Source organism: Chenopodium album, chromosome 10 (assembly GCF_948465745.1).
Source record: "Chenopodium album chromosome 10, dcCheAlbu1.1, whole genome shotgun sequence".
NCBI classification, from domain to species: domain Eukaryota; kingdom Viridiplantae; phylum Streptophyta; class Magnoliopsida; order Caryophyllales; family Amaranthaceae; genus Chenopodium; species Chenopodium album.
In genome coordinates this window covers 17,786,199-17,858,287 of record NC_137843.1, presented here as the reverse complement: position 1 = coordinate 17,858,287, position 72,089 = coordinate 17,786,199, and the positions used below count along the sequence as shown (strand labels likewise).

General features: G+C 35.4%; 2 protein-coding genes and 1 pseudogene across 5 annotated transcripts; all 3 read right to left on the bottom strand.

The window, feature by feature from the left end:
• Nucleotides 1–17,081: 17,081 nt before the first annotated feature.
• LOC145562313 (uncharacterized) lies at nucleotides 17,082–43,918 on the bottom strand. Of its 3 annotated transcripts, XM_081622546.1 has the most exons (15): nucleotides 43,512–43,918; nucleotides 43,252–43,399; nucleotides 33,934–34,085; nucleotides 33,494–33,676; nucleotides 30,607–30,655; nucleotides 29,669–29,695; nucleotides 29,059–29,136; nucleotides 23,763–23,848; nucleotides 22,217–22,290; nucleotides 21,621–21,666; nucleotides 18,806–18,915; nucleotides 18,549–18,723; nucleotides 17,970–18,027; nucleotides 17,719–17,823; nucleotides 17,345–17,482 (listed from the first exon to the last, which is right to left on the bottom strand). In XM_081622546.1, exons 1-14 carry the CDS (start codon nucleotides 43,764–43,766, stop codon nucleotides 17,777–17,779), a joined length of 1,488 nt encoding a protein of 495 aa, XP_081478672.1. In that variant the 5' UTR covers nucleotides 43,767–43,918; the 3' UTR covers nucleotides 17,345–17,482; nucleotides 17,719–17,776. The 3 variants fall into 3 exon arrangements, with proteins under 3 accessions (XP_081478671.1, XP_081478672.1, XP_081478673.1); XM_081622547.1 differs by lacking the exon at nucleotides 17,970–18,027 and having other exon boundaries at nucleotides 43,512–43,917; XM_081622545.1 differs by lacking the exons at nucleotides 17,719–17,823; nucleotides 17,970–18,027 and having other exon boundaries at nucleotides 17,082–17,482; nucleotides 43,512–43,917.
• A 3,327-nt stretch (nucleotides 43,919–47,245) lies between these two features.
• Nucleotides 47,246–48,944, bottom strand: LOC145564967 (glycosyltransferase BC10-like). The gene is made up of 2 exons (XM_081625109.1): nucleotides 48,396–48,944; nucleotides 47,246–47,890 (listed from the first exon to the last, which is right to left on the bottom strand). The coding sequence occupies exons 1-2, from the start codon at nucleotides 48,942–48,944 to the stop codon at nucleotides 47,246–47,248; spliced, it is 1,194 nt and encodes a 397-aa protein (XP_081481235.1).
• Nucleotides 48,945–49,760: 816 nt separating this feature from the next.
• LOC145564965 (uncharacterized) lies at nucleotides 49,761–58,883 on the bottom strand (annotated as a pseudogene). The gene is made up of 13 exons (XR_014094938.1): nucleotides 58,591–58,883; nucleotides 58,305–58,452; nucleotides 57,754–57,917; nucleotides 57,307–57,489; nucleotides 55,602–55,677; nucleotides 54,878–54,955; nucleotides 53,026–53,111; nucleotides 52,410–52,483; nucleotides 51,853–51,898; nucleotides 51,303–51,506; nucleotides 50,952–51,137; nucleotides 50,130–50,228; nucleotides 49,761–49,906 (listed from the first exon to the last, which is right to left on the bottom strand). The product of XR_014094938.1 is annotated as an uncharacterized LOC145564965 (transcript).
• Between the last annotated feature and the right edge of the window lie 13,206 nt (nucleotides 58,884–72,089).

Sequence of the window (72,089 nt, the reverse complement as noted above, 5' to 3'; positions counted from 1 at the left end):
CTAGACTTGGGGGCTTGAACCCACGTCACTTAGCTTACCTAGCCTAAAGAGTCACCATCTCGACTCTTTTCACATCTCTTTCCATCACCATAGCCTTTGCGGCCATCCTTAGTATCACATTCACACACTTCTTTCACACATACATGGCATATCATCCTTCCCTTAGGAACCCTTTATCATGAAATCTTGTTCCTCTACCACGCATGCTTCATCATCTTTCAAGACAACATCCAAAGAGACATTGTATACTTGCTTAGCTTCTATACCTAAGAAATATTCATTGTTTCATGCATTGCATATCTTTCTTAGCTCCTTGACTTAAGCAACATTCATTATGCAATACTCAGCAATTACTTCATCTGTATAGGTGCTCAGCTTCCAGGCCTAAGTGACGTTCAAGATCGTTTCTTTACATCATATATGATGCTTAGCTCCATGACCTAAGTTCATCTATCGTGTCATATGATGTAATTGTTCTTAGCCTCCTTGCCTAAGAATATGCATCATGCATACATTATTTTCAAGACAAGCAATTCAATCCATACGATTCATTTCGTCTTGCTCAACGAGGAAGTTCCTTTTTCATCTTTTTCTTTTGGGGAAGTTCAAAAAATTTTGAAAATTTTTTTATCGAGGGAAGTTCGACAACAAAACTTCATTTTTCATGTCTTTCTTTTTCAGGAGAAAGTCGGTACCCTCCACTTATGACAAAAATGACGGAAAATTTTTGCTTTTACATTTTCGTTTGCTTGTGTCAGTGCACACACTCACTCAATACACATATACACACAATTACAAGTCATACACATGTCATGTCATGGCAAGTCAAGTCAAGCTTGGTCAAGTCAGTTGGTCAAGTCAATCACAATATATACGAGTCCCTTGGCAAATTTATTTTTGCATGTCTCATTTACAACCCACGTTCGGGGAAAAGCGAACTATCTACAACCCACGTTCGGGGACAAGCGAACCATCTATAGCCCACGTTCGGGAACAAACGAACCATCTAAAGCCCACGTTCGGGGACAAGCGAACCATATATAGCCCACGTTCGGGGACAATCGAACCATCATCATTTTAGTGATCATCTCCCAAAGCGAAGACGATTCACGACGCAAGGTTCTCGATACACAGAGACTTGCAATCTTATCATCAGACAAGTTTTTCCTCAAGCATGGAAAATTGTCGGTCGTTGCCACCTCTCAAGGCGAAGAAGTTAGCGATTATATAACAACAATCTTCATTCGGTGGATTTCTTCAAGCTTATAAAGCTACCGAACTCATTTTCCACTGATACACTGGTGTCAGATACTATCGAACATATTTGTCACCAATGCACTGGTGTAAGATAAGCACTCTATCCTTTTACTCTTTTATCAATGGAACTAACATTATTCTGTAGAAATTGGCGTATAAAGAGTGCTTTAGGAACGCAGAACATTTTAAATCATTCTCCGTCCCAATTGACTACTTTGACTATTGTTTTCGAAATTGACGGTTCTACAAACTCAGTCAAAGTGGGGGCTTCTGTAGACACCTAAAAATGTCTCCCCGAAAACAAACCCAATGATGAACAACCTTTCACCGCCATTATTGGTCGGGTTGAGTATCTAATCTTTGGGGTGCTTAATCCATATTTCTAGTTAACATATTTCATAAACCAACCTAATTCTTAGCTTATTTCCCCACACCATAACTTGTTTTCCTCTTTTCATGTCCACATCACAAAACCCAGCTAATCTTATTTTGTGGCTATATAATTTTGATCCAATTATTATTTGGTTAGATAGGCCTTTCAAAAATATTTCCAAAGATATATCATAAGCCCAATTCCTATTTAAAACGAAGAAGATATGAAACAAACACTAAACTCGGCCCAAAACCGACACCCTTTCACTAAAACGACCATATCTTAAAATCTAAAAATGATTTTGACCTGATTCTAATTGGGTTGGAAAGAAGACTTGATAAGATTTTCAACGATATATATTATGTCTTATTCTGAGTTACATATTAAAAGTTATCACAGTTTTTAAAACGCGTAAATAACTAAAATTACCGCACAACAGCTAAAACACCGCGTCGCGGAAAAAAATCTAACATAGCACGGTGCCTGGTGCCGTGACACGGTAATTTTCACCATGTCACAGTGCTTTCCCGTGTCTTTTCCGTGTTTTTTTCTCACGTGCTTATGAACCTGGACGCATTTCTAGAAAACTGTACACCGCGACATAATGTGTTATACCGTGCCACGGTGGACAGTGTCGTGTCGCGGTGTCCTTTGCCGTGTCACGGTACGCATACCGTGACATGGGATTTTTCTCTCCGTGTACAACTCTTCACGCGCTTTATCAATTTGGACGTATTTAGGGCAAAACTTTGTGCCGCGCCACGGTAGATAATACAGTGACACGGTGTCCGTTGCCGTGTCGCGACAAACATGCCATGTCACGGCGCCCAAATTAGGGTTTATCTGCAGCTCTAGGGTTCCGTGCATCCCCACATTCATTTCCTCTATAAATACCCCCTCCTTTCTGCACTTCTGGGCACCAAAAAAATCATTCTCTTTCCCTCTACACCAAAAATCATTCTCTTCTCTCTTTCTCTCTTGCTTTAGCCTAAACACTAGCCTCCTTATTCTTTCATAATACTTCCCCTAAGCACTACAATGAGTCCATACTTGATCCGACGTTCTGTCCTTAAACCAATCGTGAAAGGTACAATTAACTGAGGGTTTGGACCAAATCAACTCTAGTTTTAATTTAATTTAATTTCCATTTGATTTATATTTAGATTGAAGTTACTAAAAATTTATTCATGATGTAGCAATTTAAAGGAGCGCGTGAAATATGAGTAATTAATTAATTTAATTACTTATTTTATTTTAATATTGCTAGTATCATGATTTGGTTTATTATTATTTGATTTGACTAATGATATTATGGTTAAATTTCTTCCAATATTAATGTTTATTTTATTGCTATTATGATCACCATATTGCATGTTTAAAGGGAATAATATGTAATTGGAAATCACGACTAATAAGATAATTTGGACGACCAGTTTAGGTTCCTTTTAATCTTGTTGTTAATAGAAGTGATCACAATATTTTAGAATTATATGTTGCATTAATATTCAACCAATTTAGCCTAATAATAGTTTGGAACGAATTGAGTGTTTGTTTGTATGCCTTTGAGATCGTAGGAATCACTTTTCACTATAAGAATCGAGTAGAGGCCAATACTGGCGAATGTGACTCCATGACTCACTTCGTACCATCATATCCGATCCTCCTTTTGTGGTTCCGAACCATATAGAGTTAGTAATCTCATGGATTATGAATAGGGTGTAACCTTCACGGTTCAATTGTTGTTGCCTATCGTAATCCTTTAATCGTGCTTGTCTTTTATGATCCGTGAACGGTTTACAAGTTCCTTAAAAAAAACTTGATGGCGGCTCCCTACTTTCCTTGTCCCTAATCGTATATGTCAATTCACACTTCCTATGAGTGCCAAGCATATTCACCACATGCTTACGTAGGCGCACTTCAAACGACGCCTACAACTGCCAATTTTATTATTATTTTTTTTTTTTTTTTGCATCTTGTGAGAAATTTTGGTAAGGTAATCTCAGAGGGGCTAGTTAGGACTTGGGAGGGAGAAAGAGATGATGTGGCATTAATTAGGAGAGAAATCAATGTCCAACGGTCAACAAATGAAGACTTCACCGTTTTAGCAGGTTTTAAGTCACTCGGGACCGTTAAAAAAGACCGGGGTATAAAGTTGGGATTATTTATAAATAATCGATAGTTGAGATTATTCCTGTCAATTTTTCCTATATATAATTATTTTAAATAAGTTCTCAATCAAAAAGATATAAAAAGAAAAATAAAGTTAGAATATTAATATTTAATTTTGGAAAATAGTTTTTTGGAGGGAAAAAACGACACCAGGAAGTGACATGTGTCATTCCCGGTGTCTGTTTTAGTACTATGTTATTGATTATTCCTCATGTAAGGTTGAGAAGAGTGCATGTATCAGTATTTTAATAAAATTAAATAGTTATATATTTTAAAAAAATTATTAATTTAGAATGTAGAAAAATATTCTTATAATTATTTTAATTTCCTATATCTGTTAAACTTAATAAAGTATGCATAATTGGTTAAAATATAATATAAGTGGATTTGGTTTTAAAGCATTTCTTAAAACGAATTTTATGATGTAAAAATTTCAATTTTATAAGAAACATATTGAAAATTATAAATCAATACTACTATACTAAAGTAATTACCGATATTATCCTCTGATACACACGAGTCACTTTCTCAGCAAAAATTTCCCGCCCAAAAATTGTTATTTTTTTTTTTTTTGACATTTTTTAGTTATCTTATAAAAAAAGTTTATTACAGTATGATTGGATATTGCTTTAAATTTGTAATTATCTTTTAAATTATTAAAAAAATAATAATAATACACTTTTGATAATTAAAAATAAAATAAAATGTTTGTTAGTATGAACTTTTGATAAGTATACGTGTCGCATTAACAACAAAAAAAATTCCGCCAAATTTTTATATTTTTTCTTTCTTTTCCTCTTACAAAATAACATGATGATAAAAAGTTACAACAATTTTTTTTTTAAAAAAAAAAAAGTGTTAAGGTAGACATTAAATGAATTCAAATTTCAAAAAAAAAAAAAAAAAAAATATAACTCATTCCATTTAAACTAGCTTTATTTTAATTGACTTTAATTTTATGATTTACAAGTCTTATTATTATGTAACCGTGCATGGCATGGGGAAAAAACTAGTTATTCTATGTATGTGAAATGTAATAAGTTTATTGAAAATAAAACTCTAAAATAACTTTTGTATCCTATAATTTCTATCCCATATACCTAAGATAACCTCTAAAGTTGCATGTTAAAGTTTTTGCCTATATAGCGCGACACTTGGCGAAAAGCTAGAACACCAAATGTCACTGTCTTGTGTCATGGCTGCAGGACCCAGCATTATTTATTAGTGACTAATTTGTGACAGGGTGATGCCCAAGTTGTTGAAAAAATTTAGAATAAACTTTTTGAGTTAAATATAAACTTTCTGAGCTAAGAGGGGTCTCTTGACCCCACTTGAACCTAAAAAGGGAAATTTTTTTCTCATAAAATTAAGTTTTTTTTCCCCATTAAAAGTACCCACTTGTTAACCCCAATAAAATTTATCAAATTTATTTCAATCCCGTTAAATATTTTTACCTAAGTTCACCACTACATATAATTCCTTTTGATAATATAGGATATTTATATATACGATATCATTGATTTATACAATATTGTATTTTTTTTTTGTAGTAATTTTATTAGTAAATAGATATCTATGTTGTATTCACTTTAATTTGCTACTCAAGAATTAAACAAATAAAGTATTGTACATGTAATTATTTATTGTTGGCTTAATTTTTAAGTTTTATGATTGTTAAGTTGTTAATACTTTAATTTTAAAATTACCTTATTTGAATATTGAATCTGGTTAGCCTGATTTAGTCATACCCAAAAGAGATCAGATTTGGAATTGACCCAAAAATCAACCGCACCATTTGGTTCGTATTGTAGTTTTTAACTAGTTTATAAATTTTATATTACAATATCAACAATCGAGGTACATATTAAAAGAAAAGCTATAATTGACTTACTTTTGTTAGCTTTTGAGGTATTTAGTTAATGGCTTGGAATGAGAGTAACTCTCAGCCTTTATATATTTAGAACAACAAAATGTATAAGTGCAGAAACATTTTCATTGTAACAATGAAGAGATATATAAGATAAGATCATACTATAAGGAGATATTTTTATAGAAATATACATATATAAGAAAAGTTTTTACCAACAAAATGAACACCATCCTCAAAGTAACCAAACCTTTGACGATCATATTTTTGTTGCTAACTATTGTTTTAGTACAACATGGAAGTTGCAGTAGGGAGCAAAAGCTAAGGTTTGTTGAACATGAAACTCAAAATGAGAAAGTAGTGCCAAAGGTCGAGACTAACCCTTTCGATGTTCATAGTTCTAAAACTCCATCTCCTCCATCTGATTCAGATAAGGAATGCAATCTTCCTATTTGTACACACCCCGGAAAAAAGCCGTAAATACTTGCAAGAATATCGCATAATTTGAATAAAACAATTTTGCTAGAATTGCCGTGGGAATCTAATTAAAATTAGAGTTATACTCTACTATATATTATTGGAAAATATGTACTCCGTATATTAGTTTAGCAAGATTTAATTATATGTAACATTTTTGTTAAGTATAAGTTATCATTTCCTTAAAAACTCATAGTAGTATACTAGAATATGATGTATTAAAAATATTATTCAATATATATGATGTAAACATATTACAATCAGAAGTAATACGAGATTTCATTATCTACTATTTTCGATCATTGGGTAAACCAATGTCACACACACAACAAAAAAAAAAAATAAAAAAAATCAAGTCGCATACATTAATCTATTAAAAAAAAGTTCTTATAATTAGTGTATGTCAATGATAACACATTGATATTAATTTTTTTTTTTTTTTTTTTTTTTTTTTCGAGGACCGCTCCAAAGAACATTAGTTTTCATTCATAGGGAGATCAAGTTTCAGAGAACGAAAAATGCAAGACGGGAACTCCGTACCACACACTATTACCTTCACTCCATGGCAAGCATTGAGCTAACGCATGAGCTACTTTATTACCCTCCTGTTAGAGATAATATCAGAAAATATATGTGTGATATATTTTCCGTATTGATCTTATTAGGAGAATAATATATTTAGGTTTATTATATGTTAAGATATTATTTAAGTATATCTTTTAGGAAGATTGTTTCCTATCTTATGTTCTTAGGTTTTGTATAAATACTCAACCTATTGATGAATAATAAACAAGCAATACAAAAGCCATTATATTCTATTTCTCTCTAATTTGTCATGGTATCAAGAGCAAGTTAAATCTTGGGGCCATTCAAAAAAATTTCCCCCCTGCCGGTGGGTTAGAAAATTAAACTCACCGGCGGGATTCATAAATTTTACCCAAAAAATCTGTTGTGCAATTTTTTTTTCTTTTTTGTGAGTTCATTCGAGCATGATTTTGCTCCTTTGGATATTTTTCTCCTTTGGATATGAGTTTGGTTTTACTCTAAAAAACCAATAAGAGATTTGAGTGTGGTTTACTCTGAAAGACCAATAAGAAATTTGAGTGTGGTTTACTCTGAAAAACCAATAAGAGATTTGAGTGTGGTTTACTCTAAAAGACCAATAAGAAATTTGAGTGTGGTTTACTCTGAAAAACCAATATTTGATTGGAGCTTGGTTTTGCTCTGGAAAAACCAAAAATTGTTATATTTGCAGGTTCGAAAAGAATGACGTTCCTGTTTGATTGATGACAGATGAGTTCGAAAAGATGAACGTTCTCATCATTGAAGAAGAAAAAAAATTGAAGGCGACATCACAAGAGTGTGCATCTCGGCTTCAACAATTTGAAGAATTTCCAATCGCAACGTTCGTGTTACTGCCGTTACGATTGCGGGAGGGTGTTAGAGATAATATCAGAAAATATATGTGTGATATATTTTCCGTATTGATCTTATTAGGAGAATAATATATTTAGGTTTATTATATGTTAAGATATTATTTAAGTATATCTTTTAGGAAGATTGTTTCCTATCTTATGTTCTTAGGTTTTGTATAAATACTCAACCTATTGATGAATAATAAACAAGCAATACAAAAGCCATTATATTCTATTTCTCTCTAATTTGTCACCTCCCTACGAACAAAACTCCAAGACATCGACTCTAAAAGACTACTGACATGATAAACATCATCAAGAATTAAATGAAAACCACTCCTTCCTGTTTCATGTGATGAAATTGCATTAATAAGGCTCTCTACCACGACCCGCCGGAATCCATGACTCACTGCAGTTTGTAAGCCAAAGAACAAAGCCTTTGCTTTAGCTATATTCGGCTGCCACCGATCAGACATACGCACAGCCGCAATCTTTGCCTCGCCACTGCTATCCCAGACCAGCGCATCAGCACAAGACCCCCAACCCCTCGCACACCCCTCCATATACATTGAGTTTAACCCACCCCTCCATAGGTGGCTGCTAACCTTCGTCCCTCCACCCACCTTCACCACACTCTCTTCCTCCTTTTGTAGCTTTCCCATTAATTTAATTAGAGACATGTTCAATCGAGCTCCGAGGATTACAAGCTTCTCTCTCAAAGATCCACTAATTCCTAGCATTCCATATTGCCTAACAAATTGTCATAAATAAACCATGCTCCTTTCGAGATAGGTGTTTGAAGCAGACCGAGGTAAAATCCACAAAAATGTTAAAACTCCCCTATACATCTCCTCCTAGCCCACTCGCATCCCAAATAAGTCGAGCAAGCACACATTCTTTAAGGCAATGAATCTCTGATTCGGCTTCCACCCCACAGAAAGAGCACAAAGAATCCCTTCCAGGTACCCGTTTGCTCAAGCCCAGCAATCTCGGCAAGCTAAGGCACCCCTACACGCCCTCCAAAAGAAAACTTTCACGCGAGGGAGAGTTGTTGCATTCCAAATCTTACCCCAAAAATTGTTAAAGCAAGAAGAAGATGCCACCATATTCGCATCACAATCCCCATAAATAGCTCTATAAGCCAATTGACGAACTCTCTCTCTCTCTCTCTCTCTTCTCCATTAAAACATATTTAGGCCCTGTTCTTTTGAGCTTCTGGGCAGAGTAGAGCAGATTAAGTATTATTTTTAAGTAGAGCAGAGCAGAGCAGATTTCAGCATAACAGAGCAGGACTCAGCAGAGTAGAACAGCTCTAAAGAACAGGGCCTTAGAGTTTTAACTTTTAATTTCAGAGATGATTGAGAAAGTAATTGTGGTCGTAAAAGACTTGCAACCCCAATAATAACGATTCACAAACCTTAATTTAGATCATAAATAGATTCGTCCGGAGTATATTTAACAATATGCACATTTAATATAAAAGATGTGCATCCTTAATACAAAATTTTTGCACATTTAACTCAATAAATATGCACATATCATCAAAAATATATGCACAATCTTTACAAGAATAATGCGTGTTTAGTTTACAAATCATGCATTTGAGCTATGTTGGTTCGTTGACATGAACACGCTAATTTGAGTCAGTCAATCAAGAAACTCCCAAAATTGTAACACCCCTAAATCTCCCTCTACGGAAATACTAGTAAAATACGTATAATTATACCATAGAGACAGACTTAGGAGTGTTACCGCCGCGTGATTACGCAAGGCTACTCAAAATATTTAACTCAATTACAAAACTTGCAGCGGAAAACTCAATTTTCTTTTATTAATGCTTATAAAAATAGTAACATTGTTACGAATACTCAAAATAAAGACAAAACCAACATTCCTAAACTAGGTGAAGTAAATCCTGGGACTCCCATATGCTCATTCATGACTCTACTTGAAAATAGTCAACACTGCTTACCATTACGGTAAACAGGGCAAATCAAAACAAATAGGAAATACGAATTAGAAAAATATACTAAGTACGATAAGTGCAAGATAAGTAAACTCAATTTATTTGCAAACATGCTTTTAAAACCAATTCCAATAACTAATCCAATAAATTCCAAACTCATGATTCAAAACCAATTCTCAAATATTCTCAAAACGATTCCAATAACTCAATAATAATGATTAATAAAATCAATTATTTTCAAAACACAATCTACTCTCTAAGTGTACACACCCCCAAGCTAGTCTCTACTATTTCAAGGCTATTTTTTGAGAAAGACTAGGTCATACAAAGTCCATAATCTTCAATGAATCCGCATAGTGGGATTAATATAATAATCATACATGGTAGTATAGCTTTTTTAATAAATATTTCAATAAATCCTCATAAAATTCCTCTTTGAATAAAATCAACCTTTATAATAGGTTAATTCAAAACTCTTTTTTATTTAATTCAACATGCTTTCATAATCAACCTTTTAATAAATATTTGAGAATTAAATCTCTTATAAATAACTTTTCAAAACCAATAACTCTTCCTTTGAAAAACCTTTTATTTAACTCATCAAACTTTTCAGATAAATTTCTTTATTCAAACATGATAAGTAATTCAAACCATTCAAAACATGATACGAAAATCAATCCTTCAAAAGTATATTTATTAAAATAAATATTAAAATCAATACCTCCAAACATAATTTATTTCATAAATCATAATTCAAACCAATATTATTCAATCACCAAATAAAATCATATAAAACATGTTATTCTAACCAATCACTTTCAAAGGTATCTAGCCACCTAAACGTACCTTGATTTTGAATATCAATCAAAACTTTGCACTTTCAAAGTTCAATTACAAATACACCTTGCAATTAACATAACCAATTAACCATTAGGTTATCTCAACATCTTTAGGCATAAACCCAAATCTAATGTGCATGGACTATAAAACTCTTTTAATAATACTTAGAAATTTTGTCAACAACTACCAATTAAAGCACATGTTTTGAAAACAAATACCTATTAAAATTTGTTTTAAAAGAACTACCACAAAGTTGTATAAAATTTAAGTAGCACTACCACTCTAACAATTTTGGCTAGAATCTCCGTCATTTGGGTCTCACTTTTTTATCACTTTTTACCTTTAAGAAGGGTAATTTAGTCAATTTAGATGGTGATTTTATGAGGTAAAGGTAAAAAGTGAAAACTACATGCCAAATATTCTAGTTGGAATTATTAAAGTGGTAGTGCTACTTAAACTTTTTACAACTTTGTGGTAGTTCTTTTTTAAAAAAAATTAATAGATAGTTGTTTTCAAATTACACGCTTTAATTGGTAGTTCTTGACAAAATTTCCATAATACTTTAATATAAAATTATAGCTTTGAAATAGGTATTTAGGGGTCGTTTGGTTCGCACAGGGTAAATGGAATGGAATGAACAAAGGAATTCAAAGAAAATGGAATGAAAAACCATTCCATGTAATATGTTGTTTGTCTTAAAATAACAAAGGGAATCACCGCTACCTCAGCACCACCACCAACACCACCACACAACCTCTTTTCATTCACTTTCCCACTTCTCCAGCCATCCCACCGTCCGGTTACCACCTTGTCGGAATCCTCCGGACCCCGTCGCACCTCCCCCATCCCTCCTCTCCCCGGAATACCTTCTCCTAATCCCTTTCAATTCGAACCCCAGAAAACCCATATAAGAACCCTAAAACCCCAGAAAACCCCTATTAAGAAATCCAACAATTTCACGTTTTTCTTTCAATTCGAACTTCACTGAATCGAACAAAAAAAATATTCGCTCATCTTTCTTCAATCGAACTTTGCTCATTTTTCTTCAATTTAAACTTCGCTCGTTGGTAGGGGGACGGTATTCCGGGGAGTGGAGATATTTTCGAGGAAGGGGAAGGATGGGGGAGGTGCGACGACCTCCCACAAGGGGTAGGAGAGGTGCGAACAAGGGCAACGTGTTCCGACGAGGGGTCGGGGAAGGTTTTCGAGGGAGCTACGAGATTTCCGAGGGTCGGCGAGTGGCGGGGGAGAGGCGACGAGGTTGATGGGGGTCACCGATGGCCGGTGGAGGGATGTCGAGGTTGTTGGGTGGTGGTTGTGCGTTGTGGGTAGGGTAGAAGGCTTGTGGCTGATGTGGGCATGGTGGTGGCTAAGGAAAGGGAATGGAAAAATCTAGGGGGGGGGGGGGTGGGGAATCAAATTAGAGTGATTTTGGGTAAACTAAAAAATAAAAATGGGTAAAGAGAATGATTAAAAGTGATAAACAAACAGCAACAAAGGGAATGAGGCTTGTTCATTCCCTTTCCCTTTGTTTATTAACCCCAACCAAACGGCCCCTTATATTTAAGAAAACTAAGTAACTAACCATTAAGAAAATAAAGGAATAGGATTAAAGAGAATTGAATATGCATTGGAAAGGATAGGCAGAACTTGCAGAGGACATAACTTCTTCAATATAACTCCGAATTGGTGATTCTTGAGCTTGACCTCAAGGATGTTTTGAGAGGAACAATCATCTGTGAAATATCAAAACCCCAAAAACTGACCAGAAGTGCCCGAAAATTGACTTCAAAGGTATACGGGCTAATTATGTACGAAAAGAGTAGAAAGAAAAGTATGAAAAGGTTTAGGGAAAAGAAGAATAAAAGAGATGAAGAGAAATGGGTTTTGGTGTGAAGAATAGGAGAGGTATAAGGAGGTATCTATAATTATATAAGCTTATGAATGAAAGAATTATGGTAGGAGAATGTAGGAAGAATTATAGTAAAAATAATTAAGGAAATTACTTGGAGAAGAGAGTTAAAGAATTATGGAAAGTTTAATATTAAGGTGACTAAGAATAATTAATTTAAGGAAAGTGTATTGTCATGAAAAATAATATGGCAAAAGTGCTTTGCTTTGGGAATAATCAAGAATGATTTAAGGTAGGGAAATAAGATGATCAAATCTTGGTGAGATGGAAAATAGGAATTAAGGAAATAAGGAACTCGAGGAAGATAATTAAAATACAAAACTAACAAAATAATCAACCCAAAATTAGCATATGGCGACCGAAAATATTGAGCATATTTTTGGTCTTCCACTTATGGTTTTAGGGAAATATTCGCTAGATTAAAGGATAAAAAATTATTGTATAAATAATATATATTTTGTATAAAATAATTAATTAGAAAAATACCAATTATTTACTAATTAATTTAAATAAGAAATCAGATTTTCTACACTCAGGGCCTGTTCTCATTTACTGAACTGAGTTGAACTAAATTGAACTGAATATTTTACGAGAGAAGAAAATTAGGAATTGGACTGAATTGAAGTGAACTGAACCAAAAATAAGCTGAAGAGAACAGGCCCTTAGAAAATCCAAAAATCATATCTAATTAATTAGGTAATTCGGCCCTTTTAAATTAAATAAGAAAATATAATTTTACTTAATTAAAATATCTAATATATATATATATATATATAATCCGATTTTTGAAATAAAATAAATGGATAATAAATCTTATCCAAAATAACAATTAAGTTTTTAAAATGTTGTTGGCCCCAAAATTCGAATATTATTTTGGCTCCAAAATTCAAATAGTAAAATAAAGTACTTAAAATACCCTTTTTAAAATGTACTAATTAATTAATTAATTAATTAATTAGAAAATGTATTTCAAAAATACGGGGTATTACACAAATCCATTTTGATCTACAAATGAAATAAAATTGATGATTAATTTGACTTAGAATTTGTGGCAAAGTTTAACAACTTGTAATATTCTTTGTTCAACAATACTTGTATTAATCAAACAATAATTAACTCAGAAGTTCAAAGGTTTGAGGGAAGGGATAGGATTTTGGATGGGAGTAAGAACAATTAGAAAAAGAGAAAAGGTGGGGTAAAAGATGACCAGGAACTCAAGGAGGAGGAGAGAGATTGGATCTTCTTTTGAACAAAAATGGGGAAGAGTGATGAATAAGGAGGAAAGATAGGGATAAGTAGTGCATGTGAAAGAGATTTAGGGAAAAGAAGTATTTAATATTATTTACAATTTTGCCATTAATGAGAGATGTGATTAGAGCCATTAGATCATCTTTTATATATATATATATATATATATATATATATATATATATATATATATATATATATATATATATATATATATATATATATATATATATATATATATATATATATATATATATATATATATATATATATATATATATATATATATATATATATATATATATACTAGTTTTGTGCCCCGTGCGATGTCCAGGTTGTTTATTGAATTTTAAGATAAATGTTTAATCTATAAATCAAATTTTAAAATATATCATTGATACAAAATTAGTTACAAATTGATGTGCTTTCGTGATGATTTGCTATCTAGTAGGCATGTAATAACTAAATAATAATGTTGGTGAAAATGTTCGATTTAATTTAATACAATAAAAAAATAAAAATTAGCAAAAAATAATTAAATAAAATAAATGTTCAAGAGTAGGTTTTGCGTAGAACGGACTCATGTGAGTTCGGTTTATAATGCACACACTCATCCCCACCCACTGCCACTACCACTGCCTAGCCACTTGTCGGTGGCCGGCGACCACCCTCCTTCACCCATCCCCTTGCGCCGGCAACCCTCCCTCACCCATTTCCTGACGCCGGCGACCCCACAAAACACACAGGAACAACCACCAAACGAACGAACGAACGAAAGTTTCTCTTCTTTTTGTTCTTCATTCTAGAATGTACCATACTATTGAAGCAACTTCATAGCTTTCTCTCTCCTTTGTTGAACAGTGGGAGGAATTTGAGTCAAATTTGGTTGTTTATTGTGCTGCGGAACCCTTAAATTAATTAATGTTAGAACAAAACTATGAAATTGATATTTATTATAATCTGATTTTTATCGACCAATACCTGACTATAATAATCTAATTTCTGACACTTTTAATCTAATTTCTGATAATTATAATCTAATTTTGACAATTATTACAATCTAATATATGATAATTATAATATAATATCTGACTATTATAATCTAATTTCTGACAATTTAAACCTAATATCTAACACTTATAATCTACTATCTGATAATTATAATCTAAATCTGACCATTATTATCTCATTCCTGACACTTTAATCTAATATTTGATATTTATAACGTAATATCTGACCATTATTATCTAATTTCTGACAATTAAAAACTTTTTTTTTTCTGTTTGTATGACCGGACTCACTTGAGTCCTTTCTGCACAATACTTTTTGAATGTTCGAAGCCCGTTGGGTTGACCCGAACCCAAAACTTTGGGAAAGGGTTGAACATTTCTTGACTCATAACCTAAGTGACTCAATCCAAGAGAACTCATGACCCAACCCTAATTGACAGGTCTATATAGTAATAAAATTATATTGGATTATGAAGTATATTATTTTAACCGATTAGTATACATTATGAATAGATATTTTATGCAGTAAAGTACTTCTTTCGCTCAAAAAAATATTATGATATAAAAAATAAATTTTTATGATAATTTTTAAGAATTATAATCTAATAATTTTTTTGAATAAAATTATAATTCAATTTTTACATCTGAAATATAGGTATTTTTTTAAAAATAAAACTCTAAACTAACAATTTTATCCTAAAATTATATCCAAATAAAATTCTAAACTAATTTTTTTTATCTAAAGTTTAACATAGTTGGAACACCAAGTGTCGCTGCCTCATGACTTGGTTAAAAGTTTAGCTTTATATATTGCTAACTAGTTTTGTGTCCCGTGTGATGCCTAGTTGTTTATTGAATTTTAAAATTAAAATTATTATCTAAAATATATATATATTATTAGAATTTTCTACTCATGGATTAATAATCAGTTGACAACATACTTATCCGTTTATGGCCTGGGTGTTTTATGGATTAATAATCACTTGACAATCTAAAAAAATTAGAAATAACAATGTACAACTAAAAAGAACGGATGTCTAAAGCTGTGATAGATCTTTTTTCAATTTCTTTGAACATCTAGGGAAAATTCTAAATCAAAGTTTTATTGAAAATAAAACTCTAAAATAACTTCTTTTTTTTTCCTACAAATCTATTCAAATTTTATTGAAAATAAAACTCTAAGATATTTTTTTTATTCTATTCTACAAAAAAGATATTCAAATAAATCCTAAGTGGCATATTAATTATTAATTGTCACCTACGTGGCGCGACACTTGGCGAAAAGTTGGAACGCCAAGTGTCGCTGCCTCGTGACCTGGCTAAAAGTTTTGCTTTATATATTAGTTATATGAAGTGATATATAAACCTTCCGAGATATTCTACGCTGGTAGAACACTGACGATTCAATAGGCTTGTCAATGGACTCAGATGATCTGTGGAGGTAAATTGAGTAGAGGCCTTGATGTCCCTTGAAGAACAACTCCCATGATGGTGCTAGTGGCAATGTCTTCGTGGTCAAGAACATAAACGCCACCTTAGGTATCTATATTTTAAGGATAATTCAATATGAGGCACCAAAGGAGCACGCCACATGAGCTCATGATCAGACATTGTGTGCTATAATACCCTTGGAGCTATCCAATTGCCTCCAATTGCCAAAGTCTCTGATCCATAACCTGATAATTTGATGCTAGAAGCTAGCGAGATTTGTATTGCTGTGAAGTCTTCCAGAAACAAGGAATTTCCTGATGCGAACATTGACAAAGATCCCAAGGACTATAACAAAGAATGCAATCGTAAAGTATAGATTATGGTGGCGGTAACTTGGATGGCTGCAAACTGAGAACTGATGTCCTCCATTTTCTTTAGCCAAGAGCCTCTCACATAAACATCCGCCTTTTGTTGCCCCTCCGTTCTCTACGAGCTAAGTTAATATTTCGGGTGGCTTCAGGAGAGAAGAGGGAGGAGAGATTATTTAGCAGATTATGTACGTTTACGACTTTTCGGAACAAGGCAGAGTACTGGCTTGAAAAGTGCCAAAGATGAGAGTAGAAAAGTGATTAATGTCACACTTTGAGACGCATCAATTGTAAACAATGAAAAACAAAAAAATTGGTAAAGCAGAGATAGCCTTAAAAATAGTGTGAATGAACACAAGGAGAGGCAATCTGTAATCAGAGAACCTTTGTCGTGTGTAGCTTCTGTATCTGGCAATTTAACAGCAATATTCCGCAAATTTATTCTTAGAAAAAAAATAGAGGGTGAAGTTTTACTTATTCACATCTACACGCAATATAGAAGAGAAATTAAGAATGAAATTGCCAGAATTACTAGCTATTAAAATTAAAAATGACATTAATATACACTTAACAATTGACTTGAATTCTGGACTTGACTTAGTTGCAAATATGAGTACAAATCTGCCATTGCTAGAACCAGCAAAGTACTATAATCTCCAGAACCACAGGCCCACAACTTACCTTCTATCTCCAAGATTGGTAACAGTAAAAATTGAAGTGTGTAAAATTAAAAAGAAGGAAATATATAATAAGGTGCAACGATATATCATTAAGATTAAACAAACCAACTTGTTCATTAGCCAAATTTATACAATGCAAATGGCTAGAATAAGATACTTAGTAGATAGCACAAGTTCTAGAATCAGATAGATACACGATAACTATGAGGTGTGGCTTGTTTAACCTTATCAGCCTGACAGTTTATTTATCAAGTATCCATAGGATGGCACAATAAAACTAATGTTTTAAAGTAGGCATGGTTCTTACACAATACAATGCAGCAAAGCAAGCAACAACTGCCGAAACAATGAGTTTAGGTCGTCTAATCTTCATAACCTTTGATGATATCCAATTGCATGTGTATGCCCAGATCCAGTTGATTGCAAAATGGAATCCAAAAGTTCGATGAAATTTTGTCAAGGACATGCCCTAGGAGAAAGAAGATAACCAATATCAATTCTACAACTCTGGACAATCAAAGAAAAGAAAATTATATCTATAAGAAAATGAATTTATAGTCTAAAAGGAAACAGAATACAGTTATGCAATTTAGTTGTACACTATATCAGAATCATTAGATATTAGAGTCATATGATGAAACAACGTGATTATTTTCCTCTAATTCAGACATACTATTCAGCAAGTGTAAGAGCATTGCTTCTAACCTAGAGAGGTCAATGGACCTAGAAAATGGCATCCCTTTATTATAATTTGCTCAACTCGTCACAGAATGCTGCAATACTTTGGTTGAAAGTTTCTACAGAAAAGACCTGCATACCCTCAAACATATTTTGTTCGAATGAGTAAAATCTTCATCAGCCAGATAGACATATATTTGCCTTAAACATCTGGCCAAGTTTCCTATTGATCTGAAGATATATAACAATTATAATTGTAAAGATTATCATGTAGCAACCTTTTCCAATAATTGGATGGTGGAGCCCTGGAGGCGTATGCAAGTGCACACTGTGCATCTGATGAACATCAAACATAAAACCAAAGAACATGAAAACTACTGGGTAAAACAAAATAACATTTTATCCAATAAACATAATCTCCAATGATCATCTTAGTTGCTCTTACGTTCATTGGAGCTTATATTCAATGGAATTAGTCTTCATGTTCTTTGGTTTTTGGCTTGATGTGCAACGGATGCACAATGAGAACTGTGCATACACCTCCACCATCATATTTGTAAACCTTTTCTGTTCCTCATATAAAAATACTAATAGTGAAAAAATAAATTACAACATTTGCATTTTTATTTTAGATTTTTATTTTATTTTCCAATTTTTTTTTTTTTTTAAAAAAAAAAAAAAATAATAATAATAATAATAATAATAATAATAATAGTAATAGTAATAGTAATACTATAGTAATACTATAATAATAGTCTACAATTTATGGCATAAATTAATTTCCGTAATTTTGGGATAAGTACACAAGTGAACATTGGAATGGCATGGACAACAGTAAATAGAACTGTGGACATTACCTCAGGTAATTTGTAATGTTGAGCTAGATGCTCAACGTGGAGCCTCACATTTGATGCAGCAACAAACCATAGGACACGATCAACGTCTTTATATATAGTGGAAACTATGTCAAATAAAGTAGTACTGCCATTTTCTATGGCACTCAAGATTGAAGATTCTCTATCTCTGCGATTCCTGAAATCAGACTATACATTGTGAGAAAAATATGGTAAATGCTTTATATGTGAAAGAAGAGAATATTAAATGCAGTTCATACTTGAGATATCGACAAAGCATGTGTTTTGGCCACAGATTGACTCTCCCATGCATGGGAATCAAAGTGTTTGGAGAAAGCTCCAAGAATTTGTATGTCGTATTAAAGTATTCCTGCAAGAAAAATAAGCATTGGTGAGCTGATGAGATCAAAATAGTGTACCCTTTCAAGATGAACAATCCATTCCTGCAATGCAATGCAGGAAAGCATGGAAAAGCAAAAAAAAAAAAAAAAAAAAAAAAAAAAAAAAAACTATATATATAGAGGGACTTCCATAGTTAGTTCCTGCTAGTTGAGATCGACATGATATTTTTATCCGAAATAATCTTTAGTTTTTTCATCCTTGGCAAAATTTAAGGGCTTTCAGTAAGAGACAATAAACATTTGGTTCCCTATCTTTCTCAGGATAGATGGTTGTGACTTGTGAGAATGTGAGACTATTGAAGGTGCACCGTGCATGAAAACCAAGTAAATTCTTATAGAACTCAGGGTGAAAACAGAATATTTCTTATTTGGGTTCTGAGTATCAATGCAATATTACTTTGTGTCTAGTTTCCAAAATGCACAGGGTAATAGTTTTGCCGATCAATTTTAAGAAGTTTTACATGATGCAACAAGAGAGTCGTAAGTCTAACGCTTTTGATTGAGGATATAATATCAAAAATAAAAGGACACTAATGGAGTGGTGCAGAGAGCATGCCAAAAAGCAGGACATGAAATAAATTTTACGCTAATTATAAAAGATATTTTGTTTGGCACTTTGGCTAGAATTTTTTCAAGTCTAAAGCTTCCCTATGCAGGACATGAATTTCAGATAACCAATTTGGTTTTATGCCTGGAAGATCTACTAGGGAGGCAATCCATTTAATAAGACAAATGATGGAGTTTTATAGGGTAAAGAAGAAGGATCTTCTTATAGTCTTTATTGATTTAGAGAAGGCATATGACAAGGTGCCAAGAGAGATACTTTGGTGGGCAATGTTGAAGAAAGGTATCCCACGAAGGTATGTGGACCTAGTTAAGGATATGTATCGGGAGGTGTCAACAAATGTGAGGACATGTGGAGGGTTGACAAAAGATGTCCCTATTACAATCGGAATGCATCAAGGGTCTGCATTAAACCCTTTTCTTTTTGCAACAGTTTTAGATGAAGTAACTAGACCAATTCAAGATAAGGTCCCATGGGGTATGTTGTTCGCGGATGATATCGTTTTGGTGGATGAGACTAGGGATGGGGTTAATGCCAAGTTGGAGCAATGGAGGCAAAGGTTGGAATCTAGAGGGTTTAAGCTAAGTTGGAGTAAGACTAAATATTTGGTATGTCGTTTTGGCTCTCATAGGGGGACAAGCAATGAAGTGGTGAGTTTGGATGGAAAGAATTTGACCATGAGTGAATGTTTTAAGTATCTTGGGTCGATCATCCACAAGAATGGTGACATTGATCAAGATGTGGCCCACAGGATTATGTCAGGGTGGCTTAAATGGAGAGCGGCCACGGGAGTGTTATGCGACCCCAGCATTCCCTTACAGTTGAATGGAAAATTCTGCCATAAGACCAATGTTGCTCTATAGTACAGAATGTTGGGCTTCTAAGAAAGAGCATATTAAAAAGATGGAGGTTACGGAAATGCGCATGTTAAGGTGGATGTGAGGAAACACTTTAAGAGATAGAATCAGAAATGAGGTTATTCGCAAGAAAGTAGGTGTGGCAGGCATTGCAGATAAATTAAGGGAAAATCGTCTGCGTTGGTTTGGACATGTAAGATGGAGACCCGAGGGTGCACCGGTGCGAAGAGTGGAAGAGTGGGACCATGGAGGGATTAAACGAGGAAGAGGGAGACCAAAAATGACTTGGTTGGAGGGAGTGAGGAAGGATATGAAGTGCATGGATTTACGTGAGGATGAAGTTTTGGATCGTAAGGGATGGAGGAGAAAGATTTATGTTGATGACTACACGGAATAATCAAATTTGGTTCATGTTAGCCGACCCCACTTTTGGGATTAATGCTTTGATTGATTGATTGAAAGCTTCCCTAAAACCTAGTTCAAACAACCACATACCTCCAAAAACTCACATTCCCCTAAGCGTTAAGCTTGTTATTGGGGAAAATATATTGCATTACATGAGTAAAGGGAATCAGTACAGCTTTGAGAAAATTCTTATACTTCTTGTCATCTGTACACTTCATATTTCTGAAGTGATTCTGGAAAATATGACATGAAGCTCCGGATGAGATGGTCGACTGAGATCATGAGTTATGGAAATACGAGTGTCGCGTAAAGGAGGTGGGGGGGGGGGGGGTGGAGAGGTTAACCAAAACTTTCAAAAGCAACCTCTGTAGCATGAACAATTAAATATCACTCCACATTTAATGAAGGAATGAAAGGATATAAGCAAAGGATTAGCTGCATCATTAAAAGTCTCAACCCCTTGTTTAATCAGTGCACATTTTCTGTGATGTCTTCCCTTGACATCATCTGATACAAAAATATATTCTCACTCCTCTTCTTCCCTTCCCCATACTTCTTTGTCATTTTGTAGCTAGCCCAATAGCCTCAAAACATAAATAGCTTAAAGCTTCACTAATCTTTGTTACAACTTAATCCTTTTTTCTTTTAGATACCTTGGAAAGAGTAACTGAAATAAAACACTTGCTTTAATGCAAGTAAATCAGAATTTAAAATAAACATAAATAAATTAAAATAAACCCACAACAATCATTAGAAGAGATTTTATGCTGCCGCAAAAGTGGGCAGAACACTCAGCACAAATAATGAGAACAAAAACAAAAAAGGGTACAATACGTAATTAGCTTACTCCCATATTTCCACCAGAAAAAGCATCCAGAACCGCACTACCTTGCCTGCAACATCGATGAAACAAAAAAACTCTTACTACATCAGATGGTTCGAACATAATGACATAATATAACGAAATGCACTAGATATCATCATGAAAAGTTCAAGAAAAATCTTTCTTTTTTCCAATAAAAATCAAGAAAAGTTTCTACAACTTGATCATGAACCTTCGAATGTTTGTTTTATATAGAGTGCTAGAAAGTATATATAAGACATGCAATTGAATCTGAGGTAATTTTGCCTTGCTAGTCTGAGCTATACACTGGAGGAATTTCCAGAAGCAAATGCTCTAACTCACATAAACATGTAACAGAAACATATTCTTCAGTCGAACAAATTTAAAACAAAGATCTTGTGAATATAGTCTCTTTAAATTCCAAGGAAAACACTGCACAAGTGACTACAAAGTACCAAAAATATGAATATTTTACACATAAATTTTTCAAAATTAAATACCAAAGATTTTACAAAGAATATATTTAGTTCTGTTTAGTACCTATATGTAAGGGATCTAGAGCAATATTTCTAAACGTATCTACTTTGAGAGGACCTTACCCAACACAATGATCACCAACAATCAGTGAATGAGTATTGACATGGAGCAATGCCATATGACCATCCGTGTGGCCCTGTTATTGGAAGAATTAAAACTATCAAACTTGAAAATTATCATCTTTCATAAGGATAGAGGAACGCAGAAAAAGAACTAAAGCACAAACTACAAAGAATACAGATAGCATATTGAATTGTATCCAATAAATCATAAACACTAATTTATTTATATTATTGTGCACCTATGGGTAAATTCAATTGTTCGACATAAATCTCATTCCATATGTCTCATTGAGTAGAAGAGTGTCAGGGGCCTACAGTTTATTTGAAAAATGAAGCTTTGAACCCATTACAAAGTCCAATGACTTCAATCTTTGCATTATATATCATCAGTGACAATCATGAAGAAAATTAGTCATGCCAACAGTACACTACAAATTACCAGTATTTAGAACAAATTAGTCATAAGTTAGCAAAAGGACTAATTACAATATTTCTCTCAAAAATCAGCAAACAGGACAGCTTCAATCAACCTTTTTCCTTCTGAGCCTATTACTGCTTGCTAGAAATGAAAATGGGCTGGGCAAGGCCGATTTTGAGTCAGTCTGGTCTGGTCTTGAACAGACTGGCCCCAGGTCATGCTGTGCTATTCCTAAGCAGCTTCAGCAGGGCATGAACCAGAATCTGAACAATGCAAGGCCTAAACATGCCGGCATTCTCTCCTTGTTTGAGCCCAATTTTTCCAACTTTTTTGACAAAATCCAAAATCATAAAATTTACATCATTAAAATACAGTTCAAGTTTTTGGGTTTCCTCTGGGCCAGTTTTGTGTCAGAATACTCCGAACAAAAATTTGGACCTAAAACCCTAAACCACCTAGACCATGACTCACTTTGTCTGAACAGTACAAGACTTAAACATGAAGGTCTGGCTCTAGCCCATATTTTTCAAGCTTTTCCAACAAAGATTTTCAATTTACATACAAAAATTATAGTACACGTTTCTGGGTTCTACCTGGGCCAGTTTTGGGTCAGGATGCAACAGGGAAAAAAAAACAAAGAATATTTGGACCTAAAACCCAATATTACCCAGTCCATGACCCATCTGATCCTTGTTGTGGACTAAAAATCAAAAAAGTAGAATTGAGGAAGAAGATGCTCCCCAGTCTCAGCCCTAATCCAGCATGGTGGGTTTTACAGGTGGATTTGGATAATAGATGCTCCCCCAAAGATTATAAAATGACAAATAAATGTTTCCTGTGAAAAGCATGCAATGATAACTTCCTCATAAATGAAAGATTACATTAAAGTAAGGTGTTCGTAAATGCTCAAGAATTTTTGTAGGTTATTTATTATATGTAAAATGTGAAGGATCAGATTCAGGAGACCAGGGAGTACAATACTGTCCAAGATGCATGCCACACAGGTTACTAAGAGTATACCAAATATAGTCCCTAGTAGTAGAGAGGACCAAGGAGTGTCCATGAATTTCTTGTTCAATGACACTCAGTTTCAATAAATAAGGAGGTGTTAGTTATCCAATACAATACCGGGGCAAAAATGATTTGAAGTCGCTGGCCCCCAATATTTATTTCTTCCCCACCTGCAACTGATGTATACCCAAGAGACCAGTCATCTGCAGTCAAACAAAGTTGTTATAAACTTATAACACTTAAGATCTCCATGAAAGTATTTACAACTACAAATGAATAAACATTTGCATAGACCCTAAAAATAGAAGCACCTCTATAAAACAATAGATTACTAATTTTCCAATATCATTAATGTAGTGAAAGGATTTCTGAAATCCAGCAAACTGGCTCCCACTATCATCACTTAGAAGTTCTTAGCTTAGCACTACACGTGTTTTATTCACTTCAATCATAGATTTAGCTTAAATTTGGAATGCATGATCCATAAGTAACTAGCAAATAAATTCAGTCAATGACAAACTAGGTTGCACGGAAACGGATACGGTACAAAAACGGGTACGGGTACGGGAAACAGCAAAATAAAAATTCCAAAAAACGAGTATGGCATGGATACAGCAAAAAAAAAAAAAAAATAAATAAAAAATAAAAATTGATTTTAGAACTTTAAATTGATTTTTATTTGGAGTTAAAAAATGAATTATTTGGGTTTTAAATTGCATAATTGTAATTGATGACCATTAATAAATCAAAATCATATGTATACAATTTACAAAGCTTGTTTGTTTTGTTTACCCATTTCCAACAACAAAAAAACAAAACAAGCCCACCTGTCCTGTAAACACAGTAAAAAAAATATAACAGCAGTAATTTAAAACCTTCCAAACCCATTTCCTAAGTCCCAACTACCCCAAAAAGCCCTATACGTGACACCTGCCAACCTCATTACTGTCTCACTATTTACTTTAATTTTTTTTCACTTAGAAAAAAAAAAAAAATCAGATCTAAACTATCACCGGTGGTCGCCGCCTAGCTAGCACTACCAGGAAGTGAAAAAGAAACAAAAAAAAAGTTTTTTTTTTTTTTAAGGAAAAAAGATGAAGCGGTCGCTGGTGGTCGGCTACAGGTGGCTCTCTTCCCTCCAAATAATTGGGGGATCTTCAATTTTTACAGGCAAGTAAAGTGTTTTTTTTTTAAAAATGGGGTTGGGCTCTTTGTCTTGGGGACGTCCAAAAGGAGCTGAACCGTCCCTGATACGTCCCCAATTCTAAGCCTAGCCGTACCCAAAAACCCAAGTCATACCGCTGTTTATGGATACGCCCAGGGACATATTTAGGCCGTACCCGTACCCAATACGTCCCCGGTACGGGAAACGGCAAGAGTTAGCCGTATCCGTGCATCCTTGGCTACAAATATTCTAAATTTTATATGGGCTTGATCTTGAATCTAGAAAACAACACTATTAACATGTAGAGCTATAGGGGTGCAAAAACCTGCAAAAAATGTACCAACCCAAAACCCAAAAGGTGAAAGCCCATGTAATAGTCAGTATACATCTTATAATAAAGCTAATGTAATGTTAGCGTAGGAATTGAAAGGTCATGCGCTCCATGAAGCTTTATATAGTTACAGTCAATTCAGAATCTATATACAGCTAACGCCATGCAAAATACCGTTAGTGGGCCCCACATTGTATACATGTCGGTTATATATTGGATTAAAAAAAACAAAAAAAAAATGAAAAACCCTAAAATCCTAACACAGCCACTGCACTACCCAGCCACCGACACCGGTTCCACCTGCCCCCACCGCGCTACCCAGACACCGGCGCCGGTTCCCCAAGCCGACCACCTGAACAACGCACCACCCTAACCCCTAAAACGCCAGCCCCGAATCAATCGGTTTCTGGAAACGGGTTAGGGTTTAGGTGAGGGCGGTTTTTGGGTTGGTGTGGGTTGGGCTTTCAACGACACCTCTGGGGAGAGGATTTCGGCGACGATAGTGGTGATGTAGCTAAGGTAACTGGTGGCGGCGTGATGTAAGAGTTCATCGGTGTTTCAAGTTTGGTGGTAGGAGTTCGGCGGCGTGAGTGGTTTTTGGGGAGGGGAAGGCAAAATTCGGCGGCGTGGGGTGGCTTCGTCGGGTTCAGTAAAGGAGATGGGTGCCGACAGCCTGAGTTATAATGTCGACGGTAGAGGCAAGGTGACGCCGATGGTGGCGCTAGCTGGGTTAAGGGATTTTCTTTTATTTTTTAATTTTTTTTCTTTTTATTAATTCAATTTTTTAAACCTATAGGCTATTGACACGTGTCAAATTATGGGCTCCACTAACAGATTCCATCCAAGAATCCGATAAATGGTGGTGAAATCAAATTTGTGAGTTTTTTTTGTAGTGTTATAATTAAAGTTTTTTTTTTTTTTTTTTTTGTTGGGGTTATAATCAAAATTTGTGTTTTTTTTATGGTGTTATAATCAAAATTTGTGTTTTTTTATGATGTTATTTTCTAAAATTTCCTAAATAATAAGTACTATCCTAATATATAACTTTTATTATTTATACTCATGGAGATTGAGTTATTGATGGTTAAGCAAGCGAGACAAATGAAACAGGCTAAGTAAAAAAGAACGGAGGAAGTATGTGTTTAAGGAGTGGTGAGTCAGGATGCCTCTTATTTACATAATGTGAGCTTCATGCTTCTTTTTAGGTCCCCCTTTTTATAGTGCAATAAAAGATATCTATGTTGACTATGGACATTAGGAGGGCACAAAATCACATAGAAGTAGTAAATTTGGATTCTTAGGCCCTTAGCTATGCAGGCATCATGTTCAAATAGCAATGACAAGACAGTTTAGAACAAGATCCTCTCCAAATCCCTTAATGGAATAGACATGTCACGAACTGATGTTGCAGGGGCAAGAGAAAATAGGTCCAAATCAATCCCACTAAGGGCCTGTTCTGATTTACTGAACTGTACTGAATAGAGCTGAAATTAATTGTTTATGAGAGAAGGAAATTAGGAACTGAATAGAACTGATTGGAGCTAAACTCAACTAAATTGAAATTAAGCTGAACAAAACAGGCCCTAATTGCCACTGAGTACTTCTCTAAAATAACCTTAAAGCAAGAAACTACCATATACACCTGAATAGCAGTAAGCACATTCTTACATCTAGCAAGATAAGCAAAGACAAACAAGATAATATATATATATATATATATATATATATATATATATATATATATATATATATATATTTAGGGTTGAGATCAAATGAGGAGGATGAGAAGGAATCTTGATCGTACATTTAAATCCAACGATTCACATTTCACCTGTGCCAAATGCACATTTAGCAGAAAAACTTTGCACATTTAATTCAAAAGTTATGCATACTTAATTCGAAATTCATGCACATTTTTTTTCTTTAAAGGAATATTGCACATATAGCTTAAAAATTTTGCACATCTTTTACAAGAATAATGCGCATATAGCTAAAAATTTTGCATATTAATTTTTACTCTTTGATTTAATGTCCTATATTCAGATTGTGCACGACTCTCTTATTGCAGTAATGAAAATTCTTGTCAAGTCTAAGAGAAAAATAAATGTGGGAAAAGAGATGACAAGGAGGAGAGAGAGAGGAAGAGATACAGAAGGTGGGGAGAAAGAGATGACCACGAAGGAGAGAGAGAGAAAAATGGGGGAAAATTGTAGCTTCTTTTGAACTTTAATTTACCAGAAAAATAAAAGGGAACAATGATGAACATGGAGGATAGGGAAGAAGAGGAACACGGGAAGGAGAAGAAGAATTTTGGAAAAAGATTTTATATATTATTTATAGTTTTGCCATTAATGAATCATTAATAAAGACCATTAGATCATCTCATTTGAACACACCAGATTCCTTCTCATCCTTCTCATTATAACACCCTTCTCATTTGACCATATATATATATATATATATATAAAGCTTAACTTTTAGCCAGGCGACGAGACAGCGACACTTGGCGTTTCAACTTTTTGCTAAGTGTCGCGCCACGTAAGATAGAGTTATATAGAATTCAATTTGTAGGATTAAAAAATTAGTTTATAATTCTATCTTCAATCAAATTTGGATAGAATTTTATGATAAAATTGTTAATTTAGAGTTTTATTTCGATAAAGTACCAATATTTCATATGTACAAATTGAATTATTATTTTATTCAAAAAATAATTAGATTATAACTCTCATAAATTATTATATAAATTTATTTTTTATATCATAATATTTTTTTGGAGCGAAGGAATTAGTTCAAAATGCACCACATCCATTATTTATAATATATTCTAATCAATTTAGTTAATATATACTTCACAAGCTAATATAATTTTATTACTGTGTGTAGATTTGTCAATCGGGTCTTGTCACAAGTCATTTCGGACAGGGTCATTATTCCATGTTACAAGTCAAGAAATATTTTTCACCAATATTATTATTATTAGTCAATACATGTCTACTACATAGTTTAAATCATAACAAAAACACATCAATTCCTAACTAATTTTGTATCAATGATATATTTTAAAATTTGACATATAGATTAAAAATTTATCTTAAAATTCAATAAACAACCCGGGCACAAAACTAGTATATGTATATATAAACTATGAATGAGAAACAGAAACCCCTTCACAATGCAAATCCCTGAAAAGGACTTAACATTTTCACCCTTAACTTGAAGACAAATAAAAAATTCACCAACAAAAAAAAAAGCAAGAGAAGATCAGCTTACAGCTTACTACAAACCCCTTGTGGCCCCTAAGCCCTAACCACTTCAAAGGCTAACCAAAATAAGCAGCTTACAACAAGCCTCTCCAGGTTAGTATATACAAGGTGTGCTGACGGCGTGCTGCTGCCCAAAATCTTAGAAAAGGCCTAGGTGACATGTTTTCAATGAGCACTTAAGTACAAGGTCGCATAGTGTTAGCATTAACTTCATGTCTACAACGGTTTTTACACAGATTTTTTTTAAGAAATTGTGCCGCACATTTATGATGCACACACTTCACGCTCGTGCTTTGTTCCTAGGTTCAGACCCCTATCAGCTTAATGCACTTTCAGCCTTTTCAAACAATGCCCCAGATGGCCAGATCCACTTCCTCCACCTAATCCAAACCCTTCACACCCTATCACCTTATCATAGAACTGAGGTCGCCCTAACATATATCTTCTTAAAACCAAGCTTAATTCGAGCCTTAATATAACTTCAAGAAACATCATGAATTCTGGCGCTTACCAATTATCACTACAGCCATGTCCAAATTTGGCCTTAAAGCCACAAAAGCAAACTGGGTGACAGAGATAATAGACCCGGTTCAAGATAGATACAACTAAAGTATTATACCTCTTCAATGATACATGGGTAGAGAAGAATACCTTTTCCAATACGATGCATTGTGTTTTCGTGAGCCAAGAGAATTGCATCAGGGTTGCATTTTTGAATAGCCGACAAACCTGAACATATCCACAAAAGCAGCAAGTCAAATACAAATGACATGAAAATGCTGATCACTACAGCTTTCAGGAAATGCTTTGCTACAGACGTTTTGGAAACAGTACAACAAAGCATCCGGGTAAAAAAAAAAAAAAAAAAAAAAATCAGATGCTTCTTATACCATTCAGACCACACGATGGATAAGTATACTTATGTGACTCATATGCTAGCCTGGGGAACTGCTAAGCCAAGTAGCAAGCTCCAACAAATTTGATGCTCACAAACACCAAACAAGGCCAAGGAACAGGAAAAAAAAAAAAAAAAAAAAAAAAGGAAAAAAAAACAGGTTTTTATCCTGGATCAGCACTATACCTCCAGCAATCAACCACTCATGGATATTAGAAAGAATAAATAAAAAAGAACGTAGACGACATGCAATAGCACTTTCATGAGTTTCATCAACGGTGGCCATGTATGGCACCCAAATTATTTTCTTCTATCAGAACCAACTTTACTGAAATAAAATTTTGAAAAACATTGAAAATGACTTACCATCAACATGATCAGGATGATGATGTGCTAAGTTGCACGGAAACGGATACGGGGACAAAAACGGGTACGGATACGGGGACGGAATACGGCAAAATCAAAATTTAAAAAAAACGGGTACGGCTTGGATACGGCAAAAAATGAGCAAAATATAAATCCATGAAATATAAAAAAAAATAAAATAAAATAAAAATAAAAATAATCTATACAAACACAAATTATAGTACGGAGTACCATTTAAAACGGAAAAAGGTAAAAAAAAAAAAAGAAAAATACAAGTAATTGATTTCTACACCACTGACATCTATAGTGACTTCAAATAAAAAATAAAAAGAATCACATGCTGCTGTACTGTTTGTAAGATATTCCGTACTAGACTACTAACCAATATTAATCACATTATTCACGTAAATAAATAAAAAATAAAAAAAGAAATAAGAAAAAAAGAAAACAGAAGGTGCGAAGAAAGAGAAAAAAGAGAGCTAGAAGCAGAAGTGCAGAACAGAGAGAGAAGAAAGAGGAACAGTAACAAGTCGAAGCCTCGTTCGCCGTTGTCGGAGTAGTCGCCACTCGCCAGTTGCCTCCGGTCACCGTAGAGGATTGAATTAAGTCGCACCTCTAAGGGAATCGCTGTTCGCAATTGTTAGGGTTTTTGAGATTTGGGGGAAATCGAAAATTAGGTTAGTAATTCACTAATTTGGGGTTTTTTTTCTGAAAATTTGGGCTGAAATCCTAAGGAAACGTCAGAAAATGAGCCACGCCGTCCCCGATACGTATCCGAGCAAGAGGCTAGCCGTCCCCAAATTGGCTTGCCGTACCACTTTCGAAGGGGACGCCTTGGGGACGTTTCCAAGCCGTACCCGTACCGTACCCGTCCCCGAAACGTTTCCGATATGGGAGACGGCTACCATCTGACGAATCCGTGCATCATTGATGATGTGTAACAAACACGACCAGCTTTCTTGGTAAAGCTGTAATAACATCTGCAAGCTGACAAAAACAATGAGACAAGTCTGAGTATATTATGACCGTAGAAAAAAGCATAGATTATTCTTCTCATACCTACAGCTAAATAATCGAGCCATATTGTACAGATTCTGATGGTTGTCTAATGAAACAACATCTATATTGAGTAGACATGAGTAAGAACACATAAGTTGAAATTGAAAGCTTTAAACCGAGGTAGTTTTATCCACTTCACCTCCTTCAAAAATTACCTCACATCTTCAAGTTACAGATGGTTTTCATATACAAAGTATTGGATTTCTCTTTGTATACTTAAGTGAAAGAGAGATATCAACAGAGAATAATGGCTTTCCAAGGCTCTACAACCCACATGGTTATATCTTGACAACTAAGATCTATGTTCAAACTAATAAAGTTCTACTTTTGCCCAATTCAAAGTTTAACCAAACCTTAAAAAAAATATATTACAGTAAAATCTTGACAGAAAGTAAGGATCTTCACATAAAACTTCTCCTTATCCATTAAATTGAAAACAGCTAAAGTTTGCAACCTTTGCCAATGATAGTAAGGAAGATCCGTGATGTGAAGAATCAGACATAGAATGAAGTCAATAACTTCATGAATAAATATGATATTTGAACATCCTATGAGACCATGCAACTGATACTAGCCACATATTCATGTTACATGGTCCTTATTTTTTAGAGGGGGGGGGGGGGGGGTGTTAATAATTTTAGTCTTCCACCAGATGTCACTAAAACCGTTGATATCATACCTTCCAATAGAAAGAGAAAACAAGTAGATAGAGATCAACCAACTAAAGAATAATTATATAGATGCGAATAGCTACCCCTTAAAACTGTGAAGCAAGAGGGAGACATGATATTCCTCAAATTTCTCACAAATCCTCTACTAGTAAACTTATTTGCAAAGCCTTGCAATCTATGAGAAGCTATCAAAAAGTAGACAATATTAGGGTTTATGAATAAAAGGAATCCGAACTCGCTGACAACTCCCAATTACACAATATGTGAGATTTAGAGAATAACATACTGATCTTCCCTGAAACTTTGGCTAAGTTCATTTCACCTTGTTTTTGGTTATCTGAAATTTGAACTTATTTTTTCTGATTTGATTTGAACTGTTAATCCATAAGGGAATAATATATCAAATGAGGTCTCAAAAGTTTTGTATTAATGTGTATATTCCAAATATGTAATTTCCATAAATTTTTCTATATGGAATTATCCGATGTTTAATGACAAAAAAATTACAAATAAAACGATAAGGTCTTATATGAACTTATTTTTCTTGATCTGAACAAAACTTCTTTGTTTTTCTCTGATGTAGTCTGAAATAAGTAATAAGGCACTTATATAAGGTAAACTACACACAGCCTTTATGCACTTTATACATAATAGTTTTTCTTATTTACTCTAATAATTTTTTTATTAACTTCCACGGTGGTTTTGATGGATGATTTTCATCTATAAAAAGAACTACCCTACGTGGTCTTTAGTTTTATCAAATACCTCCTCCGTTTCTTTTTAGTTGACACATTTCTTTAGTCACGTTTGCCGATGCACAACTTCAACCATTCATATCTTTAATTACCGATAAACAAAAATTATGAAAAGTTGATATTTTGAAAATATACATCGTGACGAATCTAACAAGATCCACATGAGTACATGCCAATACTTTTCATTACATATAAAGCACAAAACACGGTCAAAGGGGAATATGTGAATAGTGCTAAAGTCAAAACGTGCCAACTAAAAAAAACGGAGGTAGTTCATCGGGACTTTCACCAATTCCATCACCCTAAGATTTAGTTTACTATGATTAATGAAACAATGTCCTTTTGTCAACAATCCCTCAGCTTATGAACACTACCTCCAACAAAAGAAAACGATTACAGGATTCTAAAAACTTATAGCAATATAGAATATTCTATGAAATATATCCCCATTTTCAACTCTCAAAATTCATGTGAATCACATTCATATGAAGCAATTGCTTATAGTATAAAGTCATACACACATTACAAGAGTGGGCTTTATCTTATGCTATATATTCAGTGGCGGATCCAGGAAGTGAGTCACACTAATGAATTATTGATTTAGGTTTTGGGCATGATTTCTGTCGTGATTACGATAACAGTTACGATGTTATATAACGGAATTAATGCAGATATCGCGGATATGATAACCAAATTTTAGTTTTATAACTTTATATATTTATTAATATAATTACTCGTGAATTTTAGAAATTAAATTTTTTCATTTTCTTATAGTAAAAAGTGTATTTTTTAACTTTAAATACTATTGTATTTTTTTGGCAGTAAAAGTACAACTGGTTAGTAGTACTACTAGTAGTAGTCAAAAGGTCAAAAGAAAAAACTAATGGTTTATAAGAGACACTTGTCCTATACCCACTTCCCTTACCCCCACCTTCCTGACAACTCACACCCCAACCTTCCCTAAATTGCTACTGTAATACCCTACCAGCTACCCTTCTTCTTCAAGCTAATCTCTGTCCTCCTCTTTTCTTTACTCTCTGTATTTCAATGGAGTCCAAGAAAAAATCGTGAATTCATGCAATGGAGTCCAAAAGTCAGTGACTCAATGGTTTGCTTCGTCACTTCATGCGTTTTCGTTTTTTTTTTATTATTATTATTCTTTTAAATTTTTTTTTATTAAATTTTTTTTTACTGCTGAGTCACGTACACCACTGTGCACCAATGTAGATCTGCCCCTGTATATATTTACAAAAAATATACCATGTTGGCATACGTGCAGTGAATTAATGAAAGTTCTTTCAGAATTAAGGTGTCTTAAGCTGAGTAGGCTTAAAGTATACCTCTTGATGCAACCGAGATTTGCATCCTGGATCTATTATTAGTGCATCTCCATGAGCAATAAAACCTTTACCGCTTTCCCTATTGGCAACAATCTGTGGAGCAATGACTACCAAGTTTGTAGTGGAAAAAGGCTTGCCAGTTCTACTTTCCATCGGTACAAGTCTAACACCCAGAGGATATTCCTGTAAAAGAGATTTAAGTAATTGACAAAACGTCATCAGAGAATGATTTCTACAGATTTACAACATCAACTGGAATTCGTGATAAGAGAGTCGACGGTATTAAAAGAACCAACACAATTACAGAAAAATGATCGAATACTTGCATGAGTTGATCTCTGTTTGAGACTGTATTCCGCAATAAAAGAAAACATAGCAAAATAAACTGCTTCATCAAAACAAATAAATAACAAAATATATACTAGTAAATTAGATTCAACCTGGTAATTCAAATTATGCGGAACATGCCACTTAGAATATTTAGAGTCATGTGGAAAACCATTAACCACCAAGGGCCCCATACGATAACTATCCTGTGTTACTTCGGAGAGCCATTTGGAGCAATTAGACCAGGACATCCACTGGCATGCCACTGCATATGGATTTGCTCAATAGAAAAGAAGAAAAAAGTTACTTATGAGAAAGTTATATGAGCTTCAGAAGTTCAGATACAACAAAAGTGTTTTATTATTCTATCAAGCTGGCCATAAATTAATAATATTTCCATAATTCATGCACTCATTAGCTATTTTTCTTAAATAATCTTTCCATCCCACATCAAAGTGGGGCAGAGGGACCAGTAGAGTATAATATCATAATTCACAATCATATTTGTAGCTATAGAAAATAAGAGCAGAAGGAAGAAGAACACATCAGTATTACATCCAATTTTTATCCGTAGTTGATTCCATTTTATGGAAAACCTTCTATACTATCTTACCCCACAATATCTTTACACCTTTCTATTCTCTCCATCTTCCCTTATCTACCTCTTTCTTACATCCACCCAACTTTTTAGCACATCTCTTTATCCATATTTTTCTTCCACTACCTCACCATTTTATAAATTTACTTTGATTTATGTACGTGACTACAATGAGAAAAACAAATAAAAATATAAATTAATAAATGAGGTAGTTAATTCTTGTATCTAATAAGGTAATAGCACTATAATTTTCGACTGTTTCAAGAATTTGTTCCTAGTCCTAAACTCCTACCTGACTATTACCGTGATCCCCAAGACAACTAAATTATATCAGATACAAGCCATTAGTACATACAAAACCCCATTATAAAGAAGAATGAGTATTCAGCATTATTCTCTCAGTTTGATACTATATGAAGCCAGCCATATGAATATGCTCCCATCACTTGCACAAGCAAATTCAACATTAATGCTTTGTTAAATAGAAAAGAAGGAAGGAAAAGGAAGGGGAGGGAAGGGAAGAAAAAGGGAGGGGAAAGGTGAGCTCGATTATTGCAATGAGCCCACAACCGCCTCCAATTACTCTGGCGCACGGCAGGAGACAAAGGCAGACACAGCAGCAGAGCAGCAATTCACCACAACAAGCACAAGCACCTTAGCAACAACGGTATTCTGATTGGCAGGGACTTTGGAGCTATTATCATCTTTCACTGTGGTAATTTAGCTAGCAGACAAGAAGTAGTAAAAGTAACAATTAAGGCCTTGGCCATGTTTGGGAGTACATGTCTAGTAGTATAAGTAGAGGGAACTAAGTAGAGGAAGGTATCCAGAAATTCTATGATGAAACATTGAGAGTTATGGCCTAAAGCCATTATCGTTGTACGAAGCTTTAAGCTGATTTATCTCAAACAACCTTCCGTTTAATTATCTATCTGTGAATATCCCACACACGTTGCATTCGGTATTAGAGCCACCATGGCGCCGACGGCTCCGACGGTGACAGTGGAACGAGTAGCCGCGTTAGAAGAGCGAATGGAAGAAATTCTTGAGAAGGTCGGAGATGGCGAAAACTCACTTCAATAGATCTATTGAAAAACCAAGAAGAAGAGGCTCGCAAGAATAGAGCAGCCATTGATGACGGGAGGCAGAAGCTAGAAGCACGAGTGGAGAGATTTCGAGAAGACCAGAATCAAGAACGCGTGGATGAAAGGGAACCAAGACAAGTTCTTTGACGAGATTAAAGCAATGATGACGAACCTGCAAAACAAAGGCAACCGACTTTTCACGGCGGAGGATGAAGTGGAGCAGCCACTGGGTGCAGGAGGTTTTAACGAACCACCAATCGGCTCAGGTGGACTCGGTGGCCTCAGGTTCGGAAACTGGGAGATTCTGGGAGATTCCAGAATTTCAATCAAGATCAACAAGACAGCCGAGGAAACTGGAAGTACAGGAAGCTAGAGATGCCGACATTTGACAGAACTGACCCAGATGGGTAGATTCTTCGGGGAGAGCAGTACTATCAATTTTACCGGCTGTCGGAGTCGGAGAAGCTTCAGGCGGCCGTCGTTGTGATGGATGGTGATGCGCTACGCTAGTGTCAGTGGGAGAGCAGGCGCCGACCATTGATAGGGTGGGAGGACCTTAAGAACCGAGTCCTTAACCAGTTCCGACGAGTTAACGCCGATAGCCTACATGAACAATGGCTAGCGGTGGAGCAGTCTACCACCGTCGTCGATTATCGGAGGGCCTTCATAGAAAAAGCATCACCTCTCCCAGACATACCTGAAAGTTTGATGAAGGGTCAGTTTATCAATGGCCTTAAGGAGGAGATTAGGGCGGAGATCCAAATGTTGAACCCGCTGACCCTAGAGGATGCCATGGATCTAACCATTCGGGTTGAAGAGAGGAACCGGGTCAGCCAGGCAAGAAAACAGGTGGGGCTTTCTCCAAGACCGTACTCGTATTTTAATAGGAGCCCAGCATCTACCCTATTTGGAGCTGGCCGGCCCAATTGATGCCCACAAGCAACCAACCCTTTAACTCAACCAAGCCCAGTCCACAAAACACCTTTTCACATAATACCCAAACCCCTCAGAGTTTGCGGCCTCCGTTAATTTCCAAACACCCACCTACCAAAATCGAACTAATCCTAGTGCTTCCCGATTCAGTGGAGTGGTGAGAAGGTTGACGGAGAAGGAAATACAAGACAAAAAGGCCAAGGGCCTGTGCTTCAAATGTGACGGCCGATGGACGGGGCTCAACCATGTGTGCGCGACGAAGGGGCTGAGTGTCCTGCTAGTCGAGGAAGACGAGGAGGAGAGAAACGGTGAGTTTACTGCCCTTAAACCGCCGGAGGTCGAGGAGGAGGAAGAGGAGGAAAACTCGGCCGCCATCTCATTGAATTCGTTGGTTGGCATTTCTAACCCAAAAACCATGAAACTCACTGGCGAACTATACGGGGAGAAGGTGGTGGTGATGATCGATCCCGGAGCCACCCATAATTTCACATCATTTCGGGCGGTGGAGAAATTAGGAATACTGGTGATCGGTGAGGGTACCTTTGGCGTGTCCTTGGGAAACGGAGAAGTTATAAAAGGGCAAAGGCAATGTTTTGGAGTAAGGTTGAAGCTCAATGAGGATCTGGTTATAGAAGAGGATTTTTTACCACTTGAACTGGGTAACTCGGACGTTATATTGGGTGTGCGGTGGCTCGAGAAGCTCGGGGGCCGTGGTGACCAATTGGAAGTTGCGGGAAATGAGCTATGAGACGGGTGGTGAAACGGTGAGAATCAGAGGGGATCCCAGCTTGGTTCGGACTCGGACTGGCATTACACTGAAAGCTATGATCAAAACGCTACAAAAACAGAAGGAAGGCCTACTAATTGAGTGTAGCCGAATGGAAGGGGAAGAGCAACATCAAGGGAGTGAAATTCCTGAATTTTTACAGGGGGTGTTGGAGGAGTTCAAGGTGGTGTTCGAAAACCCAAGGGGTCTGCCACCAAAACGGGGGCATGAACACGCCATCATCCTCAAGGATGGCAGTAACCCAGTTAGCGTTCGCCCCTACCAATATCCGCAATTTCAGAAGGACGAGATTGAGAAGTTGATTGGGGAGATGCTCGAAGCAGGGATCATACGGCCTTCCACAATTCCCTTTTCAAGCCCAGCGCTCTTGGTTAAAAAGAAAGACAGCTCGTGGCGGTTTTGTGTGGATTACCGAGCCTTGAACAAGGAAACCGTCCCCGACAAATATCCAATTCCCGTGATAGACGAGCTCTTAGATGAATTGAAGGGGGCACAAATATTTTCGAAGCTCGATCTCAAAGCCGGCTACCACCAAATTCTTGTGAGGCCGAAGGACATCCACAAAACGGCGTTTCGAACCCACGAAGGCCATTACGAATTCTTAGTAATGCCCTTCGGTTTAATGAACGCCCCGGCCACATTTCAATCCCTAATGAACGAGGTATTCCGATTTTATTTTCTTTGACGATATTCTCGTGTACAGCCCTAGTGAACGAGAACACAGGAAGCACTTGAAGGTGGTATTGGCGACCCTTAAAAGTCATACCTTGTTCGCCAATCTCAAGAAGTGCGAGTTCGGCAAGGAGAGTGGCATATTTGGGCCACGTGATATCAAGCGAGGGCGTGGCTGTAGATGAAGAGAAGGTGAGAGCAATGGTCAGCTGGCCTACTCCTAAGTCTTTAAGGGAGTTGAGAGGTTTTTTGGGGCTCACAAGGTATTACCGCAAATTCATACACCATTATGCCCAAATCGCTCAACCCTTAACAGAGCAACTCAAAAAGGACAACTATGCTTAGTCTGAACTAGTAGGCTGAAGGAAGCCATGACATCCGCGCTTAATGCCTGATTTTAAGAAGCCATTTCTGGTGGAAACTGATGCCTCAGGGTTCGGCCTGCCTTGGAGCTGTTTTAATGCAAGAAGGCAGACCTGTAGCCTTTTCCAGCAAGGTGTTGGGGCCGGGAGGTCGAAGCAAGTCCATATACGAGAAGGAACTTATGGCGGTGTGCTTGGTCGTTCAAAAGTGGAAGCATTATCTCTTGGGACGAAGGTTTATTGTTCGAAGTGACCAACAAAGTTTGAAATACATCACCGAACAAAGGGAAGTGGGCATGGAATACCAAAATAGGGTGAGGAAACTAATTGGTTTCGATTTTGAGTTACAATACAAACCGGGGGTTGCCAATAAGGTGGCCGACGCCTTGTCAAGGAGGGGTGAGAATGAAACAGAACCAGGATGTGGGGCCCTAATTGCGGTTCAAGGCTTGAACTAGGAGTCCCTTAAGAAAGAGATACAGGAAGATGCTTCAATTCAGAAATTACAGCAAGAGGTGGAAAATGGCGAAGGGGGAAGAGGTTACACAGTGGAGAACAGCCTGCTATTGTACAAGAGGAGATTGATTATTCCCGAAATTCAAGTGCAAGGGAGACCTTACTTAAGGCTTACAACGACTCACTGGTGTGGGTCACACCGGCGATACCAAAACGTACCTGAGAATGGCCGGGTAGTGGTTTTGGGTTGGAATGAGGCGTGACGTGTCGGAGTACGTTCGGAATTGCGTTACCTGCCAATGCAATAAACATTCGCAGCAACTGTCGGGTTGTTACAACCGTTGCCGATCCCGGAGAAGGTGTGGGATGATATTACAATGGACTTTATCGAAGGCCTGCCGAAATCGAGGGGTATTGATACCATATTGGCGGTGGTGGACCGACTATCTAAGTATGCCCATTTTATCGGACTCCGTCATCCATTCACAACGCAAGGGGTGGCTGAAGTTTTTGTTAAGGAGGTTGTCAGACTCCATGGGGTACCCAACAACATTATTACGGATCGTGATCGAATTTTTATAAGCAAATTTTGGCGTGATATGTTCCGGCTACAGGGCACCCAACTTCGGAGGAGCACTTCGTACCACCCTCAAACTGAGGGGCAGTCAGAGGTGATGAACAAGCGGCTGGAGACTTACCTAAGGTGCTTCGCAGGAGAACAACCTAAGGCATGGGTTGTGAGGCTTCCTTGGGCCGAGTACTCCTACAATACGGCAGTTCATTCTTCCACGCACATGTCCCCTTTCAAGGTCCTCTATGGCAGAGACCCTCCCAAATTACTACGGGTTGGTTTGGGTCAAACGACTGTAGATTCGGTGGAGGAACTCTTACAAGAAAGACACGTGATGTTAGACGAGCTCAAATTTAATTTGGTCCGTGCACAACAAGTGATGAAAACTAATGCGGATTTGAAGAGAAGAGAGATGGAATTCCAGGTTGGGGATTGAGTATTCCTTAAGCTACAACCCTATCACCAGCGGTCACTAGCAAAGAGATCCTTTGAAAAATTAGCAGCTCGGTTCTATGGGCCATTCGAAGTGATAGAGCGTGTGGGTAAGGTAGCCTATCGGCTGCTACTACCGGAGGAGTGTAAGTTGCATCCCGTTTTTCATGTATCCCAGTTGAAACAGGAAAGGGAAAATATTCCAAGCTCCCCTACCATTCCCTCTCAAATTACCCCAAAACAGGAACTAGTGGTAGAGCCGGAGAGTGTGCTGGACTGTAGGCCGAAATTGGGCCCAAAGGAAGGGCTGGATGTACTCATTAAGTGGCGTGACCTGCCTGAGTTTGAGTCCACATGGGAGGATGCTGCTTCGATCACCGTTCACCTTGAGGACAAGGTGGCACTTCTGGGGGAGGGTTGATGTGTCCAATTTATATAGTATTTTACCCCCGTCCCTTGGTCATAATTAGTAGTGTTTTTGGCTCTTTAGAGCCACTTTTATTACTAATTGGTGTTTTCTAGTGTTTTTATAGTTTTGCTTGAGTTTTGTAGGAAATTGCATCTTTGGAGCGTTTTGCGGGTTTTTCATGGAGCAACTACGGACATTAGGAGGACACGACCATCTTTGAAGCCCAGGACCGGTTAGAGCCGGTGATTAAGGGCTCGGTGTGTGATACCGGGGCATTTGGACCAAGTATTTAAGACCCGAAGAGGAAATCCGAATTGGGCCGAAGAATCAAGCCCAATCGAAGTCCAAGCCTCGAGGAAGAGACCGAGCCCGATCGGGCAGGCGCGTAGTCAGAGGCATCAGGAAAGGCGCGCCCGATCGGGTGAGCATTAGCTCGATCGGGCGCGGCTACCCAGGAGTTGCGAAGAAAAAGGCGGCCCGATCGGGCGCGTGTTTTTGAGGGTTCAGATTTGCCGAATTCTTAGTTTTTAATTAGGATTGTTTTTAGAGTTGTTTAAGTACGATTTTAGTACGGAATCTTGGTTTTACCTTCTCTTTTAGACTTTCTCTCTCTACTTAGATTGTTTTCTCTCTAAAATCCTCTCAACTTTGTTCTTGCTCAACTTTGTAGTTCCATTGATTTTGGTAACGATTTCTTCTCTATTAATTTCAGCAATTTTATTTCTTTATTCTCTTATGGCTTATTTAATTGTTTTCTTTAGTTTAGATTTAATTATGAGTAAGTAGTTTTATTTCTAGGGTTTATGGGGATCCAATAAATAATATGAAGGGGTAATTTATGATTGTTGATTGTCAATGCTTAATTATTTTCCTATTGATTGATTTAATGCTATGCAATTAGGTTTGGCCATATTTAATTGTATGAGTTTAGCAATATTTATTCGAGATGAGAATTGATGTTTAGGCTTAATTTCAATAGACGGACTAATTTATAAATGGTTAAGTCGAGATTCGAGAGATGAGATTTAATACCGGTAAATTAACTTTGTGATTGTAATACGTAGCGAAAGCCCTTTATGATCTGTTTAATTGATGCATTGATGATTGATTGTTATGTTTTACCCTGAAATATTGTTTATTGGTGAACCTATGCCCTAGGCTTTTCTTTCATTGATTTACCTCTTGCTTTTATTCCTTCCTACTCTTACTTTTAGTAGTTTAATTACCCTTTTAATAATAATTTGGTTACTTGATAATTTAGATTACTTTTAATTAATTAGGAATAAATTGCCTTGTTTCCCTGTGGTTCGACCCTTCTTCCCTATCTATATAGTTAGTGGATTTAGGTTTTATTTTTGATTGGCTGAATACGACTTGAGCCTGTCAAGGGTATTGCAATGAGCCCACAACCGCCTCCAATTACTCTGGTGTACGGCAGGAGACAAAGGCAGACACAGCAGCAGAGCAGCAATTCACCACAACAAGCACAAGCACCTTAGCAACAACGGTATTTTGATTGGCAGGGACTTTGGAGCTATTATCATCTTCCACTATGGTAATTTAGCTAGCAGACAAGAAGTAGTAAAAGTAACAATTAAGGCCTTGGCCATGTTTGGCAGTACATGTCTAGTAGTACAAGTAGAGGGAACTAAGTAGAGGATGGTATCCAGAAATTGTATGATGAAACATTGAGAGTTATGGCCTAAAGCCATTATCGTTGTACGAAGCTTTAAGCTGATTTATCTCAAACAACCTTCCATTTAATTATTTGTCTGTGAATATCCCACGCACGTTGCAATTATCCATGTGCTTAAGAGAGGAAAAATGGATCCCTAATGTGAATGTGAAAAGGTCCCTAATAATTACTCCAATTGATCTTCTTAATTGTTGGTTGTGGTTTATTTTGTAGGTAAAATTGACCTCAATAGTACATTGTATGTTAATATTGTGGGTTTAGTAATGTTATGGGATTATGGGTTGCTAGAAATTATGTTAGGGTTTTATTACAATTAGGGTTTCATGTTAGTCTAATACTCCCTCCATCCCAGAATACTTGACATGTTACTAAATATGGAATGGGACCACTAATAAAAAATATTTTCCTATACTCTTTTTGGGACCACAAACCCAAAACCCAATCCTGCATTTTCTCTCTCCTCACTATCCCCACTTCCCCCACTTTTTATTTTTTTACAATATAAAAATACAAAAGAGAATCTTTTTATATATTAAAAAAAAAACAAATGTTTTGAATGAACCCACTTGTAGTTTTCTTAAACTAAGTGTCCATCCCAACGTCCACGTTCCAAGTATGGGACGGAGGGAGTAACCATATATAAGGGGAATTGTACTACTTTATTATTTATAATAAAAATTGAGGTTAAGATTATTAATTGAATACCTCATTCAAGAGTGGTCGAAGGGATTCAAAAACCAATTCGTTCTTTAGCGTATTTTCTATCGATTACGTTTATTTTAGAATAAAGATTCATATATTTGGGTCTAGGTTCATATCAATCCCACTCTTTCTTTCCCCTTCCTCCACCCAATCCATTACCTAAAGAAGAGATATTGTCCTCCTCCCAATCTCTTCCCTTCTTTTCCTTCTATTTCCTTCTATCCATACAATGTGTAATTTAGATTTATATAATGTTTTTCCAATCTCAACAATGTAATGCCATTGATCAGTACATCATCTAATTGAACTAACATATCAGTTTTTGTTATGTTTATTTCAGTTTCAGGCAATCAATACACACAAAGTGGAGGCACGGAGAATCTAACTATCTAAGCATGACCACCAATCCACCATACTCATAACATCAACACACAACTCCCCAGGTACATCCTGGCATGACAAACTAAATAATCCACAGCAAACATTAAAAAAGAACTATTAAAACCACGAAATACTCCACATTGCACCACACTAAGCTCAACACCTATATTATCAATCACAAATTGTTCCATTGTCCTGGTTTACTTTGCAATACAGAAACTGTTACCCCCGACATCCCAGTTTAGTTGTCACATAGCTAGTCCAAATCGCAAAATCGACATAACTATGGCATAAATTCTAACCACAAACATTCTAATTATGCAAACAAAAAAAGGGTTTGGACTAACCATCACAACTATTATCATCAACTCCATAGTAGCCGGTTATAAAAACCGTATGAATCGGAGGTCCCGGTCCGAATTCAGGCTCTTCCACAAACTTCCAGAACTTCCACTGCCCTTCAACCAACCTCTCAATTCCAACCTGATCCGAAACCTACAAACACAAACCACTCATAAAAATTAACCATTCAATTTCAACCAAAATTAAACATACCAATAATAAATCAACAATTTCCAATTTTCCACTTAAAAATGATCATTAATACCTGATTTAAAGCCACACCCAGGTCAAATTTCTTCAAATCAAGTTTAGCAGAGCATAATTCAGCTCCTTCAACTTGAATTTCCGATTCACCTTGTAAAATACTCAATTGAACAGAAGGAAAATCCCAAAGATCAGAATCAATGTAAGAATCATACTCTTCAATTCCGAATTTGCGAGGTCTAATTTGCTTGACTACGAGAAATTCCTCATCATTTAAAGGGTTTTTGATGATCACAGCTAGTTTGTATATTGACATTGTTGATTACAAAAATTAGGGCGAATGATTTAGTGTAATTAAATTGGGGATTTTGCCATGAACAAATTTGATGAAGTTTAAGAGAGTAGTTGAGGAAGAAAGTATTATGGGAATATGGGATAGTGTAGGGCGAGGTTGGTGAGCAGATAATTAATGGCGTGCTTTTATAGGTTTGGTAGATTTTTCAACTGTTTTTTTTTTTAAGAAAAAATGGGAATGTTAAAAATGAAAGGGGGCATGAGGAGGACATCTCAGTGAATTCAGAAATGGAAGTAGAGCTGGGCATGGGCCGGGTCAGCACGCGGGCGGCCCGGGCACGGCCCGAGGATGGCCCGGCACGGCACGGCCCGCTGAGTGGCCCGGCCCGGCACGACGGCACGCCCCTCGTGCCTCGTGCGGGCTGCGTTAAAAAAAAAAACAAAAAATGGCACGGCCCGGCACGAGCCCGTGAAATGGCCCGTCGGCACGGCCCGCAGCACGGCCCGTGGGTAACGGCTAGTTGGCAGCAGCTCTATTTCCCTCCAACGGCTATAAACGACTCTATTTTCACCTATAAATACCACCCTCAACTTCCAATTCTTTCCACAACGGCATGGAATATGTTATATTGTTATTTAATTTTTGTCTAATACTTATATAGTTATATGAATAATATGATATATAGTAAATTATGAATGAACAATAAATATTAATATAATTTAAACAATATTTAATATAACTTAACTCCATAAAAAATTTAATAATTATTAAATTCAAATATTAAATTGTATAATTATTCAATTCAATTTTTTCTTTCATAAAAAAAATTCAAGTTTTTTTAAAGTTTTTTTTAATTGTTTTTTTTAAAAAAGAAAAAGAAAAAAGAGTAAGCCGTGGGTCGGCACGGTGGCCGGCACGACGGGCGGCCCGGCACGGCACGACCGGCACGGTGGGCCGTGCCGTGCCGTGGACAGGGGAAGCTTGAAGGCCGGCACGGCACGGCACGGCCCGCCTCCACCGTGGGCCGGCACGGCCCGACACGACACTGTTCATGGCCCGTCTAGGCACGGCCCACGGTAGGCCCGGCACGGCCCATGCCCACCACTAAATGGAAGTCTGTATATTGGGTTTTTCTCCGGCTTTCGGGTTTCTCGCGGTAAATTTGTCTCTTATATCTACCTGTTAGGCTGTTACGAGTAATCTTCAATGATATGAATTAAAGTGGAAAATTCTCCCACGTGAAAAGAAAATGATCGTTTTGATATATTTGGCAAGAGGAATAGGGATAGGGATAATGAAAATAAAATAATAAGATAATGCTAGAAAATTAGTATCTTGAATAGTGATAAAAATGATGTTATTCGTTGTTTACTATAAGTTGAGAATTAAATTAGGATAATAATCAAATTACTTGGGTAAAATTGTCTTTTACCTTTTATCGCCCAACCTATGATTTGGTTAGTAGTTAGTCTATTTAGAGCATGAGCAATAGTTTTCCCACCTCACTTTCTACTATCTTAAAGTTACTATTATGAGTCCCGTCAAAAAAAAAAAAAAAAAAAAAAAAAAAAAAAAAAAAAGTTACTATTATGAGTCACCTTATTTTTTATCTACAATGGTAATGTTATTCACCGGTCACCACTCTCTATCCTAATCATATTTTGTTTTGTAAGTGACACTTGTCATCTTTCAATTGGATAATAGCCAAATTAAAAAAAAAATATTATGAGCATGTCAGTTACTCAACAGTGGGGAGTGCTCCTTACCATGAGTAACTTGTGGGTCACTTTCCACAATGGAGAGTTAACTCACAAAGAAGAGATAGAGTGTTGTGAGTTACTTCTAAGGCCTTGTTCACTTCACATTAAAAAAAAAACAATATTTAGTATAAATAATTTCTGTTCAGTAAAATTAATTTCAATTCAGTAAAAATAAGTTCAGTTCAGCAAAATAATTTCAGTTCGGTAAAAATAATTTCGTACCCGCCTCATACCCACATTCATATATTTTAAAAAATAAAATTATACTTTTATATTATTGTATAAAATAATGAAGTAAAATTTATTCTATTAACTACTAAAATAGAAAATTGTTGACATCATCCTCTCTCCCAAACTGTATATGTGTCGCTTTCTCGTGAAAAAAATTTCCCGCAAAATATTTTAATATTTTTAATCATTTTCATTTCAATCTTTTGCCTGTGTCAATATATAAATAAATAAATATATTTTTTTTTGGTTAGAATAAATAAATTGATATCGAGCTTAAACTTTATAGGTAACTTCAAAGTTTATTTTTAAGATTTTAATGTTATTATTTATTTATTTTTTCAAGGATGCTATGAATTATTCCCTCTATTTTTAAATATTTGCTTCATTTCTCCATGTGAAGTTGAACAAAGTAATAAAAGGTAGTGAGGTAAGTGGAAAAATAAAAAATTATAAAAAGAAAAAGTAGTGTAGAGAATTGGAGGAGAGATAATATGAAACTAATAAATTAAAATATGATTTATGTTGGGTCTACTAAGTGAGATAAATGAATTAAATATTGTAAAAACTTTCCAAATAAGAAAATAGAGCAAATATTTAAAAACGGCTAAAAAAGAAAAGTGGGGCAAGTATTTAGAAACGGATGGAGTAAATGTTAGCATTGTTTTGTATATCCAAAGTGCTTCTACTTATTTAAATTATGATCTTTAAATTACTAGTATTTTTATTTTGTATTTTGAACTCTTAGATATGGTATATATAAATTGGTATGCATATGGTTTGATTAGATCAGATTGGCTTTCATTTTTATATTTTGTTACTCATGTAATTTATGATGATAGATACATATCTTTTATGATCTAATTTATAAGTATATACGGGAAATTAAATAATAGAAATAAGCTATTTCATTTCAATAATTTTTGTAATCCGCGCATAGCATAGGTCTAATCTAGTAAAGTAGTAAAACAGTACTTTGTAATAGACTTATATTATAAACAAAAAAAAATGTAATATTAACAATGATTTTTTTATTTCTTGTAATCTATGTTATGTAGTATTGTTGTATTTGAAAGACGAGGATTAAACGGATCTTGTGGGGGGGGGGGGGGGAGGGCGGAGATGATTTTAGAATTGTACCTATGGGGGCGGAGATGGGATGAACTTTGGACCCGCTGCGGGGAACCGGGGATAGGGATGATGGGGATGAAAATGTTAGACTGAGATGGGGATAAGAAGGCCAACATCCGCCCTGTCTTGCCCCGCCCCATTAACATCCCTAGTTCGTTGATGATTGTGTGTGTCAACTGCGAGCAACTTGGTTTCTTGCCTTAAAAATCACAATACAAACAAGTTGCAATATTCAGATATTCCTCAACTTTGCTTTTTAATTTATGAACATCATTCTTGCATTTGTCATATTTAGAGTGCCCCATAAGACAAAAATCTCAAAGGAAGATACAAAGAGTGAAAGACAGTTAGACAGGTGAGAAGACCATTCTAGTTACAATTTTATTGTATAAACCCAAATAAAACAGGTGCTATTTTAAGCAACGGCTCAAGTGTATTAGGATGAAATTTTCTTGCAAAAAGGAAACAGTACGAGCCTGGCACATTGTTATATATACAATCAGATTGATCTCTAACTCGACTCAAGAACCTCTCAGAAACATCCTTTCTAACAAACGTCGTGGGATGAGAACCAGGCTTACTCCAATCAACCCAAGTAATACTTCTGTTAGAATTCGAGTCCTTACCAATTTTAACCACAAGGGTAGCTAAGTAGTGCTCATCCATGTAACATGGAGGCCTGCAATGATCTCGAAAAACAGGGTAGAATGCCTCATCTGATACTACTGCAATGCCAAGTTCTCGGTTAAGTTCAAACCACTGATTTCCTTTTCTCCAATCTGATAACTGTATTGCAGGTGCCATACGCTTATTGTACCTACCTCGTCCTACTTTTCTAGGGTCATCAAACGATCCCACAAAGCTGTGCTTCGACTTGATGAGGTAGTCGTAAATAGTACTGAAGTTGAATAGAGGAATGCAGGATTCAGATAGTAGTATGAATCTTTCATTTGAGAAGTCAAGTAGGGCATTAGCTAATAATCTTCTTTCTGCATCTACCATGGTTGCCCTTCCCCATTCCACTGGCTGCGAGCACCAAAGCGCAGAAAATATTGTTACATGCCAATAACGTGTAGTATATGATACGTTAAAGTATTGCTTTAAGGAAGAAAAATTCAAGTTAGCATGAATTTTTAAAGTTGCTGTATTATGTTTGAACATAATTGCCTTTTGTGATATCTACAACAGAAAAAAGTGATAAAAAGAATGGAAAATGGGAAATAGAGGACACACTTAAATTCTTAATTTATGACACAAATTTCATACCTCTTCGCCCATAATCAACAATAGATAATTAATGAGACGTGTTGATTTTATTATTTTTACTCTGTACATGATTATCATATGTTATCTGCAAGATTATGTCTAGTAATAGCTAGAAACGAAATACGAGTAGGAAATCTAGGAATGTTTTAAAACCTTGGGGTGTCTTAAACATCTGTGAAAGGGACGGAAACAAAGTTCTACAAGCCATCATGTAACAATGAGACGTGCATCAAATATAAGAATTAAAGGTGCAAAAAATATAGACCTTGCTAGGTATTCTACGCTGGTAGAACATGGATGATTCAACAGGCTCATCAATGGACTTGTATGATGTATGGAGGTAAATTGAGTAGAGGCCTTGATGTCCCTTGAAGAACAACTCCCACAATGGTGCTAGTGGCAACGTCTTCCTGGTCAAGAACATAAACGCCACCTTAGGTGTCCTATTATAAGGATAATCCTTAATATGAGGTACCATAGAAGCACGCCACAAGAGCTCCTGATCAGACATTGTGTGCCATAACCCCCTCGGAGCTATCCAATCACCAAAGTCTCTGAATCCATTACCTGACGATTCGATGCCAGAAGCTGGCGTGCTTTGTATTGGTATGAAGTCTTCAGAAAGGAGGAAATTCCTGATGCGACCATTGAAAAAGATCCCAAGGACTATAACAAAGAATGCAATCGTAACAATAAAGACTATGGTGGTGGTAACTTGAATGGCTGCAAACTGAGAGCTGCTTTCCTTAACCATTTTTCTAAATTTTCTTAGCCATGAGCCTTTCACATAAACATCAACCTTTTGTTGCTCCATTATCCTCTATGAACCAAGTTAATACTTTGGGTGGTTTTAGGAGGGAAGAGGAGGGAAAATAGATTACTAGTAAGACTATACACGTTTTAAGAACAAGATAGACATGCATGAAAGGTGCCAAAATACAGTAGAAAAGTGATTAATATCACATTAGACACATTAATTTCACACAATGAATGAACTTAAAACTGATAAAGCACACATTAAAATAATGTGAATAATACAAGGGGAAGCAATTAGAGAACCTTTCTCGTGTGTAGTTTCAGTATCTGACCCGAAACACTTTCTGTTTTGAACAATTTGTACCCACCATTTTGCTCTCACATAAATTACTTTATACATGTGAAAGCATTCGTAATATTTTTTTTTTTTTTTGACATAGGCATTCGTAAATTAGTTATTGTAAACAAAAATGTAGTAAACTAAACAAAAATGGAGGAATGAGGCGCATCATCACTAAGATAAACAAAACAAACAACATCATCACTAAGATAAACAAAACAAACAAAACCGAACTGAATATGGTATCACTCATCAGCCAAATTTACACAACATGAACCTAACCTACCCAGCAAGTCCAGTTTTTTACGAGCATTACATAACAGTACAAGTTCAAAAATAAGATAGATACACAATAACTATGAGGTGTAGCCTAGAGATGATCAGATTACAACAGCAAACGTAATATAGTTATATTGCTTGATTAATTTTGTCAGCCAGACAATTATTTCACCAAGGATCCACAGTCATTGCGGTATTAAACTAATGATGTAAAGTAGGCATGGTTCTCACACAATACAAATATACAATGCAGCAAAGCAAGCAATAACTACAGAAACAATGAGTTTAGGTTGTCTAATCTTCATAATCTTTGATGAAACCCAACTGCATGTATATGCCCAGATCCAATTGAGTGCAAAATGTAATCCATAAGTTTGTTGAAGTTTTGACAAGGACATACCCTAGGAGAAGCAAGAAAACTAAATTAATTGTACTACTCTGGATAATCAAAGAAAGAAGGTTACACTAGAAATAATATGACTTTTCGTCTAAAAGAAAGCAGAAGCTAAATAAGCAATTTATGCGTACAATATCAGATTCATCATATACGATGAAGCAGTGTACAAATAGTTCCCCTTTTATACAGACATACAATTCAGCAAGTGTTAGAGCAGTGCTTCTAACCTAAAGAGGTCAATGAGCCTAGAAAACAGCATCTCTTAATTATAATTTGCTCAACTCGTCACCAAATGCTGCAACACTGTGAGTTTCTAAAGAAAAGACCTGCAGTCCTCAAAACAAATTTTCTTTCAGAATAAAATCTTTATTAGTAAGATACGCACATGTTAGTCTTAAAAATGCTAACCAGATCTCCTACAGATCTTATGATAAATAATTATCATGATTGAAGAGATAATCATTGGCAAGCTTTTCTGCTCCTTGCATAAAGACACAAAAAGTGAAGCAACAAGTTAACATCCACTCCGTACTACATACTACAATTATTTTTATTTTTTATTTTTTTTAGGAAAGATTAACAAGAATAATCCCAACTTTTGACATCCTTCCCATAATCCCATCGATAGTTTAATCTAGAACAATTCCAACTATTGGGTGGCCCTTCTCTAAATAGTTTCAAATTTTTTTAGCCTGTCAAACAGGTAAAAAGAGTGATGTGTGATTTTGGTATTGGTTAGTGCCTCATAGCATGAACTAAATATTTCCTGACCTTAAAGAATTCAACAATCTTATGGCACGAATTTATTGCCGTAATTCTGGGGTTGCACTAGCACATAAATCTTACAGCATACAATACGAGGCCCAATCTTGGCAAAAACCTCATTGCATTGGGTAGTGTTGCTTTGTTATACAAATCAACAAATCCAAACCAACTATTGACCAGATGCATTCTAGGGCTATACCTATATGATGAGAATGAATTAATATGAATACACAAATGAACATTGGATTGGCATAGACAGCAGTAAATAGCACTGTGGACATTACCTCAGGTAACTTGTGTTGTTGAGCTAAATGCTCAACATGGAGCCTCACATTAGATGCAGCAATATACCACAGGGCACGATCGATGTCTTTGTATAGAGTGGAAACTATGTCAAATAAAGTAGTACTGCCATTTTCTATGGCATTCAAGATTGAAGATTCTCTATCTCTGCGATTCCTGAAATCAGACTATGCATTGTAAGATATTTTATGACTACAGTTTCAGTTATTTACCACAATATTACATCCACAAGTTGCTGTGATCTGAGAATATAAACTACACAAGACATATGAGGACAGATATATAGAAAATCAGACACAACAATGAACAAGCCATGACAAAGAAAATTACACACATAAAATTGCCACGGCAATAGCTCATCTAGCAAAATATATGGTAAATGCTGTGAAACAGTGAAAATAGAGAATCATTAAATGCAGTTCATACTTGAGATATCGACAAAGCATGTGTTTTGGCCACAAATTTACTCTTCCGTGCATAGGAATCAAAGCATTTGGAGAAAGCTCCAAGAATTTGTATGTCGTATTTAAATATTCCTGCAAGAAAAGTAAGCATTGGTGAGGTGATTAGATCAAAGTATAGCGGCTATAGCCTTGCAAGATGAACAATCTCTTCCTGCAAATCAATGTAAGGAAGCATGGAAAAAAGACAAAATTAGCTACTCCCATAATTAGTTCCTGCTAGTTGAGTTCAAGCCTGATAATTTTTTTCCAATTATCTTTATTTCATTCAAAATTACGATGGGGGCATTTGTTTCAGGGTCTTTATGAATGGCCAGAATACTCAGCACAAATAATAACATGGTGTGGATAACATAAAATGATCCAAAAATAACGTATGACGAAAAAAAAAAAAATGGGTTAAAATACACAATCAGCTTACTCCCATATTTCCACCAGAAAAAGCATCTAGAACCGCACTACCTTGCCTGCAGCATCAGTTAATCAATAAACCTCTAAATACATCAATGGTTCAAACATAATAACAGAATATAACACGATGCACCTATGATCAGAAAATTTAAGAAAAAAAGTTTCTACAAACTAATCGTAGAAACTACAATGTATCTCTTTTCAAGAATGCTAGAAACTAAATTCACAACATTCCTTGCTAGTTTGGATATACAAGCTGGAGGATTTTCCAGAAGCAAATGCTCTGACTCAGATAAACATGTAACAGAAGCTTATTCCCGTCCAACAATTTTAGAACAGAGACTTTGTGAATATAGTCTTTATATTCCAAGGAAAACATTGCACATGTGACTACCAAGTACGGAGTACCAAGATATGAATATTTTAGCACATAAATTCTTCATCAAAAATGAAATTGAATTGAACAGCAAAGATTTCACACAAAATTTATTTAGCTCTGCTTAGTACCTATATGTAAGAGATCATAGAACAATGTTTCCATATGTATCTACTTTAAGAGGACCTTACCCAACACAATGATCACCAACAATCAGTGTATGAGTATTGATATGGAGCAATGCCATATGACCATCCGTGTGGCCCTGTTATTGAAAGACTTAAAACTATCAAACCTCCATAAGGACTAGAAGAATGCGGATAAACAAATATAGTACAAAAAATACAGATAGCATAAAAAATCAAATAAATTGTGTCCAATAAATCATACACACTTTTTTTATTTTCACACACCTATGGGTAAATTTAATTGTTCTACATAAATTTCTCATTCCATGAGTCTCATTGAGTAGAAGAGAGTCGAAAGCCTATAATTTATTTCAATAATGAAGCTTCAAAGTTTAAGCCCATTACAAAGTCCAATTAAACTGTAATGCATAAGACAATTTGTAGGTTATCTATTATGGAACTGTGAAGGATCAGATCCAGGAGGCCAGCCACACAGGTTACTAAGAGTATACCAAAAATAATCCTGAGTAGTAGATAAAAGGATTCAAGGAGTGTCCATGAATTTCTCCTTTAGTGACACGCAGGTACTGGTGAGAGATATTTGATTAAAAGAAACTAAATATTATCTTGAACAAAAAATCCAATAATGTAAGGATGTGTAAGTTAGCCGATACAATACCGGGGCAGAAATGACTTGGAGTCGCTGGTCCCCAACAATAATTTCTTCCCCTCCTACAACTGATGTATACCCAAGAGACCAGTCATCTGCAGTAAAACAAAGTAGTTATAAAAAAATTGATCTCCATGAAAGTAGTTATTGATGAATAAACATTTGCTTAGACCCTAAATATAGATGCACCTCCATGAGATAATAACTTACTAATTTTCGGTATCATAAACAACTTTTAGAGAGCTATGTGAGCTGGCGAGACCAAAATGTAGTGAATGGATTTCTGATGGTCCAGCATATTGTATTACACTATTATTACTTAGAAGTTCTTAGCACTAATCATTTGTTTTATTTACTTCAAACATACACTTGTCTTAAATTTGGAATGCATGATTGATAAATAAATAACAAATAAGCTCATTCATTAATATATATATTCTTCATTTTATATGGGCTTGATCTTGACTCGAGAAAACAACACTATTATGATGTAGAGCTGTAAGGGTGTAAAAACCTGCAAAAATGTACCAACCCAAAAGTCCAAAACCCAAAATGTGGAAGCCCTATGTAATAGTCAGTGTACCTCGTATAACAATGCTGATGTATTGTTAACGTAGGAATTGAAAGGTCTTGCACTCCATGATGCTTTATATAGCTCACATACAGTCTCCTATGCAGACTAAGAATATGTATATTTCTCCTGATACATTTTATGTGTTTTAAGAATGGTGAGACAGGTCAACAGGATGCCTCCTATCAACATATTGTGAGCTTGCTACTTCTTTTTGGTCCCACCTATTTGAAGTGAAAGGGTGCAGAAGTCAGTCCCCTTTTATTATGGTAAATCTGGACTCTGGAGGCACAAAATCACGAAGTCAATTCGGATTCTTGGCTACTTAATAGGAGTCATGTTCGGAGAGCAATGAAAAGACAGTACAAAGCAAGATTTTTTTCCTAATCCCTTCATGGAATAGACCTGTCATTCCAGCTAAGCTCTGAAATGATGTCACAAGGAGCAAGAGAAAACAGGTCCAAATCAATCCCTCTAAGTACTTTGCTATAATGATCTAAAAGCCAGAAACTACCAGATACATACACCTGGATTGCATTAAGCACATTCTTATAGCCAGCATGATAAGCATAGACACACAAGATACTATCAACTGTGAATGAGAAACAGAAACTTTTTCACCGCAAATCTCTGAAGAGAAGATCAGCTTACTACAAACCCTCTCTGGCCCCACTGCTATAACCTAGTAACCTCCTCCAAGGCTTACCAAAATAAGCAGCTTACAACAAACTCCTCCAGATCATTATTTGGAAAAGTTGTGCTGACACCCAAGGTGCTGCTGCCCAAAATCTTAGAAAGGCCCAGGTGATATACTTTCGATGAACACATAAGCACAAAGCCGTGTAGTTTTAGCATTAACTTCATGTCTGCAACTGTTTTTACACTCAGATTTTTTTTTTTAAGAATTGTGCCACACTTTGATGATGCGCACACTTCACGCTTGTGCTTTGTGCCTAGGTTAAGACCCCTATCGGCTTAATGCACTGTAAGCCTTTTTCAAACAATGCCCTAGATCCACTTCCTCCACCTAATTCAAATCCTTAACACCCTATCACCTCGCCTTATCCTAGAACTGTAGGTTTCCCTGTCATATACCTTCTGAAAACCAAGCTTAAAATCTACCCTTCGTATAACTTCAACAAACATCATAAAGTCCCTCGTCATCAATGCCACATCCAAATTCGGTCTAAGCCACAATCAAACTGGAGATAGTATACCTGTTCAGGCTTGATACAACTATAATACATCTTCAATAATTTATGAAACCTCGACTTGGGTATACAAGGATACCTTTTACAATACGATGCATTGTGCTTTTGTGAGCCAATAAAATTGCATCAGGGTTGCATTTTTGAACAGCTGACAAACCTGAACAAATCCACAAATGCAGTAAGTCAAATACAAGAGGCATGATTTGCAGATCATTGCAGCTTTCAGGAAATGCTTTGCTACAGACATGTTGGACACAGACTTAGAGGTATACTGAAACACATTTGAACCTCAACAAGCCTTGTCCGCAATGAGATAAGACATTAAAAGTTCACTGGAAAAAACCTCTGACAGGAGAAAATAGACCACAGAACAACAGTATAAAAAGCATGCACGATTCACAAAAAGAGGTGCCAGAATGAACATCCTGGCATAAAAACAAATCAATTGCTACTATAGCACATTCAGATCACACAATGAATTAGTTAACTTAAGTGACTCATATGCTAGCCAAGAAAACTGCTAAGCGGAGTAGCAATAATGGCCACTGCACCAACATTAGTATGCTCTCAGCTCATAAGACAACAAACAAGGCCAAGGAACAGGAAACATAAAGGTTTTGATATTGGATCAACATTATACATTTATATCTCAAGCAATCAATCATTTAGGCCACATGCAATAGCACTTTCATGAATCATGAGTTTCATCAACGTTGGCCATGTAAGGCAACTCAATATAATTTTCTCCAATAAGAACCAACATTACTGGAAAAAAATTATGAAAAACATTGAAAATGACTTACCATCCACATGATCAGCATGATGATGTGTAACAAACACGATCAACTTTCTTGGTAAAGCTGCAATAATATTTGCAAACTGATAAAAACAATGAGACATATCTGAGTATAATATGACAGTAGGAAAAAAATATACTACATACATTATTCTTGTCATTTCTAAAGCTAAAAAACAGAGCCATATTGTACAGATCAGTATAAAACCCCATCCAAGACAGATCATCTATTTAAAGGAACTGCAGATTGACTAGATATTGTATATTTACTATATTATAATGAAACAACATCTATATTGAGTAGATAGGAGTGAGAACACATAAGTTGATATTAAAAGCCTTTAAACAGAGGTTTTATGCACCTCACCTCCTTCAAAAGTTACATCAAATATCTCAAAGTTCAGATGTTTTCTGTTAATATACCTGAAAGTAAAAAAGATAGCAACAGAGAATAGTGGTTGTCCAAAGCTCTACAACCCACATGGTAATATTTTGACAACTTAGATCTATATATTCAAAGTAATAAAGTTCCACTTCTAATTATTAACACCTAGAGTTTCAACCATTGCTGATAATAGTAAGGAAGATCCTTGATGTGAAAATTTAGACAAAAAATGAAGTCAATAACTTCATGAATAAATAAGATATTTGACATCCTATGAGACCATACAACTAATACAAGCCATACTACCATAGTACATGTACCCTTTTTTATTTGTGGCAGGGTGAGATGTGAATAAAAACTTTGATATCTCATCTTCTAATAGGAAGAGAAACAGATAGAGATCAACCAACAATACATGGTTGGGGAAATAGCTACCCCTTAAAACTGTGAAGCAACAGAGAGGCATGATATATCTCATCAACCTCTTCTAGTAAGCTTATCTGCAAAGCCTTGCAATTGATGAGAAGCAATCAAAGTAGCCTAGTGGCCAGTATTGGGGTTTTTTTATTATCTTTTTTTTTAAAAAAAAAAAAAAAAAAAAAAAAAAAAAAAAAAAAAAAAAAACAAACAAACAAACTCCCTCACTGCCCCCAAAAACAGAATCTGTTGAGAGAATTAACATATTGGATCTTCCCTGAAACTTAATACTCCGTAATAGTTTTCCTTATTTATTATGATAATTTCTAATTATCTTCCACTGGTGGTGTTGATGAATGATTTCCATTTATGGAAAGAACTACCCTGCATGGTCTTTAGTTTAATTAAAAATATAAACACATCAGGTCTTTCACCAATTCCATCACCTTAAGATTGTAATTACTTCAATTTCTTAAATGACGAGTACACTGCAAAGATAAAAACAGAAAAACCTTATATGCAACTAGTGACAGCATTCAGTCATTTTCAGAGAAGATATCTACAACTGAAGAAAGTAATGTGAACTTTTCTACCAAGCAGACAAGCACCTGACATCCCTACAAATGTCGATTATTCCTGAGCTTACGTAAAAACTATGGTTATTAGGATTCTAAAAATTAAACTCTCATAGCAATATAGAATATTTAAGCTTATGAAAATTATCCCCCAACTCTCAAAATTCATGTGATACACATACATACATACGATGCAATTGCTTCTAGTATAAAGTTCCACACACTTGAAAAGAGTGGGCTTCATTTTATGCTATATATATGTACAAGTAAAATACCATTTTGGCATATGTGCAGTGAACTGAGTTCTTTCAGAATTAAGTTGTCTAAAAGTATACCTCCTGATGGGACTGAGCTCTGCATCCTGGATCTATTATTAGTGCATCTCCATGAGCAATAATATTTTTATCGCTTTCACTATTGGCAACAATCTGTGGTGCAATGACTACCAAGTTCGTAGTGGAGAAAGGCCTGCCAGTTCTACTTCTCATCGGTACAAGTCTAACACCCAGCGGATATTCCTGTAAAAGAGACAAAGTAATTGACAAAACCTCATCAGAGAATGATTTCTACAGGTTTACAACATCAATGGGAATCAGCCATGATAAGAGAGTTGATGGTTTAAAGAACCAATGCAAACACAGACAAAATGATCGAATACGTGCATGAGTTGCATCTCTCTTTGTAGCTGTATCCCTCAAGAAAAGAAAGCATAGCTAAAAACATAACTGCTACATCAAAACAAATAAACAACAAAATAAATTCTAGTATGGAATAGATTCAACCTGGTAATTCAAATAGGGTGGAACATCCCACTTAGAGTGTTTAGAGTCATGTTGAAAACCATTAACCACCAAGGGTCCCATACGATAACTATCCGGTGTTACCTCGGAGAGCCATTTCGAGCAATTAGACCAGGAAATCCACTTGCATGCCACTGCATATGGAGCTACAATATGAGAAGGTTATAAGAGCTCCAGATATTTTCAAAATGCTTTATTATTATATCAAGCTGGCCATTAATTAATAATATTTCCATAATTCATGCAATCATGGACTGTTTTTTGTTTTTGTTTTTTACAAAGGAACCATATAAAGAAGATGAACAATACTACATCCGGATTTTATTTGTCCTGATCACTTCTGTTTAGTACTTTGCAATACAGTGAGTCAGTGAGTAGTGACTAATTGACTACTACTCTCAAGTCTCAACATCCAAAGCTAGTTCAAATCGCAAAATCGATATAACTATTTATTTCGGACCACGGCATTGATTAACTTCCAACCAAAAAATGTTCTTATTATATTCCAACGAAAAAAAAAGGTCAGGACTAACCATCACTACTTTTATCATCAAAGCCATAGTAGGCAGTGATAAAAACTGTATGAATCGGAGGTGCTGGTCCAAATTCAGGTTCTTCCACAAATTTCCAGAACTTCCACTGCCCTTCATTCAACCTCTCAATTCCAACCTGCTCTGAAACCTAAAAACACAAACCATACATAAAAATTAATCATTCAATTTCACCCAAAATTCAACCTACCAAAATATACCAACAATTTTCATATAAATGATCAACTACACTTTAAGCAAATAATTAAAATAAAATGATCAATTATACCTGGTTTAAAGCCAAACCCAGGTCAAATTTCTTCAAATCAAGTTTAGCAGAGCATAATTCAGCTCCTTCAACTTGAATTTCCGATTCACCTTGTAACAATTTCAATTGAACAGCAGGAAAATCCCAAAGATCAGAATCAATGTAAGAATCATACTCTTCAATTCCGAATTTACGGGGCCTAATTTGCTTGACTACCAGGAATTCCTCCTCGTTTAAAGGGTTTTTGATGATCACAGCTAGTTTGTATATCGACATTGTTGATACAAATATTAGGGCGAATGATTTATGTAATCAAATTGGGGATTTTACGACGAAAAAAGGGGTTGAAGATTAAGAGGAAGTAAGTAGGAGATAATTGTGTAGTGTGAGGTTTGGTCATACTTTTGAACTCTGTTTTTCTGTTTTTGGGAAGTTGCGGATGCATGCATTCGTTATTGGAATTTGGAAATATAATGAAAGTGAGCATGCATTTGTTACTGGAAAAATACTAAGGAGTTTTCAGTAAATTGATAACCGTGACCTCTCTTTAAAGTTGCAAGTTCCGAATATACAATTAGTATAAGCAGAGCAAATCTTCTATACTATAAATTAAAAGGCGTTTTTAATTAAAGAAGTTTAGGTATTACACGCTCTCTTTAGTTAATCCGATTTTCACTTCATGTCTATAAATATGGTTTTTACAAGTTTTAAACCCACAACCTCAAGTTTAAATTCCAACATGTTAGCTACTAAGGGTCTGTTCTCTTCAGCTTAATTTCAGTTCATTTCATTTCACCTCCAATCAGTTCAGTTCAGTTCAGCTCTTCTCTTAATTTCTTTTTCTCATAAAATATTCATTTCAACTCTATTCAGTTCAGCTCCAATCAGTTCAGTTCAATTCAGCTCATTTCAATAAATCAGAACATACCCTAAGCTATTACTAAATTACATGTCATTTAATAAAAATTAAATATTAATAAAGATTTTTATCATAGAAATAATGTAGTAACTCGGGGCATCGCCCAGGTCTAACACTAGCTCAAGTTTATAACAATGAGAAACATATCTCCCGACAAGTAACGAATAAAAAATTGCTACTGGACACCTGACAAGTAACTTAGGGTAACCCTTGGTTAAGAGCTAAACCAAGTTTGAAGCTCAATATAGTGAAGGAGCTAGTAGCCATTTTTTTTTTTTTTTTTTTTTACAGTAGTCGATACAGTGAAGGAGCTAGTATGCTCGATACGGTAAGTGAACGGAGAACATTGATTTTTAAATCGGGCGAGGAACAATCTCCGGCAACACTTTGGTGTATTTATAATAGAGAAAATTCTGATAAATTAATAAACTTGTGTTTTGGGTATTTTTACCTCGCCACGTGGACCAGCCAGAGCATGACACGTGTCACCCTAGAAAGGGCCAAAAGTGGACCAACCAGGGCTCGACACGTGGCAGGCAAATATCCTGAGGGAATTGGCGGCCTTCAAGGCCCAAATTCCTAAAAAAACGTAAAATGGTGCAGCCCAATCAGTCCTAAGTTTTCGTGACCTAGACAGGGGAACAAATTCCGAATACCCTATAAATAGGGAGATTCCCCGCATTATTGGAGCACGTTCATTTATTACAATACAAGCAATTCTCTCACATCAGAGAAAACACCTGATCTCGAAAATCCAAGAAGATCTCACTTTATCATTTCCACACCTTTTTACATTCTCCGAACACGTTCTAACTTAATCGTCAGAGGCGAAGCTCCAACCACCCGGAGTCTCCGTTGTTTTGTAGGTACGGGCACCAAAATCCAGTCTTGGTGACGTAACTTTCCCGAGGGACACAAAAAACCCTGAAACAACTTGTAATGGAGAAATTTCAAAAAATAATAATGGAGAAAAACAAAATAAGCTCAATTTTAGTTTTAATGGAGGACATGGTTACCCTTTGGGGTTGACCATGCCCTTAATTTCACCCTTTTTTTCTAGGGTTTTTCATTTATATCGATGCCTTTGACACCAGATGGGATCATCTTCAGTGGTCTACAATGGTGTTGCCTTGGATGTGAGCTTTAATGTAAGAGGAAAGAGGAGGATGAATGAGATTGACAGTGTGAGTGAAGGAGATTGAGATAGAAGGAGCAAGTTAACTAGAGTTTCATAAATTTAACAACTGGGGCTCCCTCTTTTTTATTTTTTATATCAACATCAAGTTTATTTTTTATTGTGTTTGACAATGATGTAAGGTTATTGATGCGTTTTTTTTTAAAGGTTATTGATGCATTATACTTTATAAATATGAAATAAATTTAAAAAAGTATTGATTATTTAATTTAGAGTTCATGTTTATATACCATGTCTAGTCTCATCCTTATTTTGTTGACATAGTTGGACTGACACAATGTTGTATGCAAATTTACTTCACTTTTATTTTATTTTACTACATTTATATACTATATAGAAATCATATTTTTGAAAAGTTAGTGAGTTAAAGGGTTTTTATTATAATTTATAAGCAACGAGATATTTTAATCACATCAATGTTGTTGTTATTATTATGAGTTTTGTAACACCTCCCGTTTACAAACACAATGAAAGAAAAATAAACAATCTTTAAATAAAAGTGCAGAAGCATACACCTCTATCGAAGGTATTACTGTCACTCTCAATAACTTGTCAACTGGTAAATCTTACAAAAATCCCAATAATTACAACTCAATAAAACTAAGTGAGCTATTTATACAACTTTTACTTACAAAGTCGTTATAGCATACTAATCGAAACACTTGAGCTCCTTTAGCTATGAGCACTCGATCAACCTGTTTAGACAAACTTGATTGCTTACCGTCGAGGACAAACTCCAAATAAATCATCGCGGGGCCACCATAAGAAAAAAAAAACATTGCCACAAACACAGGTAGCACAACAAAAATAACATACACACATGTCAGCAAAAAAACTAAGTAATCACCACATAGATACAAAGAATAATGAATTAATTAACATTACTAGCTCATCAATTGATCATTATAATACGAAACTACATTACACATTGTACGCTTAAAATAACCTTTATCAACTAAACCTCGAATAATAATACAACCCTTTACTCAATAAACTCATCTAAACAATAAGTGTGCCGCGCTCTTTGCTCTATACCTAGCCTAATTGGACAAGGGTAATTCGAAAATAAACCAACAAATATAAAAAGTTAAATACTCTCAATAACCAGAAACACCTCTAATCATGACTAATATGGGTCGAATCCCACTGTAGGGACCATAATAAATTAAATATAAAGATTGTACCTCATTCTTAACTCATGATTATCTCTCCTTACTAACATGCCAAGAACTAAGGTCTGATCTATAACGCCGAACCTCAAACCAAGAACAAAATAATAATTCTCAACTATTAATTTTGATCTCATACTTGATCAAATAACCATTCACAAGCTATTAATAAATAATATCTTAATAAAGGCACATGTTCCCAAATAATATAACAATTCGAACTCGATTTAATCATACATATAGTATATCTCAACTCTTATAGGTCAATAAAACTAATACCCAAATATAATTAACTCACAACCCAAAAATAATGCTCTGCATTAATAACCCTAAAAGCTCGATAAAACAATACTCCATATAGCAACAACATTAAAAAACCCTAGAAATTATTGTACAATCAATTATATATAACAAAAATAATACGATATTCAAATCAAATCAAATCAGATCAAATCATATACTGTTAAATGTTTTGTGCAACTTTGGAGAGGTTTACGGAAAACTTGAGGGGCAAAAATTAGGAAAAGTAATGGAAAATAATTAAAGTAAGAGGAGAGTGAATAAGGGACAACCCACTTTAAAAAGGGTGGAGAAATGTGTGGATAATTAATCAACCACCCACCGTCACCACCAACACCGCCTTCATCGACACCACAACCGCTTTAAACACCAGCTTTACCACCACCACTACCACCCCCACGAAACCACCACCACCACCACCCTCACGAAAATCTAGGCCATCACCTCCACAAAAACAACCCCATGAAACCACCACCTTCACGAAAACCCAGGCCACCACCTCCACAAAAAACAATGCCACGAAAAGCACCTCCGACAAAACCCACCATAAATTTAATTTCTTGAAAGTTGAAGAGAGAGAGAGAGAGAGAAGACCTTAAATCCAATGAAACCAACCACAAATTTCTTGAAGTTGAAGAGAGAGAAAGAATATTTAAAGAAGATTCAAATAGATAATAAGATTGAAAGAGGAGAGCGAAAATATGGGGGAAGATGAAAATGAAGATGAATGAGATGAAGGTTGAAAGAGGAGAGAGAATTAGTGATTAATTAAATCTGATTATAGTTAGTAAAATGTGTTTTAATTTTAGGAAAAATACACTTTAATAATCCCAACCATGGCTAATTTATTTCTAATAATCCCAACTAAGGTTTATTTTTTAATAATTTTAACTATGCCCTCACTTTGCCTCTAATAGACCCAAAAACCGGTTACCTGTTGAAAGGGTAATTTTTTTTGTTTTTTAAATGCCACATGTTAGCACATGATTGGCCTAATTTTAAAAAAATAAAAAAGAACAACAAAATAAAGAAACCAATCGTGATTCGTGAACCTAGCCACAGCCAACCCTCCCCCACCGGCCAACCCACAGCCAACCGAGATCCGACCAGCCACCTCCCTAACCCCTCGCAAATGGCCAGCCGGCCGTCCCAACCTATAAAGCAATCTTAAATTCTTAATCGATCCACCCCAACCCCCTAAATTACTCGCCGGAAAACCAAAACGAAAAAATAAAATAAAAAATTAGGGTCGCTCTTCCCTTCCCACACCCTTGAAACCACCTAGGGGGCCGAATTCGAGGGTTGGGGAATAGAGGAGGGTCGTTTTCAACGGTGGAGGGGTTTTTTTTCGAGGGAGGATCGGTGGTTTTCGTTGGTGGAGGGGTTTATTTCGAGGAAGGAGGGGGCTAGCTAGGGTGGGTTTTGGGGGTTAGGCGGGGTCAGCCGGCCATTTTCGGAGATTTGGGGAGATGGCCAGCCATTTTTCGACGGGCTGAGGGTTAACCCTGGTGTTTTGCGGTGGCATAAAGGGAGGGAATGGTGGCTATCACGGTTTTAAGTTTTTTTTTTCTTTTTTTTAAAAAAAATTTAAACCAATCACGTGTATTGGTTACCGGTTACATCAAGTCATTGACTTGGTGCTGACCGGTTAGGTCTATTGGAAGCAAAGTGAGGGCATATTTAGGATTATTAAAAAATAAACCTTATTTGGGATTATTAGAAGTAAATCGACGATAGTTGGGATTATTAAAGTGTATTTTTCCTTAATTTTTTTAATGAGGGTAAAATGGACTTTTGACCAGTTTTTTTTTACTAAAAGCGGAAAGAAATTTTTTAGTTCCACATAATGTTTAACGGCCAAAAATAGTAAAAGTTACACAAAACATTTAACAGAGGTAGTAATATCATAATAATTAATCATATACACACACACAAGATTACAATTAATAAATCATATTACACATAATAATACGAAATATAATACAAACATCTTCAAAGTTTCGTCTGATTACCGGATAAAATAGATCTAACTGAAGGGCAAGGGTGCAATGCCACAATTACACATGATTACTCCAAACTTGTTACTGCTTGATCACAACTTATGCGCATGACTTGGAATAAAAAGTAAACATTAATAGCACATATGGCTGCTATAAACCCACGAACGTAATGGAGTAAAGAAAAAGTTAGGAATTTTATATCAAAACGGTTGCACAATATTATGTATCAAAAACTTAATAGGGTTAAAATAGTTTATATACGCTTAAAAATATATATAGTCATATTTAAATTAAAATAGGGTTTTAAACTTCTATTACATAATAGAATATAATATAAAATATGCGAAATAAAATATTATTTTTACTACGTATATATTATAAGATTTCAAAATATGCGGGTATTACAATCTACATTCCTTAAAAGAAGTTTCGTTCCAAAACTTTAAGTTAGAAAAAATTTGGGTATTACAATCTGCCCTCCTTAAAATAAGTTTCGTCCAAAAACTTAAAGTTTATGAAAATTATTTGACATTAATAAATACACGAAATTAGATTTGTACAAACCTTTCCTTCATAAAATATGTGTTAATTAAAATACTATAAAATTAGAGTATTACACTAAACCAAATCAATAAAAAACATGACACGTAAGCGTAAGAAGGTAACCTGTTGGGATTGATATGGAAAAATGGGAGTAAAAGGTTGGATTATTTTGAAATAATCAAAATGTGAGATTTTTTTGAGAGAACAACGCAAAGGTTGGATTATTTAAAGTAATTTTTTCCTATTTTATATTTCGTATATATTATGGATAATAATGTTATCCTAATATACTACTTATTTATTTATGCTCATATTTTATAATATATTACTCTGTACTGAATATAAAATATATGTAAACATATTATATTTGAGTATATGTGGAAAATTATAATTTCCAAGGTGAAAATAGACTATATATTATAAACTTTAAATACTTTCCATGAAGGTTTGACAAAAAAAAATTAAAAAAAAATAATAATTAAAAAAACAAAATGGAGGGAAAATTTTTAACGAAGAGATGACATGTATCATCTCTGGTTTCGCTTTTTGTATAAAGTTATTGAGTTATTAATATAGATAGAGGTACTAAAAGAAATTACAATGTCACCCTCAAGACACCACCATAAGAAAAATATTGCCTTATGTATGGTACGGATAAGTTATTTATAATTTACATTACAACAACAGGCGCTGTTATCATTGGAGCAATGACAATTCCCTTTACAATCATCGGGACTACACGGGTCTTTTGGTTAGCAATTTAACCCCAGTGGAGAAACTCTAAAATTATCAATACCTTTTTTTTCAAGTAAGGTAGCTCCAATTTCAGTGCTATTAGCATTTTCTATAAACACAACAAATTACAAGAGGTTAAAGAATGTTAATTATAATGAAAAATATAACCATTAATTTGTCAAAATCTTTTGAAAACTAGCTAGATTTGTCAATTTACTCTTACCTATTAAAATAAATAAATTTTCAATATTACACTTTTTTATTTAGACAAAATATATAATTAAAAAAAATAATAAATATGACAATAATTTGTCTAATGTGCAAAAAACATTTAGTACTGGTTGTCGTACCATTATTTTTCTTGAATTTATAATTCCTAAAGCTAAAAGATTAATTGTATTGTATTTATGAGGCTATGAGCACATAATACACACTCTTATACACAGTACACTCAAAAAATTTAGATTGAGTATTAGTAAAAAAAGTTATTACACTCACCAGGAGACACCCAAAACAACACTAGGACGAGAAGCAAAGAGAAAATCATAGTCTTTCCCATGTTAAAAATTGTAAGCTTGTTAGTTTAAGAGAAAATAAAGGAGACTTAAGAGTTTAAGATGTATAAGAAATACATTAGTTCATTGGCTACTTATATAAAACTTTGTTATTTAATGGAAGATAATATCAAAAATCCTCCTTGATATCTAAATCCTCCACGATATCAAAAATCTTCCCCAATATGAATAATTACCTTGATATCTTTAGTCAATTTTCATTAAATATTATTGATTTGGGACATTTTGGACTATAAATTATCTCATAAATTATTATTATTATTATTATTATTATTATTATTATTATTATTATTATTATTATTATTATTATTATTATTATTATATACAACGAGAGAAGAAAATTATTTGACATATCATCAAAATATATATTACATATATTCTTTTTATCCTAACAATTTATTTTAATGACTGATCAATTAATTTATATTTAAAACTGATTTTTTTAACAACCAAAAAGGCGTAGGTGATGTGACCAAGGTTGTCAGGATCGGGATCCTACTTTGGATCGGTGAGAGGAGTAGGATCGAATCAGTAAAATCGGATCGTAGAATCGTAAGATCCTACAAAATTGATAAAAAGAGTAATAAAAAGGTTGCTACATAATTAGATAACATTTTTTAAGCCATAAAAATGGTAAAATTTTTAGTTTTAGTAGTTAGATAGTAATTTTCTTAGCTTAGAGAAAAGTTTAATTGCTTTAGGCTCATTTTATTAAGTAAAAAGTAGGATCGTACGATCCTGACCGATCCTACTCGATTCTGACCAATCCTACACGATTCTATCTGATCCCAACCGATCCTGTACAACCTAATAATAATTAAAGCGAAAAACAGGATCGTTCGATCCTGTACGATCCTGACCGATCCTATGCGATCCCGATCGATCCTATGCAATCCTGACCGATCCAAATCGTTTGGCTAAAATAGGATCGTAGGATCGTACGATCCTACGATCCGGATCGCGATTTTGACAACAATGGATGTGACTAATGCCCATATATAAGTATAAAACTTTTTTTAAAAAAAAATTCATAATTTTTCAATATGTTATTAATCATGAAATGTTAGAGTAGTTTATTCATTATTAATTAGGGTACTTTTAATAGTATTTTTTTCTTTCTTTAAAAAAGTACCGTATTTGTTTTCTGTTTTTTACACATCATACTTTACTATGATATTAACGTTGCCTTACAAGTGTAACTAAAAAAATATGTATGTAATATAATCTCTTCATGTCGGGAAAAAAAAAAAATCAAATCCTTTGATTAGAAACTTGGAATATACTAGCAGACACACACACACACACACACACACACACATATTGTTTATGCTAATTTTCGTCAAGTGAGATTGAATAACAAAATCTAGGCTACGGATCAACTAAATAAAACTGAGAGTAAAAGTAATGCAAAAATAAAGAATTGACACCAGGAATTAGTGGCGCGGAAAACCCAATGAAGGTAAAAACCGCGGGTAGAATAAGGATCTATCAAACTTTCACTATGGAAAAATATCAAAGTAATTGAGTTACAATGTATGCTTAGAGTATTTCAGTAGCTAAGTTGCAGTATGTTCTTCGTTTGACGATGCCTTTCCTTATATAGTTGATGCCTAGGGTTAATCTCTAGCCGTTGCAAGGTGATAAACTTTCTTCCTTGATTCTCGGAGTTAGCTCCTTAATATCTTCATTTCAGTGCAGCCCATTGACGGTTGTATCTAGCTAGGCAAGGACTTAGTCTTCCATGCTTATCACTTCCTAGAAAATAGGAGAACAATTGGTGCGTCCTTTGTCCGTCGAAACTGGCTTCTCTTCGTCAAGGCTTCAGCCTTTGTCGAAACTTGATCTCGTTGTTGACACTGGCTGAATTTTATTGACTTTGATTTATAGAATTTTACCCATAAAAATTTGCCCCTAATTGGTAAATATGGATAGCTATATACATTTTTGGCAATTACAGAAAATAAATAAAAACGAAAAAAAGAAAAAACTGTAAACTCAAAAAACAAGTTACTTAAGGGCAGATTCGTCTTCACGCTTAATGCACTATCTCATGGAGTTATTTCAACTTCCCACTCTCTCTAACCGTCACTTTTCATCCTTTATTACTGCCACATGCTTCCCGCTTCCCGAAATTACCACACTTTTCTATTTCTTGCTTTCTCTCTCTTGTGCAGAAAAACTCCAACGATTCCAAGGCGGTGCGTGGCGGTGATCTAGAGCTTCTTTTAGCTTCATTTGATAGGCAATTACTTCAATTTCTTACTTTATTAGTTAATTTGGGCGAATGTCGAGCTAAACACCCAAAATTAGATCTAGGTTTTCTCTTCACGTTGTTGAAAAAAGAGGGACGTTTGTTTCACAGAGGAAAACGATGACCAAGTCGGAGTCGTCGATGGCGCCTGATATGATGGTTGGCTTTGTTAAAATGGCGGGGTTTCCTGAAACTACCTTTGCTCATATTCCGGGTCCAGGAAAGAAGGTGGAGGATTGTCCCAAAAGCTTTATTGTGTTCTTTAGATACCCATTCTTGGAGACAGGGGTTAAATTCCCTTTTTCGCCTTTAATTCGGTTTTCTTCGAGGTGTTGGGGCTGAGTCTTGGCAGCTAATGCTTTCTGGTTTGAGGATTTTGTCTGTTTTGGAGGGAGTTACTAAGAATTGGGACGATCCTTTCACTTTGGAGGATTTGGCAGTAGCGTATGAAATTAAGATGAAGGAGGACGAGTTTGTCAGTTGATATAAGAGGGGGGATCGGTTAGTTTTGAACACTGATGTCAACGATAGGGGTTAGTCAAAGCGGTTTGTTTTTGTCAAGAAGTCATCTCTGGGAGTTGAAGGAGACTGGTTGACAGAAGGGTGGCCGACGGAGGGTAAGTATCTTTTCCCAATGTTTATTTTCTAGGGCTAGAGTTGGCTAAATTGTTTGATCTTGGTTTCAATTGCACAGATTTGAATTTGGAGTTTCTTGAATCGACGGAGGCATCATCGTTGAATGTGAAGCAAGTTCTTGAGATAAGGCCTTCGGAGAAGACGTTTGCGAGGGTAAGGCAGACAATTGACGAGTCTTCGGGACAGAGACAGAGGGCGGCGACGAATACACCTCAGGGGATTGAAGATTTTGAAGAAATAATGTCGACTCGTAAGTCTCGCGTTTGCATACGTTGATCTTTTTGTCGTTATCGTTGTGTCTCATGCTTAGTCGTTTGTTTTATGTACTTATTTCTTTTTGCAGAATCTGCTGCTCAGGGTCTTCATCGGGGACAGAGCGTTTCTCAGGCCGAGCAAGGCGCTCGGATGAGGAGGAAACGAGGGCTTCCTACGGAGTTTTCATCCCCATTGTCAGTGGTCGATAGGATGGATCAACTACATGCTTTGTCGCCGCAAAAGACAAGTAACATGCCTGAAATGATATTATTGCCGTCATCCCCTCCCTCGAAGCAACAGAAGGTTGATGACGCCCCGGCGGTTCCTAATGTGGAGATGTGTTTTCTTGATGATTTTCTCCACCTTGGCAAGGCGAATCGTCAACCCATGTTTCCCCAACTTAACCAGTTGCTATTCCCTGGTTCCCGAGAACATTTGGTAGGGATGTCTACGCTAAACATTGCGTGTAACACCCTAAAAATTCCTTTCTTTGGAAATACCTGTTTTGCCCTGTTTAAAATTTTGAATAGGAAAATCTAAGATATTACCGCCACCGTGAAAACGGTTAAGGCAACTATCAAAGACACACAACAGAACACTCTCCTTTAAAACATTTAAAACGACTCAACTTAAAAAGTCAAACCAAAGTAAAATAAAGTCAAACCTACAACTTGGAACCATTGTAGACCCTTAACAAAACCCATTCAATTTAAAAACCTTTACGTTAGTCTCGCAACAATAATATTATAATATAATAAATGCAATAACACATCATAATCTTATGGAAACTAGCATGATTCGCTCTTCACTCATGCCCATCATGAATATGCTTCATCACCTGAAAAGCTTCTCTCGACTTGTTTCCACTACTCTCCATTAAAAATGGGTCATCATAGGGTCGAAGTAAAGACAAGGCCAACAAACACACAATCAGCAAAAGCAGAGTACATAAGCGTAATTAAACACACTAACATGCATTGACCTATCAACATACAACTTACCTTGTTGCACCTGTTTATCAAGCACACAACATTCAACAAAACTTCTCAACTAAGTAACTAATTAATTTATTTAGTTTTGATTACGCATCGAACGGGTTTCCCCCCTAACCTGCCCCAATAAAGGGGTACTAACACGGGAGCTAACCGTGCCAGTATAAAAGAACCACTCGTAAGTGGCAGAATTCCCATGCATAATAATAAAAGGAAAATACATCGTCCTGTACTCCCAGCAGAAGTTATGGTCAAATATAAAGTCGTATAAATCCCCCCATATGTTCATACTCAAGGTATATACGTTCCAAGAGTTTTGATGCGTAGTCTCTTTCACTTTACGTTCTTTACATATTATTAAACTTGGTGATGACTCACAATTCATAATAACATCAAACATTATAATTATTCAAACAATTAAACACTCCAATTTAATTCTTGAATAATTAGTGACCACATAATATTTAACGTTGAACCCTTTTTAAATCTATCTCGGTGTCAAAGACACCTTAAACGCTTAATGCGCCAAAAATCCTATCCCTCGGTGTAAAAAACACCTTAAGTGCACTAAGGCACCAAAATACAATTTATTTTCCTTGTATTCATAGACACTTATGTAGCTCCTTCCTCATGCTTATAGCATCAATAAAAATTATATGAACCATAATAAAATTCCTTTTTAATATTCCAATCCAAATTAAACATTTAGTTTAATTAAACATGCTTTCCATCATGCCATAAATAAAAGTGAGGTCCATATTCAACATGTCAAACTATTATTTTCCAATCATTAATCCATCACAAATAAATCATGCTTCATAATTCAATCACCAATATCAACCAAATCACAATTTCCATTCATAACCTAACATGATACTACTTGTAATCAATTAATCACATCTAGCATGCTACTACATCATCAAAAATATGCTAAGTACGCGAACGTACCTTGAATACGATTTTAGTATCGCCACGACTAATAGAAATCACTCACTTCGAAGTCTCCTACAATTTAAAATAATAATAGATTATTAAAATCCACTCTACACAAATTTCCAGCAATATATACTCTTATTAAACCAAACATAATTTAATTAAAACAAGCTGAAATTTTATTTAAAACCTCATACTTTAGTCCCAATTAATGGGTAATTAAAATTCCTTAAAGAAACTTGATTTTTAATATACTACCAAAAATTCCAGCAATATATTTATATAAAAACTTGTTGTAATTAGGCTTTAAAACACTTAAATCAAAGGTTTAAACCACCCTAAATCCTAATCCTTCAATAATTAATAATTTATGAATCTAGGGTTTCAAAATTGGGGCTTTTTAATTAGAATTAAAATCTGAAATTAAATTACGTACTACTTATAATCAAACATCATAATATTAATCACAAAACCCATATTTAATAATTAGATCTATGGTTTAAACAAAAATTAAAAAGAAAGATTAATTTTTTTTTTCGAATGGAAGGAGGCCGGACAGCAGGCCGGCCACCACTGCCGGCTGCTGCCAGCCGCTGGTGGTAGCCGCAGTTGCCAGCTGGTGCTGCTGGTGGCCGGCGGCCCACCGGTGGTGGTGTGGCCGGCGGTGGTGAATCGAAAACAAGGGTAAGGGGAAAAAGAAAGAAAGAAAAAGGAGAAAAATAAAGGAGAAGAGAGAGAAACTTTACCTTGGGTTTTCTCCACTCTAGGCAAAGTTTAATTTGCCCAAGTGTTAAATATTTATACCCCTTTCTCTAGAAACCTTCTTACTTAGACTTCCCTTTTTTAATCTTTCCTATTCCCGTTCCTAATAAAACTTTACTAAAATAAAACTTTCCTAAAATAAACCCCAACTTTAATAAAATAAATAATTAAATAAACTTTCCTTTTATAAAATATTTCCTAACTTATTTAAAATAAATAATTAAAATATCATAAATAATTCATTTCAAATTATTT

Excerpts from the sequence above, each read along its gene's own strand:
- LOC145564967 (XM_081625109.1), bottom strand. The coding sequence starts at position 48,944 with ATGGAGCAACAAAAGGTTGATGTTTATGTGAAAGGCTCATGGCTAAGA. Across the intron at positions 47,891-48,395 it reads AGCGTAGAATACCTAGCAAG|CCAGTGGAATGGGGAAGGGC; the intron begins GTCTATATTTTT and ends TGGTGCTCGCAG.
- LOC145562313 (XM_081622545.1), bottom strand. The coding sequence starts at position 43,766 with ATGTCAATATACAAACTAGCTGTGATCATCAAAAACCCTTTAAATGAT. Across the intron at positions 34,086-43,251 it reads TGATGATAATAGTTGTGATG|TGGCATGCCAGTGGATGTCC; the intron begins GTTAGTCCAAAC and ends ATCCATATGCAG. Across the intron at positions 29,137-29,668 it reads TCATCCTGATCATGTTGATG|GTTTGTCGGCTATTCAAAAA; the intron begins GTAAGTCATTTT and ends GGATATGTTCAG.